The sequence below is a fragment of the Carettochelys insculpta genome, chromosome 7, assembly GCF_033958435.1.
Source record: "Carettochelys insculpta isolate YL-2023 chromosome 7, ASM3395843v1, whole genome shotgun sequence".
Taxonomy (NCBI): Eukaryota; Metazoa; Chordata; order Testudines; family Carettochelyidae; genus Carettochelys; species Carettochelys insculpta.
Genome location: NC_134143.1, coordinates 150,553 through 219,927, shown reverse-complemented (window position 1 = coordinate 219,927; position 69,375 = coordinate 150,553). Strand labels below are relative to the sequence as shown.

The 69,375-nt window shown below is 52.3% G+C and overlaps 12 non-coding genes across 12 annotated transcripts; 4 read left to right on the top strand and 8 right to left on the bottom strand.

Moving 5' to 3' along the window:
- Positions 1–649: 649 nt before the first annotated feature.
- On the bottom strand, positions 650–723 carry TRNAT-AGU (transfer RNA threonine (anticodon AGU)). The gene has a single exon. It is a non-coding gene; the product is annotated as a tRNA-Thr (tRNA).
- A 5,411-nt stretch (positions 724–6,134) lies between these two features.
- Positions 6,135–6,207, top strand: TRNAK-CUU (transfer RNA lysine (anticodon CUU)). Its single transcript has one exon. It is a non-coding gene; the product is annotated as a tRNA-Lys (tRNA).
- A 6,174-nt stretch (positions 6,208–12,381) lies between these two features.
- Positions 12,382–12,455, bottom strand: TRNAT-UGU (transfer RNA threonine (anticodon UGU)). The gene has a single exon. It is a non-coding gene; the product is annotated as a tRNA-Thr (tRNA).
- Positions 12,456–26,735: 14,280 nt separating this feature from the next.
- Positions 26,736–26,817, top strand: TRNAS-AGA (transfer RNA serine (anticodon AGA)). The gene has a single exon. It is a non-coding gene; the product is annotated as a tRNA-Ser (tRNA).
- A 5,778-nt stretch (positions 26,818–32,595) lies between these two features.
- Positions 32,596–32,667, top strand: TRNAH-AUG (transfer RNA histidin (anticodon AUG)). The gene has a single exon. It is a non-coding gene; the product is annotated as a tRNA-His (tRNA).
- Positions 32,668–43,487: 10,820 nt separating this feature from the next.
- On the bottom strand, positions 43,488–43,559 carry TRNAH-GUG (transfer RNA histidin (anticodon GUG)). Its single transcript has one exon. It is a non-coding gene; the product is annotated as a tRNA-His (tRNA).
- A 1,539-nt stretch (positions 43,560–45,098) lies between these two features.
- TRNAG-CCC (transfer RNA glycine (anticodon CCC)) lies at positions 45,099–45,170 on the bottom strand. Its single transcript has one exon. It is a non-coding gene; the product is annotated as a tRNA-Gly (tRNA).
- Positions 45,171–45,997: 827 nt separating this feature from the next.
- TRNAS-CGA (transfer RNA serine (anticodon CGA)) lies at positions 45,998–46,079 on the top strand. The gene has a single exon. It is a non-coding gene; the product is annotated as a tRNA-Ser (tRNA).
- A 1,392-nt stretch (positions 46,080–47,471) lies between these two features.
- TRNAH-GUG (transfer RNA histidin (anticodon GUG)) lies at positions 47,472–47,543 on the bottom strand. The gene has a single exon. It is a non-coding gene; the product is annotated as a tRNA-His (tRNA).
- Positions 47,544–48,767: 1,224 nt separating this feature from the next.
- On the bottom strand, positions 48,768–48,839 carry TRNAH-GUG (transfer RNA histidin (anticodon GUG)). The gene has a single exon. It is a non-coding gene; the product is annotated as a tRNA-His (tRNA).
- Positions 48,840–51,135: 2,296 nt separating this feature from the next.
- TRNAS-AGA (transfer RNA serine (anticodon AGA)) lies at positions 51,136–51,217 on the bottom strand. Its single transcript has one exon. It is a non-coding gene; the product is annotated as a tRNA-Ser (tRNA).
- Positions 51,218–64,159: 12,942 nt separating this feature from the next.
- TRNAR-UCU (transfer RNA arginine (anticodon UCU)) lies at positions 64,160–64,232 on the bottom strand. Its single transcript has one exon. It is a non-coding gene; the product is annotated as a tRNA-Arg (tRNA).
- Between the last annotated feature and the right edge of the window lie 5,143 nt (positions 64,233–69,375).

The following is a 69,375-nucleotide window of genomic DNA, read 5'->3' as shown; positions in this document are numbered from 1 at the left end:
GGCTGCACAGACCTGTTGGTGAATAGCAAGAATCAAGGGCATCACCTCCCTGCCTCAGTAACAGACAAAGGGCTTTGGGGTTCCTCCCATGCTCCCCAGGGCCCCTCTGCAGCCACCTCAGCTGTCCACGTGTCAGTGTCTGTTACTTCTTCCTCCAGAAGGACGGCAGCCGCCTCCTGCAGCTCTGAACTCTCCAGCACAGCCCAGAGGTGCTGCAAAGCAGGTGAGAGGCAGCCAGAAATATCTGGCCAGGCACCACTGGGTGCTGCTTTCCTCATCCCCATGTACCTGGGAGGTTCATGGCCAGGGGAGCCACAGAGCCTCTCTGGGACTTTTCTCCTCACTCGTTTGGGTTTTGTCAATGACAAAGGGATGTGAGAGGAGAGTAACTCTCCCTCTTCTGCCCTGCCCAGACAGGGCACAGAGCCCCAGAGCTGGGAGGATCAGCCTTTCTTCTTGCAGCCAGAGGAGTCACCTTCCAAACATCAGTTCCAGCTGACTTTGCCTGAGCTCTAGTCTGTGAGTGGAGGCTTTCCAATGCCCCTCTCCCATCAGCCTTTACCTTCCACAGCAATGACTGGGATTGCCAAGGGAGGGCTCTTCTGTTCCCCAGACAGATGGAAGAAAACATTGCCACAGATGTGCAGCAAGGCACCACTGGGAGTTGAACCCAGGATCTCCTGTTTACTAGACAGGTGCTTTAGCCAGCTGAGCCATGGTGCCTCCCCCTTGTTTGAGCTGCTGGTCTTGACAAAGAGGTACCTGCATAAGTCTGTGACTTCAACCAGAAAGCCGTCCTGCAGCACTTTTAAGGTTACTGACCTAATTTATCCAGTGCTGAGCTTTTGTGGGGCTGAACCACTGTGATGGATGCCCACAACCAGCCCTTCCCATTCCCCAGCACAGACATTGTGCCTGAGGGAAGCCTCCTCTCTCCCCACCTGCCCCAGTGCAGGATCCCACCAGCAGAGCCTGGAGTCCTGCCCCTCCTTTGCTCCCCCAGCCTGAGTCCCCCCCTCACTTTCACTCTGTGCTCCCCACTCCCTCCTTTCTCCCTGTTCACACCCCAGGGGTGGGGCGAGGAGGGCCCAGCTGTGGGGCACAGTTATCTCCTGTCTCTCATGGAGGGGGGATGGGCTGCGCTGCCCCAGCTGGAGCTCGTCAGGGGGAGTGTTTGATGCAGCGTAACGAGAAGAACATTTTGCCTTTCTGTCTCCTTCTGCCCTTCAGTCCCACTTGTGACCCTCCACACAACCCCTTTGCTCTATTACCAGCCCAGTGCAAATCCCTGTGCCCTGGGGGTGGGGCTGACTTTACAGCTTTCCCTGTGTGAAACCTTTGAGCAGGGCCGGGGATTTGGCAGCCAGTCAATGGCCTCCCAGGGGCTCTTGGCTTTTCCAGGGGATCCCACAGGGAGCCCTGGCCCAGACTCCTCTCACAGGGACCAGCTGCCCTTTGGATCCTCTTCACAACAGTCACTCACCTGCAGGGAGTGTGGAGCTGTGTAGACAGGACTGGCACTGGGGGCCCAGCTCAGAGGTGCCCTCGAGCCCAGTATCCGGACAGCGTGTGGGAAGTGAGGGGCACCACAGAGCTGGGCTGGTAGGGGCTGCAAGTCATGAGTAAGAGGCTTCCCAGGGCTGTTAGGGGCTGTAGGTCAGGAGTGAGGGGCACCACACGTCTGCACTGGCGAGGGCTGCAGGTCTGTGGTGAGGCCCCTTCGCTTCACAGGCTCCCTTAGTGCAATTCACTCCCTGGTCAGCACAGACAGTGTGTGCTGGGGCCGAGGGCGGCTCTTCTGCTGAGTGTGAGCCCTGCTGTGTCTGCCCCACGCAGGGAGCTGGGGCTGGGATATGGTCCCAGGGGATTTGCCTCTTGCCCTGGGATCAGATCTGTGGCTCCCAGGAGGAGATGGCAGCTGGCAGAGGGGGAATCCAGGCCACCTGAATGGGAAAGCCTCTGGGCTGCTGTAATAAGAATGGAACTGAGTTGATGCCACCGGCTCATGTAGACAAGCTCTGCAGTGCAGCAAGGGACTTTCTGGGGTGCAGCTCACAGCACTGAGGCACATGCCCCAAGTCCCAGCTTCTTGCTCCAGGGAGAGGCTGCTGCAATGGGCAGCCCTGGCTCACACAGGGCCAGGTGGTCTTTGAGCTTGGGCCATGTGCACCCAGAATGTGTGGCAATTTGAGCAGGGTGCCGTTGGCCATGCCGCCATCCTGAGACCGTGCTGTGGCTGGGCAGTTGCGGGTCGGGGTCCCCTGGGGGTGTGTGGGCTCCAGGTCATGTCTGGTGCCCCCGCCCTCTGGCACGGAGGTGTGTCCCCGGTAGGGTACGTACCTGACCCTGCTGAGCATCCCACCCAGCAGAGGAATGAGGTCCCACCACCCTTAACATCTCTGAACAAATTTGTGTCGCACAGCCAGACACTTAGACACTTGAATGTCTCTGAAGAGGATTTGCAGAGTTCCATAACAACCTCTGCAGAAGTGCTGGGGGCCATGACTGGCTGGGGCAGTTGTCTCCTGTGTTTATGACTCCCCTGATTCCTAGAGCTTTGAGGCCAGCAGAACTGGGGAGGAAATGGAGAGCAGAGAAAACCACTGGAGCTGCTGTGGAGGGCAGGTGCCACTTGGCAGGGTGCTCCTGCTGCCCCTTCCTGGGGTAGTGTGCGGTGCAGTGTGAGCTTCTGAGGGGCTGGCTTTGTGTTTTGGGAAGCTGTGTCCAGGCAAGCCCCAGCCTCCCCTGGTCCAGACCCACTTGGAAGCCTGTCCCTTTTGTAGAGGTGGTGACTATTAAGCCTTCCTCTGCCTCATGGGCTGGAGCCCCTGCCCCGGTGGGGTGTATTTGGACAGCAAGAATTTTGTCCGTCAGGTCAACACAATGAGGACTGGACAAGAACCTTGTGATCAACATCATCTCCTGGGATGGGCAAAGGCTGGTCAGGCTGTGCACAGGGCCCAAGTGCTTCTCAGTCAGGTGAATCAGTGATAGAATCATAGGACACCAGTACTGGAAGGGACTTTGAGAGGCCATCGAGTCCAGCCCCCTGCCCCAATGGCAGGACCAAGTACTGTCTAAACCATCCCTGATAGACAGCTCTGTAACCTGTTCTTAAATATCTCCAGAGATGGAGAATCCACAACCTCCCCAGGAAATTTATTCCAGTGTTTGACCACCCTGACACTTAGGAACTTTTTCCTAATGTCCAGCCTAAACCTCCCCTGCTGCAGCTTAAGCCCATTGCCTCTTGTTCGATCCTCAGAGGCTAAGAAGAGCAAGTTTTCTCCCTCCTCCTTATGACACCCTATGAAGTAAGTAGCCAAGCGAGGGGAGGGATGGAGATGGGCAAAGCCCCTTTCCAACAGGCTGGCCAGCCTCACCACATGTGCGTGCTGGTGTCTCCTCCTATCAGAGCTCTAGACTGCTGTCTGCCAGCTAAGCATATGGTGGCAGGGCCATCCTTACCCATATGCTGACTGCACTGCTGCATAGGGCACCTCAGCATTTCCCGTTTCATTCCATTCATTGCAACGGCAGCCGGGCACCTGAGTCCCCAGTCTCAGCCCTGTGTTCCTTCTGTGCTGTGTGGGCCATGCTGACAGGGAACAGAGAGGCCCTGGGGATGCCAGACCTGATGTACAGGGTCAGGGACTCTGCTTAGACAGTCCTTTGCCTCCAGCAAACCCTCCAGGGGCTGCAGTGCTTTGGGTAGCTGCAGTATCCCTTGTGCAGCAGCGTAGATTGGGGCATATCAAACTTTGGTGCAGCCATGGGGTGGCGCAGTGGGGCTAAAGCAAGTTCACCTCCCACTAGCAGCAGCTCCTGGGGGTGAGGGGAAAGTGGCTCCATGCACTCCCTGCCATTCGTAGGCACCACACACCACTTCCTATTGGCTGCGGTTCCCCCTTCCTGGCCAATGGGAAAGGCAGGGGCGATTCCTGCAGTCAAGGGCAGATATGAGTTCCCCCTTCAGTGCCTCCCCCAGGGGCTGCAGAGGATGTGCCGGCCACTAAAGAGAATACTTGACACACCAAGGCAAAGGAACAGGGCATAGAAATTCAAAAGTCTTAAGAAGTGAAGCAGGGCCAGGGCCAGGGCCAGTGGGAGTCACAGACTCATAGGGCTCTAGAATTGAAGAGAACTGAAGTGGTCATCAAGTCTAGACCCCTTCCCTCATGGCAGGGCCAAGCACCATCTATCGTGGGGTGAGCAAACCTCAGGGGGCATGAAATTTCATAAGGGGGGCACAACCCAGTTACCTGCTGGGTCTCAGGCTCACCCGTCTAATGAGAAATGATGAAATCTGTTACTGTTTCTATGTCTGTGTCATCTCATTTATACACTGATGAATAAAGTTCTTCTATTTTACAGACTTGTTTTCTTTCACACGCCCAAAGGGGCGTTTAAACCTATGAACATCACTGAAATTTCTGTAGGTTCTGATCACATTCGAGAGGTTGTGGGGTAGCTCCTAATTTCAGAGATGAAAAGTGGGGTCCAAGTAAAAAGTTTCCTTACCCCTGATCTAGATATTCCCCGTTGGATATTTTTCCAACTTCTAAAATATCTCCAAAGATGGAGATTTTGCCTTTACCCAAGGCATTTTATTCCAGTGCTTAACTGCCCTGACAGGAAATATTTCCTGATGTCCAACCGAAATCTCCCTTGGTTCAATTAAAGGGGAATTCAATTTAATTAAAGTTAAAGGGAAGGAATTTTATGACATGCAGTTGTATTCCCAATTAGATAGATAGATTGATGGATTTTTGGTGTCTATCTATCTATCTATCTATTGGTCATTACTCTGGACCGATTAGGAATTGTAGAACTCACTGCTCAAAGAATTCAATTTCAGCTTGAGAGAGAAATAAAACTGTGAAATGTGCAGACGGGAGCACAGAGTTGTTCTGCATGTGAATTATGATGCAGACCCACAAGAGTGGACTTTGGGTCCTTTCCCTTCCGGTCACTGCATTAATGTCCTCCAGATGCCCCAGGGGCATGAGGCTTTCTGTAGCCATGGGCACCTTCCAGTGCAGACCAAGTGCTTGTCTGGTGTGCGCTTTGGTGCCCTGCTCCCGACTGCGCCATGCAGGAGGCCTGTGATGTGCAAGGAGGTCAGATGAGATGATCTCTGCAAACAGCCTGTGGCACAGAGCAGCCTCTGGTGTTCCTATGTGCAGCCGAGTTGAGCCCCAGAATGTCCCTGAGTGAGTGGGGGTGACACAGGGGTGGAAGCTCAGCCATGCAAAGGGGCTGCCAGGGGCAGGACACAAGCCCTGCAGGGTACAGGTAGGTGTGGTAGTGACATCACAAGGGCCTCTTACAGCACCTCAGCTGATTGGTTAAAAGAAGTTGGAAGGTGATGACCTCACAGAGAGGCCATGACAACAGCCACGCGGGACAGGCTGCAGGGCAGGTGACATCTCAGACACCCGCGGGGCTTTGCCGCAGGGACTCTCCTTCCTCAGCTCTGCCCACGAGGCTGGAGAGGAATCAGGGTGAGGAAAACGAGCATGAGGAGACGCCTCTTTGTCCCGTTCTCCTGCCCCATAACTAACTGCGCTGGGCGACCGACGTTCATCTGGGGCAGGTCAGAGCCTGATCCACCCGGTGCTGGGCACATTGAAGGCAGGAAACACTCGGTTAGGGTTCTGCCCTCCCCAGTGGAACTGAAGGGTGAGTGAATCAGGTCCCCCTTTCTACTCCCTTCGCCCACAGTTGTAAAGCACAACCGCCTGTGAGCCACTAACGCCCCTTTCTCTGGAGAGTCACTAACAGGCAATTTCCCACGGAAAACTCTCTTCAACTGCGTGTTCTCTCTGTATGAAAAAGAAACGTGTTCGACTGCCTGCACTGGCTCTGTGCTGAGGTAAATGGTGTCAGCATTAATTTGTTGTGCAGAAATGACCGTAGGTGTGTGAGGTGTGCGGGAGAGCTCGCAGCAGCAGTGAGAGGCTTGGCCAAGATTCACTCCAACAGTCTGTCTTCTTCGCATCTGACCTCCGGCAGCCCAAAGGACAAAGACTGGAGTCTGGCCCTTGTGAGCACTTTGCCACACACATTTGACTTAGACCCAGCTGACATGCAGATTTGACTCCTTCTCCTCTGTGATAGGAGATATATTTGTGGCCTGGCTAGCTCAGTTGGTAGAGCATGAGACTCTTAATCTGAGGGTCATGGGTTCAAGCCCCATGCTGGGCGCTTTCCTTCTTGCACTAATGCTCTCAGCTGATTGAGCAATTCTCTAACAGCTCTTCCTGACGTCCTGGCCTAAGGCAGGAAATGTGTGTTCTTGTTCTGGTCTCTTCTACAAACTGGTATTTCCATCATCTTCAGAGGGTGGAAGAGGGTTTTCTTCTCTTTGTCTCTTTTCCCACCTGCACAAGGAGGAGAGAAGAAATCCTCTCCCCCGCTGAGTGTCCCTCTTCAGTGCTCGGTAGCTTCGCATCTTTCTGCATTGGCTCCAGGTGGGCACTGGGTGAACAAATCAGCTCCAACTGTCCAGGGGATGGTGAGGAAATGAGGAGCTCTTGTTATTCACTTACATGAGGACAAGAGATTGCGCGTTCAAAAGTGTGAGGGGAAAAGTGTTATTGGACAGGGGCAGTGATGGTTTGTGTTCAATGGAGGGATGGAGATTTCTGCTTGGAATGTTCTGATTCTTCACTCCTGCCGCCCGTCTCGCCAGGGCAGTGGAAAGGTGAGTGTCAGTCACTAGATGGCTCTCACATGGAAAGGGCACACGGGGCAATTTGTAGTTATTTGGAAAGAGCACAAAAGGTGCATCTACACGAGAAAGCGAAATGGAAGTCGCAAGCACAACTTCGACATTGCATGTGCCACATCTCCACGTGAGACACGCTACTTCAAAGCTGCAATAGATGTGAGCCAGTGTGATGTCAAAGCTGCAGCTCCTATCAGAAGATGGGAACAGAGCCCTACGTCGACATCTGACATCGAAGTAGGACGTGTGCAGACATTCCACGTCCCTCTACTTCGAAATAGTGGGGTCCGCAATGGCGGCAGTCGGCTGTTAGGAGCACTTCCTGGACTGACTCTGAGCTCCGTGACCTCTGAGGCTCTGAGTGAGGAGAAGGTGCTCCACGGAATGGGGAGCAAGCAGCAGAACGCAGACGTGTTCCCCAGCTGGCCAAGAGCCTGACCACCCGCAGTCACCCTGCCCGCACCCCTCACCGTATCAGGAGTAAGGTCAAGGAGTTGCAGCAGGGTTACGCCTGGGCGCAGGACTCGGCCAGCTGGTGTGGGGCTGTTCCCACTACTTGCCCCTATTACTGCGAGCTCATCGCCATCCTGGGCCCCAGCGACACCTCCTCTCCCCAGCCTTCCTTGGCGCCATGGCTGAGGAGCCCCAGCAGGACGTGGAGCCTGAGTCTGGACCGGAGCCCAGCCCCGCACCCCCAGGGCCAGAGCAGGAGCCAGTCACCCACCGTCCAAGTGGTCCAACAGTGAGGCTGAGCTTGTGCTGGACATCCCCTCCTACGGCTCCAGCCAGGCATCTGCCCAACGGGCGTTCCCTGACCATGGCGCTGGACTGTCAGGCACGTACCCCCCAGGGCACACACCCCCCAGGGCATGACCCTGGCACGCCTGGGCCTGGCAGATGACAGCCCACAGATTAGGCCACGGCCACCAGTGCCCATCAGCACCCACACCCTTGGGCAGTCCCATGTGCCCCGTCCCCCCATGTAAATAGTTAGTGTATCTCGTTTCCCCCATGTCCATACTGAGTTATGATGGTGTTTGTTATGTTCCATACTCAGAGGTGAGCTTTGTGGCTGTTTAACAAGGAATCAGTTTTATTTTCACACACCCCCGTGTTACATGTGGGAGCGGTGAGCGGGTGGTGGGGGTGGTCAGTGGGTGGTGGGGGCAGTGTGCAGGCCGTGGTGTGAGTGTGCAGGGGGTGCACCAGGGGTGGCCTGGGTGGTGCTCACTGGGACCACCCCAGTCAAAGTACTCCCGTAGGGCCTCCCAGACATGGACCCACTCTTGGTGGGCCTGATGGCTCCGGGCAGCAGCCCAGCTCACCTGTCCTCCTTCGGGCACCCGGAGGTGCAGCTGCTGGTAGTGACAGATCCGTGGGATGGCTCTAATGCCACAGAGCACCTCAGGATAGCTGAAGAAGAAGGGGGACCATGACTACATGTGTCCAGAGGACTTCCATAAAGAGCCCCCCCGCCTGGCTTCTCCCCTCCACCAAACCCACCCCAAAAGCAGCCTGCACGCTGAGGCCAGCATCACAAGGTGGTACAAAATCAGCCAGTCTCCAAGTGGGGCCTCTTTACTGCAGGGCTCCTTTTAGCAGTGGGGCAGGAGATATGTCCCAAAGAGGCATCCCCAGCTGCTGAGAAGCACAGAAGAACTCAGGGCTTGCCCAGGGTGGCACAGTTGAATGGAGACCTGCCCCAGGGCCTGTAGCTGGTGCTGTGGAAGGACCTGTTGCAGTTGGGGCAGAGAAACATTCTTTCCCCTGGGCAAGTATCTGCTCTTTTTCCCAGCTGTGCACTGCCCAGCCCAGCCCAGGAGCTGGGAGAGACCAGAGCCCCTGATTCAGCCTTGGGAACAGGCCCTTCCTCAGAGGCAGCTGCCCATGTCACTGGCTGCAGCTGAACCTGGGCTGCCCCCACCTGGCCCCCATGTCTGGCTGGGTACTGCACCCCTGCACCCTGGCAGTGTTTGGGTCTCTGCTCTCCCCGGGCAGCAGCACTGCAGGGGACTGAGGTGAACACAGCACTGCTGGGCTCACACTGGAGACAGCCTGGGGTCTGTGAGGCAAATGAAATCATCCCACCCCTTGCGGCCAGAGCTCAGCTCAGCCTCACACAGATGGCCTGTGCTTGGAGTCTGCCCAGCACAGGAGCTGGGAGGCGGCAGGCTCAGCTGTAGTGGAAGTGGCGTCACACACTAGCCTGGAACTCAACACAGCTCAGCCGGCTGGTGACTGGAAAGGTTCGATAAGAGCTGGATTTGCACACGTGCATTCAGAGAACAATGGATTAGCAGTCCGCTGCCTTCACCCCCCAGCCACCTCACCCAACATGCCTGGAACCTTTTTGTATGGCCCAACTTCACCCTGCCAGGAACCTTTCTGCCACTCGCTGGCCGGCCGGGGACACAGGAGGGGCAGGTTTTGCCCAACAGGGCTACGCTCACTCCTGTACCCTGCAGTGCTGCTTGCTGGGGTGAGCAGGGCCCTGTTGTGCCCTGTCCTGAGAGCAGCACAGCCCGGCCGTGGTCAGTCTCTGCTCTGGGGCTGGGCCCTGCACCGGCTCTCTCCATGTGCCCCTGCTGGGTGGATACGGACCAGGGCCATGGCCGGCCATCGGCAGGGTTTGCAGCCTCTGTGTCTGCTCCTGACATGCTCTGCTCCTTTCCAGCTGCTCCGTTAGCACAGCAACTCCAGCTGGCTTGGCCCCTTCTCTGCCAGGCCAGGCTGTGAGGGAGGGGGCAGATGGGGAGCAGGCTGGGGTGGGAGGCAGGTTCAGGAGCAGGCTGGGGCTGGGAGGGAAGGTGTGGGAGAGGGCAGGGGCACTTGCCTGGCACAGCTTCTGTTGGCTGAGAGGCAAAGACAGCTCTGTGGTTCCTCGCCAGGGACATCAGTGAGGGAAAAGCCTTCAGTTACGTGCAGGGACACGGTTTCTGTGCACTCGCTGCAATGCACCTGCTGGGCTCTCCTGCTGCAGAGCAGGGTCTGGTTCAACTCCTGTCACAGGGGCGCTGGGCTTATCAGAGGGAAAGGTTATGGCAGAAAGAGACGAGCCCTTGTGGGCATAAGGGGGAGCTCGAAAAACAGAAGCATTGAGGCTTCTGCCTGGTTTTGAAGGAAGGACCTTTTGTGCGTCAGGTAAATGGAATAACGACTCCACTACAGGAGCTTGACCTGCTGCTGTGTGGTACCTTGCCCTCCCCTCATTCGCATCCTGAAGCCACTGCTTGCCCTGCCACATGCAGGTGGGGGCCCTTATAAAAACTGGGGGGAGTCCTTCACCGGCTCAGCTGCTAGAGGAGAGGGAAGCAGCTGCACTCACAACTGGGACTTTCAATTTCAGATCTTCCAGAACTGAGGTCCTGAGTGGTTTTGCAACTAAGACACACAATATTTAAATCTGCACCTCATTTGCATTTCCTATTGGCCACATTTCCATGCCACTTCCAAAAGGGCTGGGCAGTGTAGCCACAGGCTTCGTGTGTCAATGCTCCACAGGACTTTTTGAAAGAGCTGCAGCTTTTTTGAAAAAAAAAAAGCTCTCCACTGCAGATGTAGCTGTGGGGAAAAAGGTAGAAAAGCAGAACCAGGCTCCAGCCTAAACATTTGCAACAGGTTATCACAAAGAAATGTGTGTGTGCAGAACAGAACACGAGAATTCTTTCAACAACTTCAGAACATAGAAATGTTTAAACACCAGATTTATTCTCTCTCCTCACACTTGCTTTAAAAAAAAGTAATTCTCAGCAGTATGAAATCGATATCAAAACTTTCTCAGAAGAGCTGATCACTTAGGCCGTGGCTACACTTTCAAAAGGGGGATACTAATGAGCCATTTCAACAGATGCTAATGAAGCTCTGCCATGCATATGCAGCACCTCATTAGAATAATAGTGGTCACATGCGGGGAGTTGAGTTATGGTAGTTCGGGGTGCACAGGGCAGCGGGGGGGGTTACGTTTCAGTAGTTCAGGTGTGTGGGAGGTTTAGGCTTGGGGCTGCAGGGCTGGCGGGGGGTTAAGTTTTGGCAGTTCGGGGTGCACAGGACAGCGGGGGGGGGTTATGTTTCGGTGGTTCAGGTGTGAGGGAGGTTTAGGTTTGGGGCTGCAGGGCTGGTGGGGGGTTGAGTTTTGGCAGTTCAGGGTGCACAGGGCAGCGGGGGGGTTACGTTTTTGTGGTTCAGGTGTGTGGGAGGTTTAGGTTTGGGGCTACAGGGCTGGCAGGGGGGTGAAGTTTTGTCAGTTCGGGGTGCACAGGGCAGGGGGGTTACGTTTTGTTGGTTCAGGTGTGTGGGAGGTGTAGGTTTGGGGCTGCAGGGCTGGTGGGGGGGTTGATTTTTGGCAGTTCAGGGTGCAGGGGGCAGAGTGGGGGTTGTGTTTCAGTGGTTCAGGTGTGTGGGAGGTTTAGGTTTCACTGGTTAATGCACCTTAAACACAACTCAAAATCCCACCCCCTTGGCCCTGGCTCCCCACACCTGGCCTTGTGCAGTCTCAGTTCAAGCCCTTGCATGTCTCTGGATCACCACCCACCGTGCAGCTCTGACTCACCCCCACCACGTTCAGATCCAGCTCAATCCCCTGCATGGCCCTGGCTCAACTTCACCATCTGCAGCTTTAACCCACCCCAAGCTTCACCCTGCTACTCCCCTGCCACGGCCCCAACTAGCAGCCAGGCTTAATCCACCTCAGCTGCCCCCCAACCCCAGGACTTACCTTTCAAAAGGAGCTCCAGGAGCTCAGATGCTCCTGCTGCTTCCCAGGCTGCAGAAGGGGCCTTCTGCCAGGAAAACAGCCGGTTCCCAACTGACGCAAACTTCACGTTATGTGGGGGTGCTGGGAACACAATCCTGGCACAGCTGCAGAGACTGCTGGACTTGCTTAGCCATGTGATTAAGCCAGAAACCAGGTCCCTGCTGTGGGGTCTGTGGTTGTGACCCCATAACCCCTTCCAAAGCACCGATCCATTAAGGACCTTGCTGTCTTGATTCTGTCTGCAAGGCCAGGCTGCCCTGCAGACAGCACTTGGACTATTGACTGTGGCCGCAAGTTTACGCTGCCCTGTGAAACATAAAGGGGGTTCTGAATACACCACCCCTCACAAGACCATAAATATGAAAATACCATTTACTCCTTATAACACGAGAACGAGCATCACTGAATGAAATTAATAGACATCAGTTCAACCAGAACCAAAAAGGAAGCATTTTTCACACAGCTCACAGCCAACCAATGGAACTCCTCACCAGAGGAGGTTGTGAAGGTCGAGATTAGTCCAGCATTCAGTCCAGCATTCAGAAGTCAGAGGAAAGCAGAAGGGAGGAGTCATCCCAGGCTGCAGCCCACCACAACTCCCCTCCTCTGGGAACCTGCAGCAGGGGGCTGCTAATGCTGACAGCTCCATGGGGGGGGCTTGAAAAACACAGTATCAAAGACAGAGAGATCCCTGGCCTGCAGAGCCCCAGGAAGAGCCTCACCCCCCCACCAGAACCCTGCCCCCACTAGTAGAGGAGCCAGGAGCTGTCAGCAGCTCTGCTATGAGTCCGTCAGCATCACGGATATCATTAGAATGTACATGGTGGGTCATATCAAATACACACATGGACCAGTCCTGTCTGCTAACAGTAGCCAACCCCAAAAAGAGATGATAACAAGGCACCACTGGGAGTTGAACCCAGGATCCCCTGCTTACAAGGCAGGTGTTTTGGCCAGCTAAGCCATGGTGCCTGTTCCCAGACGAGTTCTTCTGTCTGCCTCCATTTCACTCCTTGCCACCCCATCTGGGCCTGCTCAGCTCTGCTTGAGTGGAGATCCTGTCAGGCAGAGGAGCCTGTGGAGTTTAACTCCCAAGGGGGGTGACTCTTTGGACAGGTCTTGGCTAGAAAATTCGGTGGTGTCACTCCATGACTCAAGGGTGTAAAAACTGCCCCCCCCCAGTACAATGTAGACCTCGCTCAGTGCACATCTCATCCTGGCAATCAGAGAGCTTTTGTGGTCCACATTGCTTGGGGAAGGGCAGATTTAGAACTCCTAAGGACGAGGTGATTTCCAGCACAGAAACAAGAGCAGCTTCTGTGACAAATGATATGTTTTTCACAGGTCCCTCCCATGGCGTCCCTGGTCAGAGTCCTGCCAGCTGCTCATATTGGGGGTAACAATAAGATAAAGTCTTCCCCTTTTTTCACACACTCTCAGGCATTGCTTTTCTCACAGCTTCACCTCACGCCCGCAAGTTTGGCCCTTGCACTTCAACTCAGCTTTGTCCCTCGTCCCTCTGATGCGAAAGGAAAGAGGCCCAGGGCCAGGCTGACAAGTCAGGGGAAAGCAGGAGGGAGCAGGAGTTGCAGGCTGCAGCCCACCACAACTCCCCTCCTCTGGGAAGCTGGAGCAGGAGGCAACTAATGCTCACAACTCCATGGGGAGGCTTAAAAACACAGAGAACCAAAGGTGGGGAGAGCCCTGGCCAGGACACAGCCACAAACAGCCTCCCCACCCCCCAGGCACCAGTAGCATGTGGGGTGGCTGCTGACACGCAGGGACCAGCATGAAGGAACACAAACAATAATTACTGACCAATAGACTTGAATCTATGATCCCTGGACCTCAGCAGAGGAGCACTGAAGTGTCAGCAGCTCTCTTACGAGTCCCTGTCAGCATCTTGGAAACCAGCAGAATGGGCATTGGGGGTTATATCTCACATCCGTGTGGTGCAATGTCCTGGCAGGTTTCCTGAAAGGGCAGTAGTTGGGCACCACTGGGACAGGAAACCAGGGGTTCCTGTTGAGAAGGGAGGTGTTTTAGCCAGCTAAGCCATGAGGCCTGCCTCAGCCTGAGCTCTGCTGTCTGCCCACACCTGAGTCCTGCCAGCCACACCTGGGCCTGCTTCGCTCTGCTGGAGTTTAGATCCCGTCCGGCAGAGGAGCTGGGGAGGTTTAACTCCCAAGGGGGGTGACTCTTTGCACAGATCCGCGCTAGACAATTGGGTGGTGTCTCTCAGGGGTGTAAAAAACTGTCCCCCACCTCCGGAAGACCTACTGCAGTGCCCAGATTGTCATGGCAACCACAGGGCTTTTATGGTCCACATTGCTTGGGGAAGGCTCTTGGCCAGTGAAGTCCCAGAGGACAGGTGTCCTGGGACTCCTGTACTGGGGAAACTGTGGTCAGCGCTGGAAGCTCCCTAGAAATGGGGAACTGGTCACATCTGAAAGATTAGGTCATCATAGCACATGACCCAGGTTAACCTTTGTTTTAAAGAGAAATCGTTAAGGCCAAGGAGGCCGGGGTCCAGCAGCTTTCGAACCCAAATGGGCTGTTTCTTTGCAGGGAGCAAAATGGAGGGAAATGGAAGAGGGCACTGGAGAAGCTTCGCTCCCGGCCTGACACGGCCTTGGAAAAGAAGGAATAAAGACACCACTTCTGTTGGAGAACGTGGGCATTTATCCCAAAGCCTCTCGCACGCTAAATGAGCCCTCTGCCAACTGAGCTAATTCCCCTGTGTCTGAACATAATTTCTGACTCGCCGATCTTATTCCAGAGGCCACAGCATCCCTGTGGCTGCCCATGGCTACGGCTGAGGGACACAAAGGCTGTGTGTGCACAGCAGAGTTCTGCCTCAGTAAGCGATTCCAGAAGAGGGATTCCAGAGTTGTCGATTCTGATATCGCAGAGCTACACACAACATGGGTTTGGAAATACTGCTCTGCTATTTGGACATTCAGCATCTACAAACAATGGAACCTGTTTTGAAGCCCATTTGTCAAAAGAACTATTTGAACTAGATAGAATCATGATCCCAGGAGATGCCCAGCCAGGGCTCTGCTCTCCCTCTCTCCCTCTCTGTCTCCTTTGACCTCCTGGCCTTAGGCAGGAAAAGTCTCTTCTTGTCCTCAGGTCTGGAGAGGAGCAACTGATGTTTCTGTCACCCTCAGAGAGCAAAAGAGGATTTTCTTCTCTTCAGTTCCATCCCCATATGCCCCAAGAGGGCAAAAAAAAACCCTGTGCCAGCTCACTGTCCTCCTCAGCACTCTGTCGTGTCATGTCTTTCCACATCAGCTCCGTTTGTGCCCTGGACCTATAAATGATCTACACATAGCCAGGCAAGGAGGAGCTCTGAATTCGTGTTATTCACTTATACCAGGACAAGGGTTTGAGCGCTCTACCACTTGAGCTAACTCCTCTGCCTGGGAACAACTCTCTTAACCCACTCACCTTGTTCCTGACCCCATACTGGGACTCTTTCTGCCCCTGAATCTTCTCTTTGTTAAGTCATCCCATCTCCTCCTTGCAACGTGTATGCCCAGAAGAGAATCCCATGGTTGAAGAAACCATAGCTCTCTCTCCGACATGATCTGCACAACCACACATTTATCTCCATGGTTCAATGATCCTGGATCTTTTCCTTCAACAGGGAGAATGGCCGAGAGCACTTGAGGACCTCTGGATGCTTCATCCCGATGGGTCACTTCTTCAAAGACTCTTCCTGGGGTTGCTTTGCTTTGTAACTCTTGGCCTTTACACACGAGTGGCCCTGTTTACTTCTTGTCCCTCTTCAAAAGCTTGGGCACCATCCGGTCACACAATGATCCTGAGGCTAAGTGGCCAGGATGTGGTAAGATACTCTTGTGGTGAAAGGGTCAGATCCCATCTTCTTCCTTACCATCAGTATCCTGCAGTCCCCTGCGGCCACTGGGTGAACCAGGAAGTAAGGCAGAAATGGGGCAAAAGAGGAACTCAAGTAGAAGGAAGTTGCCAATATTCCTCCTGCCTCTCAAGGACACACGCAAAGGCAACAATAGCTGAGAAAAACATTTCCAAGAGTGAGGTGATAGCTTTTGAGCAGTTGCTGAAATAGCTCAGTTGGGAGAGAATTAGATTGAAGTTCTAAAGGTCCTTGGTTCAACCCCAGGCTTCAGCAGAGGTTTTCCTAACATAGGCCCCAGAGCAATTAGTGACTACGTCGGTCCTTGCTGCTGGCAAATGCTCCTGAAAAGGACGTTGTCAGACCTTTCCAGACACCTTGGTGCTTGAAGGCTTTTCATTTCTTCTCTTGCTCTTCCTCAGCAAGGGGAGGGTAAAAAGACCCCATTGTGCCCACTCTCATCCAGTCAACTACACAGAAGTTGCTGAGAGTTCCCGAAAGTCCACTGCTCCACCCGCTGAGCTAGTGAAAGGCAGCTCTTAGGGCCTCTCACCACCACTTTCTCTAGGTTGGCCTATCCATGTGTCATGGCACATGCCACACAGGTGGATGGCATTGCAGGGGAGGCTCAGAGGAAGCCAGCGGAGATTCTGTGGAGCACTGGTTATGCCAAAAGTTTCCAAGCTGAAATCAGCAACAAACACAGGATGTCATTTGTGTCCTGGCATGTGTTCCTGCTTGTATGGCTGGCCTGGAGCCTGGCATTCCCTGCCCCTATGAGTGCCAGCAATCAGACAGCCTGCGGTACCTTTCAATGAGCCAAGGGAACACTTTTGTTCTAAGTGAAACAAAAACCATCCACCAACAGCCTTGGCCAGGGAGCCTGTCCTTCCTCTCTGGCTGCTATGAGCAGAGGCCCAAAAAAAAGGACACAGGCTGAGTGGCTGGCAGGGAGCAATCAAGAGACCTGATGGGAGGCAACTTCAGCATTCACAGATGGTGTGGATGGCAAGTTAAAGGAATGTGGATTGGATAAATGGACAGTAAGATGGATAGAAAGCTGGCTAGAAGATTGGGCCCAGTGGGAAGCGATCAACGGCTTAATGTCGGGATGGCGGTCGGTTTCTAGTGGAGTTCCACTTCGGTTCAGTTCTGGAGCCTGGTCTGTTCAACATATTTATCAATGACCTGAATGAGGGGTTGGATTCCACCCTCAGCAAGTTTGTGGATGACAATGAGCTAGGGGCAGAGGTAGATATGTTGGAGGGTACGGCTACGGTCCAGAGTGACTTCAACAAATTGGAAGACTGGGCTGCAAAAAATCTGATGAGGTTCAATAAGGACAAGTGCAGAGTCCTGCACCGGGGCCGGAAGAATCCCAAGCGTTGTTAAAGGCTGGGGTCTGACTGGTTCAGTAGTAGTTCTGCAGGAAAAGATCTGGGAGCTGAAGTGGATGAGAAACTGGACATGAGTTAACAGTGTGCCACTGTAGCCAAGAAAGCTAACGGAAAATTAGGTCGCATCAAGAGGAGGGTTGCCAGTAGATGCAGAGAAGTGATTATTCCTTTTTATTCAGGTTTGGTGAGGCCGCATCTGGAGTACTGTGTCCAGTTCTGGGCCCCCAGTTATAGGAAGGATGTGGATACACTGGAGAGGGTCCAGAGGCGGCGACCAAAATAATTAGGGGGCTGGAGCATGTGACCTATGAAGAAAGGTTGAGGGAACTGGGACGGTTTAGTCTGCAGAAGAGAAGACTGAAGCAGGACTTGATAACAGCCTTCAGCTTACTGAAGGGAGGCTGCAAAGAGGCTGGAGAGAGGCTGTTCGCAGTGGTCACGGATGGCAGAACACGGAACAATGGACTCAAGTTGCATTTGGGAAGGTGCAGGTTAAACATGAGGAAAAACTTTTTCACTCGGAGGGTGGTGAAGCATTGGAACGGTCTCCCCAGGGAAGTAGTGGAGTCTCCACCTCTGGAGGTGTTTAAGTCTCGTTTTGACAAAACCTGGCGGGGCTGATCTGATGGGTCTGGTCCTGCCTCGGGCAGGGGGCTGGGCTTAATGGCTTTTTTAGGTCTCTTCCATCCCTGTTCTATGGTTCTAGTGCAGCCACCCCCCTTTGTCCTATGGATTGAACAGCTCTGATAATAGACAAACCCCCAAAGGACCATCACTCCTTTGCTTTCACTTAACCCAGCTCTGCCCTCTCCACCTCAGCTGCTGCTCTTCGCATGAAGTCTTTTCCAGGAGCACACACCCAGCTGGCTGCAGTTCTCTCCCAGAGGCCAAGGGAGGAGGGTTGATCTCACATCACAGGAGCTGAAGAGGGAGAGGGCGGGAAAGGGCCTCTGAGAGAAATCCTGAGCACGGACTTTTCTCATGTGACTGGAGAGGTTGAACTGAGGCTGTTTCTTGTGGCCAAAAAGTGGGTGTGTCAGGAGAGGAGTTTGAAGCTGTGTCTCCCGACAGACACCTAAGCACCCAATTGAGGGCAAGGGAGACACTTTGGTCAGGCACTTGTGAACACTTTGCCACATGCATTTGACTTTTACAAACTTAACTCCTTCAACTGTGTGACAGAAGGTTGGAAAGCTTTTTCTTGGGGCCTGGCTAGCTCTATTGGTTGAGAATGAGCTGTTTCCATGCAGTGTCATGGATTCAAAGCCCATAGTGGGCAGTTTTCTTCTTGCATTGATTGTCTCATCCCACACAGCAATCTGCTCACACCTTTCACTGACATGTTGGCCTTTGGTAGCAAATGACTGTTCTTGTCCTCAGCTCTAGCAGAAGCGACTACATTACCAATTGCTATTTCCATCATCTTTGGAATGTAGAAGAGGATTTTCTTCTCTTCACTTCTGTTTCCACCTGCCCAAGGAGAGAAGAAAACCTCTCACCAGCTGACTCTCCCCCTTGGGTGCTCTGTAGCTTCATGCCCTTGTGCATTCGCTCCAGCTGTGCACAGGGGGTATAAATAAGACACACCTATCCAGGTGAGGGTAAGGAAATGTGGAGCTCATATCTCATGTTACTCACTTCCAGAAGGGCAAGAGAGTCAGGGTTCAAACGTGTTCTGGGAAAAGCCTTATTGAGAAGGGGAAGATGATAGTTGTGTTCAATAAACATTGGTCCTGCTTGAGGGCCTGTGGCTGTCTGTGGGGCAGGCATGATGGTAAACCTCTTCACAGTGTGTACCATGGATGATTTTGGGGGGAACTTTTGCACATTCTGGGAACAGGAGCAGAGAAGTCACAGGACCTGCAGCTCATAAGCCATTACCCGTGCACAGGCGTAGAGCTGCGTAGAGCAGCAAAGGCGTAACAAGCCTGCACTGCTGTGTGGAAGGGGAAACTGAGGCAGTCCTACTGAGGAGTTTACCTCAGACTGCAAGAGTCAGAGTCCTGAGTGCTGTCCATTACACAAGAGGAGCAGCTGCTTGTGCTTAATTGACACTTTTCTCCCCCAGCTTAATGTGCTCTGCATTTATGCCTTGTTTCCATCTGCTCCCTCTCCTGAGCTGGCAGGGCTGTGACTGTGCTGCTGGGCCTCCTGTGCACTGGGGATGGAGCCTGGGAACACCGTGTCTGCCTCTCCGAAGTGCTGTGGGTGCAAGCAGTGGCTAGAAGAGAAGCCATTGATGGTCTTGCATTTTGGTTTCCTGTTTTGTTGAAGGAGTCCCTGGGCAGTGGCAGGAAACAATGAGTGGATATGAAAATTGATGGTTGGAAGGTCTGGCTGTGTTTCGTCTCCTTGTGAAAAAGGAAATTGGAGATGCGATTGCACCATTGTTATTGGCAAAGTTTTGAAAAGTTCTTGGTGCCCTTTGCTTGCCCATTCTTCAAAGAGAATCTGGCTGATGCACTGGCTCCTGAGAACACTTCAGAAAAGCACCAAACTGTCAGTGTGCGCTGCAGTGTTGTGGTTACCACTATGGGCTAACCTGTAAGTAGTCACTTGTTGAGGAACAGTGCTCTTTTCTCTTGTTTTTTCTTCTCTGGGGCCAACTCATTTCTGGAAGAATCCTTAAGAGCGCTGCCTTCCTCCTCAATGTGGTTTCTTTCCTTTCATGAAACTTTATCATCTAAAGATGGGGCAGAATAAGAGCCAATAAGAGCTCCCATCTCTTGGGTGCTTGGTTGCCACCTACTTTGCAAATATGAGCACAGAAAAATTCCACCCCTCAGTGCGGCAAACTGGCGGTTTCTTCTCAGCTAATGCCAAAGCACGTCCCAGTATTAGGTCAGGGTGATTGTGTGTAAAAACCAGCTGTGCTGGAGAAGGGCTGCTGGGTGTTGACAGGGACGTGCTGCAGTTGGGTACAGAAAGTTGTCAACCTGACTCATAAAATATTAAAGAAAACTAGGGTAGCATGAGTGTTGCTTTCAGCTCTGTGAGGATGGCTGAGTGGGTGAAAGCACCTGATTCGATATATTGGCTTCACCTTCTATGAGTACTGTGCTTTCTAAAAAGAGGTGTAGGTTCAAATCCCACTAATGACATCAATTTGATTTCTTTGACATCCCCAACTGGCCTCTTTTCAATGTCTCTCCTGACATTGCCCCACCCCTGCTCCAGGTTTCTGTGAGAGCAGTGGCAAGACTGAGGCATAATTCGGACATGAACTTCTTGGGAAAGTGACGGCGAACCTCCTACTCTGGCAGTGCAGCCACACAGTCAAGTGGCTAAGACCCCCCATCTGTACCAAGCTCCTGCTCTCTGCTCTGAGGACTGCACAAATGCCAGGCTTAATCATGCACCAAAGGGGTTGTATCCCCTTGTGTCACCAGCCCCACCTTGCAGTTGAGCCTTGGGTTCGTTATATGGGCTCAGTCTGTGGCCAGAACAAGGCTATGGAAAGGGGATGGAGCCACACGCCTGTCTGTGGTGCCTGCAGCCCCCTGAGGGGGAGAAAGGAAAACAGGCTCAGTCCCTCTCTGCTCACACAGGGGATGGAACTGCTGTGCGGAGTTTCATAACATCAAGGGGCTGAGAAAGAGCCAAAGGATTAACTTGATTCCATCAAACTCCCTTTTACACTTCCCTGTTTCCTTCCCTCCCCTATTGCTCTGCCGCTGGCTTTTAAAGCTGCTCACTGAGCTCAGGTCTTCCTCCTCCTTAGCCACACGGGGGCAGGCTGAGCCTCAGGCTGATCAAAGGCAATCAAGGGAACAATGGATCAAACCCTCCCAGACACACAACCCCACCTGACACCATCACTGACATGACCCCCAATCAGAATCAAACTTCACACAGTCCAGAAAACTCACTTCACTCCCACCAGCCCATAGTACACTCACGGGCACCTCTTCAGCAGCACCATCTCCTGCTCTCCCTCTTACGCTCCCCTGGCTGCAGCCCCCGGTCCAAGACCTCATATAGAGTGGAACCCTGCTGACGGAGGGCATTGGGAGCAACCAGGGCTGGGTTCAACAGCTAGGGCTTCCTTTTCATCCATCTCACGCAGAACCAGCTTGAGCCCAACCCAGTAGGCTGGGAAATTCTCACACCCCCTGAGCACCTCGCACAGGCAATGCTTCCCCACGCGCAAGCACAGAGTCTGAGTGTAGAAAAGGACTTTTAAGAAAAGAGGCAGAAAAGTCAACTAGCAACAGCTTGGGAAATTTATCACACCCAGAGTTCATAACCAATCCCGAAGTAACTGGCCCAGGTCAACTGCCTTGAGCAATGCCCTTGGCCTCTCAGGCTCACCAGTCCAATACAGTCAAGCCACACACCGGACTTTCTCTGCACCTCCGAATTCAAATGCCCCGCTTATGACTTGGTCCAGTCCATGTGGGCACTGACACCTCACACTGATGCATTCCCTCATGTCACCTTTGCTCCCGTCCAGTGTTCTGCTTGCTCCTACCAGCCATGCGCCAGTTGTCCACTTTCTACTTCTCCTTCCAGCTGCCCACTGGTGATGCCACCTGTTTGTCCATGTGGGTCAAGCTTGAAGTAAAAGCCTCTGATTTAAGCTCTTGATATCTATAAAAGCACAGCCTCATAGAAAATCACTAATACCCAACTCTATTTTATAACAGGCAAAAAAAGTTGATCAAACACAACTTTTATTTACATATACGCATATACAGAGCACCAACTTATACACAACACAAAGAACTGCATTATACTTTAACTGAAACCCCACCCGCACACAAAGCTTTAAACCAGGGAGCCCTGTGCAATCCATGTCTTAGGCAGTTACATCGACTGCCCTGTCCTCCACAATGACTTGGGGCATTGGTGAGATTTCACAATTCTTCTGCTGAGTGTTAGTATAAATTGTGATTTTACAACAATGTGTTTACAATTGGAAAAAGCTCATTGCTTCCTTGCTACCCATCAGGCTTTGTTTGCAAGGTATCACACATGCACACCTTTGCATTCTCATGCAAATGATCTCTGGGCGACACATTCCTCCCAGCCTTCAGCAGCATTGAGTTCCCACTGGCACATTCCTGAAGTAAGGAACCTAAATTGTCCTATCCAAAATCAGGCCTAATTGGTCGAGAAAACCCTGAGGGGTACCAGAAATTATCCCCTTTTTGGTGCCTTACAAAAAGAGACTTGCGGAGAAAAATCACCAACTTGAGCAAGTTCCATATTTGTGCTGCAGCCGCAGTTGGTGTTCTGTGTAAGGTGTGGGCTTGTGTGAGTGCTCAGCAGAGATTCCAATGCTTCCCAGCTTGTTAGCAGAGCACGTCCACCGAGGTTTCTTGTGTCTACTCATGGTGTGCATTTGCTCAGACATAAGGTCCAGGGGCAGGGCTGGGGGGGCAACAGAACTGTGAGAGGTCTTTAGGGAAGGGACATGGGGCCATACTCCACATTCCCACCAGGGTTAGGCTGGGATTATGAGGAGGTGGGGGCAAGGGAGGGGTCCAATAAGCTTGGGTTAACTGGGGGCTGCAAGAAAGGAGGGAGGGGTTGGGGGCAGATTGGGTGGGAGCAGGGCAGCAATGTTAGCGTAACCCTTCTATTAATGCCAGATGCCTGCCAGAAAGGCCGGGTTCAACTCTTGTGGGGTTTTCCTGTCAAGGATACAACCAGCTGGCTCGAGCCCCCACCCAGTGGCCTGGAACAATTTCACCCCCGTGCTGGGTGCCTGTAAGGCAGTTCTCCCACCACCTCACTAGCACAGAGTCTGAGATAGAAATGGCTTGTTTAATGACCATAACCTACCCCAGGTTACAGTGACAGATGCAGTGTATCTAAGCAAAGAAGAGACAAACCCCCTTCACCCAGATCCCATCCCCACATGCAGTAGAACCCAGTCTCTTGCTGGGGTCTTGGTCCTTTACCCCACACACGGTTACAGGATGTACCTTCTGCCATGCAGTCCTGAACCCAGAGTCCACAGATATATCACAAGGGCAGTACTAGCTGTTCACTTGTCTGCAGCCTCCCTTTGCTGCCACCAGTCATAGCCTTCTGCTCCTCCTACCAACCATCCTCCATCATGATCCACCCAGCCCCACTGCTTGGAACTGCTCTTAGACAGAACCATGCAATTTCTGCTCTGTGTGGCCTCAGCTGCCACTCTATGATTTTAGGTCCAGGTATCTTTTACATAGGCTTTCACAAACACCTGAGCAGCCAAATCTATTTTTTAACAGGTGCAGAGAATAAGTGTAATCAGGCTTATAACTATAGAGACAAAACAAACACAGGAACATAACAATCAACAAACCTGCCCAACCAACATCCCTTTTTTTTTTTTCTCCCAATGCTTTAAGCCAGGGAGTCCTGTGTAATCAATGTCTTCTACAGCTATGGCGACTGCCCTGTCCCCCACAACAACCCAGAGCATTGGTGAGATCTCACAACTCCCACATTAAGTGTCAGCTTAAATTGTGATTTTACAACTACATGTTTACAATAGACCAAATCTCATGGCTTACTTCCTACCCATTAGGCTTTGCCTGAAAAGGTATCACACATGCACACCTTTGCATTCTCATGCAAATGATCACTGGGAGACACGTCCCTCCCAGCCTTCAGCACCATTGCGTTCCTTCTGCCACATTCCCTACATTAGGGACTGTGGGCGGATGTGTGGGGAGAGCTGTGGGACACTGTGGAGGACATGTTGGGCAGGGGCTGTAGAAGTGGCTGGTGAGAGAGTGGGCGGCTGGGCCAGCTGGGTGGTCACAGGCTGTGTGAGGGTGTCCAGACAGCCTTTTATCCATTTGGGCTCCATCTGACCTGGTGGTATCCCAGGTGGCTCCCAGGAGGCTGTTCAGCTCCTGGAGGTGGGGCAGATGGTGGCAGCATCATGGGCTTGGTAGTCGACTTGCCACAGTTCCTTCATTTTGCTCCATCGTTGGTCTGCTTTGCGGGTGGGGTGTCCCTTGGAGCTCAGGCTAGTCAAGAGGTAGCTGAAAACTGCAGCATCCTGGCACCAGCTTGTCATGTGGAGCAGTAACTCCTCATCGCCTCAGAGCACCAGAATTCCTTGGCCTTGGCCTCACTCCTGGCTGGGTTTCTGAAACCTCTCAGATGGGTTGAAGGGGAGGGTCTGGGGGATTCAAGGCTCCAGGTCATTGGCCATGGATTGCCACAGGATTGCTCTGGGGAGCCATAGAGTGCACTGGATGGTATCCTGGTGGGAGCTTGTGCTGTCTGTGGTGCTAGCACCCTCTCAGCTTCAACCCACGGGGTTTCTGGGTCCCTGCATCTTTTAATGTAGCTGAACACACTGACCATAGAGCCCTGCTTGTGCTGGCAGAGGCATCTCCGCGTGACAGTCAGCCAGCACCATGGAGGACCCCCTCTTTCAGAAGAGCGACGCACAGCTCATCTCCATTCATTCTCTTTCAAAAGAGCCTTTCAGGGAAGGGGCTCTTCCTGGAAGGGGAAGGGAGGAGGGATTTTTAAAGGAGCACCGTGTTCTGTCCAAATTCCTCTTCAATTTGCCCCATTGAAGCCCTATTGAAAGACTGTGTTCTGTGTGTAGATGCTCCACAGCATCCCTCAGAAGAGCCCCTCCTTTCAAAAACTATTGCAAAAGCACATGCTAGTCTATGTCTACACATCAGCAGGTTTTTAAGGCAAAGTTGGGGCTCATTTGAAAAATCCCACAGGGCAGCTCCACACAAAATACTTTCCTCCCATGTTAAATGAGAAGTACACAGCACTTTCCCTGGCAGCCGTCTCCCTCTCCCAGATGAGGAAGAGCACCTCTGCCAAAAGAGTCTTCCAGAAATAAGGCTGTGGCCACACCTGGCCAAAACTTCAAAATGGCCATGCTAATGGCCAGATCCAAGAATACTAATGAGTAACCCCCCATATAGCTGTGCAGAGCCACACACGTTTGAAAGCCACACTTTACGCGTGCTACAGCCAGAAGCGTGCGAATGCTAACGAGGTGCTAACCATTCAGTTCAGTGCCTCATTAGTATTCTTTGATTTGGCCATTTGCATGACAATTTCAAAGTTTTGGCCAAGTGTGGCCACAGCCAGAATGTGGGTAGATGCCTCAGGGGCCCTTTTTCTGAAACCGTTGTCCTCATGGTGCTGGATTTTTCAGTCCCTGGCCCTTTCCTTCCTCAGAGTGGGGATTGTGCGGCCACTCTCCAGAGGAAGACCGGATCAGTTATTTTGAGCCCCCTTTTTTGTGGCTCTGATTAGCATGGACGTGGCCCTCTGCAGTCGCTCAGAGATGAACCAACGCAGTGCTGGCCTCCATTAACCTCTTCCTCCATAGCAGCACTCCTAGTGGGGTGAGGTACAAGGGTTTTAGTTGGAGGGAGGTACAAGGGCCCCAGTGGAAGGGAAGTACAATGGCCCCAGTGGGGGAGAAGGAGGTACAATGGCCCTGGGGGGTGGGTAGACGTGCAATGGCTCCAGCATGGGAAGGAGGTAAGTTGTCCCCAGAGTGATGAGCTATAATGATCCCAGTGGGGGGAGGCACAAAGGCCCCAGCAGGGATGGAGATACAGTGGCCCAAGAGGCAGGGGGAGGGAGAGGTACTATGGTCCCTGTGGGGGAGGGAGGTACAATGTCCCCAGCAGGGGAGGGGTGGAACAGTGTCCCCAGCATGGTGAGCTACAATGGTCCCAGTGCGGGGGAGGTACACTGGCCCCTGTGGGTGAAGGGGAAGGTTCAATAGCTCCAGGGAGGGAAAGGAGAGGTCCAATGGACCCAGCTGGGGGAGGGGGAGGTACAATGGTCCCGGGGGAGGACAATACCCACCCTCTGTGCCCCTAGTGTGTTGTTCTCAGACACCCCCGTTGGGCCGCTCTGTCCCTGAGTGTGGGGCTGCCCAGCGCCCTGCTGCGATGGCCAGACAGGATTGGGCTCTCCCCCAGCCAGGTCAGAGCAGGTCTGAGAGAGGAGAGAGAAAGTGAACAAGGAAAATGATTGACTTGTTCCCATCATATCAGAACTGGGGGCCACCAAATGACATGAATGAGCAGGAGGCGTAAAACAACTAACAGGAAGCTCTGCACCTGGCACACAGCCGCCCCGCGGCTCTCCCTGCTGGGGGAGACTGGGACGGCCAGGGCTACAGCAGGGATAAAAAAGCTCGATCAGTTCATGGAGGTTCGGTCCAGGCTGGGAAGGAATGTTGTCCCTCGGCTCTGTCTGTCAGGGGCTGGGCATGGATGGCAGGAGAGAGATCGTGACCTGTCCACTTCACTCCCTCTGGGGCACCAGGTATAGACCACTGTTGGCAGACAGGATACTGGGCTGGCTGGACCTTTGGTCTGACCCAGTACGGCCGTTCTTAGGTTCTTATCCATGTGGGGCTCCCCTCACCCCACGCACTGCCAGCCGGAGGCTGCAGGCACTGCTGGGGAGCCAGTCGGAGTCAGACCCATGCCAGGAACCAACCACCGCCTGCCTCTGTCCACGGCACTGCCCAGGGTGTGGTCACTGACAGCCACTGCTGTGTCTGGTCGGGGAGCAAAATGAAATGAAATGAAAATGTTCTTCTATTTGCACCTTGTTGCAACAATATTTTCTGAATTAGAAAGCTGTGATTATTCCAATTTTACATTGAACTTTCACCGGGCAGAAGGATCCTCCTCCCCCACCATCTGCTGCCCCAGGGCCACAGTTCCCTCGAATGTTCCCTGGGGACGTAGAATACATTTTGCTCTGTGCACCAAGGCCTGGGCAGATCTGCACCTCCAAGAGAAACACCGGCTGCTGCCTGTGGGGCTCTGCTAATTAGCCAGGCAGCACCTGCATCTCTCCTGAGCAGCCGCCCAAGCACACAGCTTCCAGGGACACTGCCAGGGCCAGGGCTGAGGAAAGGGGAGGGCAGCAAACCACCACAGCTGTCTGGCAGTGTTCCTGACCAGCCTCGGCCCACCGAGCATTCACCAGGGTCTCTGGCCTGGGGGCAGAGATAGTCTCACAGCTGTGATGGTTGAGCAGTTAAGGCGTTGGACTAGAAATCAAGTAGGGTTTCCCTGTGCAGGTTCAATTCCTGCTCACAGCGAGGGCTGTGTTTTAGCCACATCCTGGAACCAGGACAATACAGCAGCACAGGCCCTGAGACACTGCCCAGGGGCTGTCTGTGACCAGTGTGTGGAAGAGGTCAGAGGAGTCTGTGCCTGGGGGAAATGCTGACCCTGGGGTGTGGTCACTGCTCTGGCTGATGCTGGTCCCAGCCTGTCTCCTATGTCAGCCCAACAGTGCGAAACTCACCTGTGTTATGCCCTGGCAAGGAGTGGGCAGCCCTGGTTCAGCTGCAGCCAGTGATAGGGCAGCTGCCTGTAAGGGAAGGGCCTGTTCCCAAGGCTGGCTCAGGGGCTCTGGTCTCTCCCAGCTCCTGAGCTGTGCAGTACACAGCTGGGAAAGGGACAGACACTTGCCCTAGGGGGAATGAATGTCACAATCTCCTCTCTGCCCCAACAGCAATAGACTGATCTGCAGAACCAGACACAAGGCCTGGGGCAGGTCTCCATGTGCCTGTGCCTAACCTTGGGCAAACTCTGGCTTGTTTTGTACTTGTCTCCAGCTGGGGCAGAGCCTCTTCAGGACACATCTCCTGCCCCACAGCTGAAATGAGCCCCACAGTTATGAGACCTCACTGAGGGATTGGCTGATTTTCTCCCACCTTGTGATGCTGGCTGCAGACCACATGCTGTTTTGGGGTGTCCTTTGTGAGGGGTTGGTGGTGGGGAGCAGCCTGGCTCAGAGACGTTATGAAGATTCTCAGGCCACATACAGTCATGGTCCTCCCCTCCTCTTACACTGCCCTCTGTGGCTTTTGAGCCTTCCCCTTGAGGTGTCAGTACCAGCTGCCCCACCTCCAGGTGCCCAGAGGAGGACAGGTGAGCTGGGCTCCAGCCTGGGACTTCTCATCTCCCCTTCTGTTTCCTGAATTTTTAGCCTGGTTTTGATGCTCCTTCCTTTAAGCGCCATGTGTGCAATAGGAATAGCCTGGCAGCTCCAGGACCAGTTGTGAGGGCATCAGGAGAAGCCATGAGAAACACAACCTCAGACCACATCTATCTCTACACACACTGGTGAGTTCTGGGGCCCCAACCTTTTGCACTCAGGTTGACGAGCCAGCCCAACCCGAGACCTGGCTCCAGTGGGCCTCATTCATGCAGCAGGGGGGAAAAGACCTCACTCAGGTACCCCTGGGGACAAACTAGCCCAGCCCTTGGAGAAGACGAGATTTACTGTAGAGCACCACCAGGTCCCACTGAGATTGGAACTATGGCAAATACCAGACACCAACCTCTAGGGTCGGGGGAGCTTCTCTCCTGTCTCAGGGCTCCTTCTCGATGGCGTGTTGCTGACTCACAGTGAGGCACCAGAGATGGAGATGACACAACAGAGACAAAGGGGAGTGGAGGATGGTTGTACCCTCTAGGTACAGAATGTGCTGAAAACAAGGGTTGTGAAGTCTCCCAGCAGCCACCTCACAGCAGGGGTCCTGACCAAGAGACAGCTGCCCCATGGAGAAGACTCCCCATAGCAGGAGCTGCATCCCTGAGTAGCAGCATGCCAAGGGCTGAGGCAGCTGCCCCACAGAAGATCTCCCTGGCAGCAGAGTGACTGACAGAAAAAACAGCCCAAACACAAAAGAAGAAACAACTGCAGGAGCAACACTGACAGAGTGGGCAGAACTGAGGTCCCTCAAGTGTGTTTGCCGACTGCTTCAAGAACCTGCCCCACTGCCTTTCCCAAGATCCCCTTTCTCTCCCTGGATTTTACCTCACAATGCTTCCATGGAGGGAGCCCTGCGCAATCCATATCTTACACAGCAGAGATGACTGTCCTGTACCCTCACAACAACTTCAAGCATTGATGAGACTCCTCAGTTCTTACACTGGGTGATAGCCTAAATTGTGACTTTACAACAACATGTTTACTGTAGACAAAGGCTCATTGCTTTGCCAGTTCCGATCAGGCTTTGTTTCCAAGGCATTACATAAGCACACCTTTGCATTTTCATGCAGACGCTCTCTAAAGGACACATTCCACAAACCCTTCAGCAATACGGAGCTCCTGCTGGCACATTCCTTACATCTAAAAATAATACTCAAAGTGGTCATATGAGAACCAAAACTAAAACCTTTTCTGTTCAATATATTCATGAACGGTTTAGATATTGGCAAAGAAAGTACGCTTATTAAGTTTGCAGATGATACCAAGCTGGGGGAGGAGTTGCAACTGCTGTGGAGGACAGGGTCAAAGTTCAAAATGATCTGGAGAAATTGGAGAAATGGTCTGAGGCAAACAGGATGAAGTTTAATCAGGACAAATGCAAAGTGCTCCACTTGGGAAGGAACAATCCGCTTCACACATACAGAATGGGCAGAGACTGTCTAGGAATGACTACAGCAGAAAGGGGTCTAGGGGCTCTAGTGGACCACAAGTTAAGTATGAGTCAACAGTGTGATGCTCTTGCAAAACAAGCAAGTATGAATCTGGGATGCGTTAACAGGTGTATTGTGAACAAGACACAAGAAGTCATTCTTCCGCTCTCCTCTGTGCTGGTTAGGCCTCAGCTGGAGTATTGTGTCCAGATCTGGACACCGCAGTTCAAGAAATATGTGGAGAAATTGGAGGAGGACCAGAAAAGAGCAACCAGAATGATCAAGGATCTAGAGAACATGAGCGATGAAGGACGGCTGAAAGAATTGGGCTTGTTTAGTTTAGAAAAGAGAAGATTGAGGGGGACGTGAGAGTGGTTTTAAGTTATGTAAAAGGGTGTCATGAGGAGCAGGGAGAAAACTTGTTCTTTTTGCCCTCTGAGGAGAGAACCAGAAGCAATGGGCTTAAACTGCAGCAAGGGAGGTTTACGTTGGACATTAGGAAAAAATTCCGAAGGGTCAGGGTGGTCAGACACTGGAAGAAATTGCCTGGGGAGGTTGTGGAATCTCCATCTCTGGAGATATTTAAGATCAGGTTGGATAAATCTCTATCAGGGATGGTCTAGACAGTACTTGGTGCTGCCATGAGGGCAGGGGACTGGGCTCGATGGTCTCTCGAGGTCCCTTCCAGTCCTAGTGTTCTATGATTCTGTGATTCTATGAAAAAAGCAGTTCAGTTGTACTTTAAAGATTCACAAAATAATTTATGAGGTGATGAGCTTTTGTGTCCCATGGAAGCTCAGCACCTAATCAATTATTGTGTCAGTCTTTGAAGTGCTCCTGGACTGCTTTTTGGCTTTGATAGTACACAGACTAGCCCGGCTTTCTCTCTGTTCCTATTCAATAGGAGCAGCAACTGTCACTTCCCCTCTGTACCCAGATCTCAGCCGAGGGACAGGTTTGCTGGGCTGATGTGCATTGCCATAACTGTGACCTGACCAGCCCAGGGCTCAGCATGATCCCCTGCCCCCTCCCCCCGCAGCTACTGCTGTGTCGCCAAATCTCAGCCTCTGCACCAGAGCGCAGGGGACAGAGCAGAAGCTGGGGGATGGGAGCTGTTTGTGATGGGCCAAGCAGGGGGAGGCGGCAGGTGCACCTGTGACAACTTCCCTGCTGCTGGGCTGAAGCGGCCGGTTCCTGGCTGGCAGGTGCCCCAGTGGGGTGCACAGGATCCCCCAGGGGCACTGCAGGCGGCCTGGCTTCATAGCACTTCCCCCTTCCCCAGAGAGGAGCCACTGCTGGCCCAGCACCTGAGCCCCACCAGCACACGCCCCCCCAGCATCCCTTCCTATGGTTCTCCCACAGGTTGTGGGGAGCAGCTCAGTGCAGGGCCAAAAAGGGGGCACAGCACAAAAACTGTCATCACCCCTGTTCTGGGGCAGCCGCCACAGCTGGGAGACCCCGGCTCCTCTGCTCTGTGGGGCAGAGTCAGTGATGCTCCTTTGCATACCCACAATGCATTGCGTGGTGTGTCCAGAGTCCCTCATCCACGAGCTGCCTTTGCTCCTGGAGCCTCTGGTTCTGGTGCTGAAATTCGGCTGGAAGCACCTCTGGGCAATGGGCTGCACAAAGGGGAGGCTTTGCGGGTTGTCCGTATGGACACTGTGAGGTGAGAAGAACTTGCTTGTTCCCTGCCAGCTCCTTCACAGGGTTGCTGTCTGCTTTAGTTTCTTTTTTGTTTTGGTGTCTTGTTCCCTTCCCCTGCCCTTTTTTTTTTTTTCTGTAAGAGGTTTTTGTGTGCTGAAGTGGGTAAAAGTTTTTACTTTGTTTTTAGTGTTATTTTTTTGGTTCTATCTGCACTAGCCCCAAGCTTTTAAGGACTATGCAAAAGAGCAGATAGGAATAAGGGAACTTTGAAGTAGGGGGGGTACTTTGGAAAAAGAGCCGTGTTGGGATGAGCTGCCAGGGGTGTCAATTTTTAAGTGCTGCAGCTGCCCTCATGCTAAAGTTGGGAATGTGGCAGAAGGAAGGCAATGCTGCTGAAGGCTGGGAGGAATGTGTCTCCCAGAGATCATGTGCATGAGAATGCAAAGGTGTGCATGTGTGATACCTTTCCAGGCAAAGCCTAATGGGTAGCAAGGAAGCCATGAGATTTGGTCTATTGTAAACATGTTGTTGTAAAATCACAATTTAAGCTGACACTTAATGCAGGAGATGTGAGCTCTCACCAACGCTCTGGGTTGTTGTGGTGGACAGGGCAGTCGCCATAGCTGCATAAGACATTGATTACACAGGGCTCCCTGGTTTACCCCATAGTGGAAAAAAAAAAAGTAGAGCACTTGTTGAGTCAGCTTGTTAAGTCCTATGCTCCTGCCTGTGTCTTGGCTGTATAATTTGAAGTCTGGTTTGAGTAATTCTTCTCTATTGTAGAAAAGTAGAGCTGGATACTAAGATGTTTGTAAAATGGAATTTGCAAAATACCAGAGACTGAAACTACACTGTGGTAGCAGAGGTTATGCAGAGTTGAAATCACAGGGTCTTGCCTCAGGGTCATCCCAAACAGTTGGGTGGGGAGTGACTGTGGCAGCTGGTGGGAGCAGTGGTAGACAACTGGGGGTGCCCAGCAGGCAAAGCAGCGGGGAGAGAGGTGGGGGGCTGGTGGCAGCAACGGGAGACTGCAGACAAGTGGACAGCTAGTACTGCCCTGGTGATGTATGTGTGGGCTCTGGGTTTGGGACTGCACCGCAGAAGGTTCACCCTGTAACTGTGTGTGCGGTAAAGGGCCAAGAGCCCCAGCAAGAGACTGGGTTCTACTGCATGTGGGGATGGGATCTGGGTGAAGGGGGTTTGTCTCTTCTTTGCTTAGATACACTGCATCTGTCACTGTAACCTTGGGGTAGGTTATGGTCATTAAACAAGCCGTTTCTATCTCAGACTCTGCGCTTGCGAGCGGGGGGAGAGAACCGACTTACAGGCACCCAGCACGGGGGTGAAATTGTCCCAGGCCCCTGGGTGGGGGCTCGAGCTGGTTGGTTGTATCCTTGACAGGAAAACCCCACAAGAGTTGAACCCGGCCCTGGCAGGCATCTGGCATTAACAGAAGGGTTACACTAATGAGGAGCTGAATATGTATTTCAGCGCTTCATTAGTAAACTTCAAATTGGCCTTTTACACGGCCATTTCGAAGTTTGGGGCTAGTGTAGACATGGCCCACTTGTGTCAAGGGCCAAAAGGAAAAGCCCCTTTTACCAGCACAATTTGGATGAGCATCAGGCTCTTTATCTGGCAGTGCCGGGCTCAAGCCCTTCTGTGGGCAGCTGGCTGTTGATTTGCCTTGTGCCCCAGGAGCCCAGAGAGTCCTGCCTGCAGCTGGAGCAGTGGCCCAGGTCCCAGAGTGTGGGGTGATGCCCTAGAAAGGAAAGCTCACAGGATTGCTTTCCCCGCTGGCCATGATTGTACAGTGGTTAGTACTCTGCACTATGGCTGCAGAAACCTTGGTTCAAATCCAAGTCATGGCAGTGATAGCCCAGCTCAGGGCTGGTACTGCTCTTAGTTTCCCCAAAAGGGCGGTGAAGCACTGCTATGCGTTACCTGAAGAGGTGGTGAAATCTCCATCCCTGGAGGTTTTTAAGCCCTGGCTTGACGAAGCCCTGGCTGGGATGATTTAGTTGGGGTTGCTCCTGCTTTGGGGAGGAGGCTGGACTCAATGATCTCCTGAGGTCCCTTCCAGCCCCAGGATTCTGTGGTTCTAAGCCCATAGCCACAGGAATGGGCCTGGAAAACACAGGGTCTGGCTGGTGGAAGCTTTGTGGGGCCAGGTGCTGAGAAAGCCCCGGGCAGAGCGAGGGAGTCCTGGGAGACACAGGATCTCCAGAGAAGCAGTGACAGAGTCCATGCTGCCAGCTGAGGGTGAGAGGTATCCAGAGGGCAATGCCAGCCAGCCCCAAAGGGTGAGCGGCAGGTGGGGAGGGCTGGAGCTGGCAGCTGGGGCTGGAGCCATTGTTCAGGGCTCTGCTTCCCTCAGTCTGAGTTCAATGTCAGAGGCACCTCCTGGGGCTGCCTTACTGAGGCACAGCCCTAAAGCTCTCTGAGGTGTTTCCCTCTCCTGTCCTGCGTGACAGTGAGTGGGGTGCCTGGTGCCTGTGGGAGCCAGGTCTTTGGCCCAGCCAGATGGAAGGGTTCAGGCAGGTCATTCAGTTCTTTTCTCAGAGCTCTGCTTGTAAAAAGGTGACCCCAGAGGGGAGGAGCAGGAACCTGGGAAAGATGCAGCTCCCTCTGACCTTCCTGGTGCCGTGTGGCTTGTGTTTCCTCTGTCCCAGCCACAAACTGCCCAGCATATAGCCTGGAAGCCTCAGGGTTATGTGCACAGGAATGGCCAAACAGATCTGCTGAGCCTTCAGCTGTACCCAAAGTTTGCATTACCCCTGGTTCAGCCAGGGGATGCATCCAGGGCTACTTCTAACACTTGACTCTTCCTTTCGGTAGGGGTGTGGTGATGAGCGAGGCTGGAAGATGCTACTGAGCTGCTGCCATGAATATGCAGTGCGTCATTAGCATAATGGTGGACATGGAATTTGAAAAGTGCCACTTTCACATCATGCACCGCTGTGTAGACGGGGGCCTATCAAAAGGACCCCCCCCCACCCCCGTCTTCAAAAGCACCATCTTCCGCTTTGGTTTTAGGAAGGGGCTGGTGCAGGCACAGCTAAAGTGATGTGTCAGGGCCTGCCCGCACTGCACAGAGTTGTGAGTGGAGCATTTGAAGTGGGTAGGGAGAAAGTTTGGGTGTGTGGATTGCCTGTTTACAGTGTAGGACTGCTGCACCTGAGAGGCAAAGGGTGCTGCTCCATCTACTTGAGCTGGGACATTTAATTAACGGTTGGTTATGAACTGTGGGTGTGGTATTTTCACCAGCTTACGCCGTATGACTTTTCTGACTCTTTAATTAAAAGTTTTTTTCTACACTCAGATGCTGTGTTTGCGAGTGGGGGAAGCACCCGGGGGGGGGTGTGACTTTCCCAGGCTACTGGGTTGGGGCTCGAGTTGGTTCTATGTGAGATTGATGAAAAGGGACCCCTAGATAATGAACCCGGCTCTTATTGCTGCCGACTCTTTATGACCAAAGGGTAACATTACAAAACTGTAGCCTCTTTTATCAGACTGAGCTCCTTCGTGAGCGCCTCAGAAATCAAAAGTGTGACTATGCACCAATCTGTTTCATGGAGTACTGGAACAGGAAGGGTGAGACCTGAGCTGCCACCACCACTGCACCTGGGGCAAACCTGGAGCTACCACACGGGGCCCAATTCTGTGCATCCCACCTGCATTGACTCCCCCAACACCAAGCAAAACTGTAGCAGCTTAGATGAAACATTTTGAATAATTTATTCCCACACAAAGATCAGTTGTGTGTGTTTAGCGGTGGTATTGATACAGGCGTCCAAAACTGTTACAAAAGAAAGAAAAGGCAACTTCTCATCTAATTCCTAAATCTTCTCATGCTGAGCTAGATGGGAAAGTTTCCCTTCCCATAACTTCTAGTAGTTTGTGCTTATTGGGATGCTTTTCCAGTTAGGCCAAATCAAAGCTGTCTTTGTCTTGCCAACATTGCTGTTGCCTTCAGTGAAGGTGCAGGAGGACAGAAGAAATGATGATGTCATTGTCCCTTATTTTACACTTTCCTCCAGGTGCCAGAAAGATCCATGGTGTGTCCCAGAGCCAGGCAGCTATTGGTGTCCAGCCCAGCGAGCAGCTGCCTTTCGTGGGAATTGTGAGCCTGTTTCCTACAGCTCCCTGGCTGGCCAATGGCTGGGGATGGTGAGTTAATATCTGGTGGGTGTGGGTCACTCCTTTGTTGCTACTGCAGAGTTAGTCCATGAGGCATTTCTCAGATTCACAACAAAGAAAAAACAAATCCAAAGGAAGAGCAAAATTTTGTCCTCCAAGGTAAGAAATGTACATTTGTGAAAGAGAATTTTATCCCTCGTTATTCCTAAGTTTCGTACCTCTGTTGCCCGATAGGTAATGCCATAGCTGCTTATCCTTGCAAGTGTGGGTTCAGATCCTGTCTGGGGTAAGCCCACTCCCCTTACTGGGAGTCACATGGTAAGTGGGGAGAAGGGGTTTTGAAAACGAGACCGGGTCTTTTCAAGCGGGGCCTGGAATGTCATTTGTTTCACCACTGGCGTTTTTGAAGTTCATGAGGCTGCCAGTATGTTAATGAGGTGCTGCATATTCCTATCACTGCCTCATTAGCATCTTCTCAACTGCAAAATTATCATAAGCCCTTGAAAAGGAGGGCAGAGTGTGCCCACAGCCTGCTTGTATCAGATAGAAGTGGGGAAGGAGGACGGGGCTGCCTGAGAAAAGCAGATCCTGACAATAGGCCACAGTGGGAAAGGAAGAGACTCAAATCTGTGGGCACTCAGGAGTGTGAGACTCCTGCTACCACCTGTCCTGAGCCTGAGGGAGACTGATGGAGTGAGCTCTCTCCCACAGGTAGCACAAGCACTCGCCTTCTCCTGCCATGGGCTTTGCTGTACCACTGCATGGAAGCAACAGATGCTCTCTTTTGAGTCATTGATCTTCGGGCCCCTGCAGGACAAACCCGGCTTCCCCAGCTCCTTTCCCTTCCCCCGTCCAGAATGGTTTCACAAATGGTGTCTAATTAAACTTTCTCTCTCCAGATGCACCTCACTGCTGCCCCCCCACTGACCTGGCTTCTCCCACCCACAGAGCTACCGCTGCTAGGGGAGGCAAATGTGCTTGTAGGACAGCTCTGTCCCATCTGCCTGGAGCCTCATCAGTGATGACAAAGGAGGGGAGAACCTCCTGGAGGACACCACGAAATCCATCAGGTGTTTCTGGGTTTGCTCTCAGTGGCAGTGACTCCTCTTTAGGTGTTATGCATATGCAGCACCTCATTAGCATAATGGCTGCATTGGGAACTTTAAAGCTGTTGACTTTGAAGCAGTGACAGGCAGTGTCCAGTGGGCACTTCACAGTACCTGCTGAAATGCCAAGTTCCCTGACTCCCAAAGGTAGACTGCAGTTGCTATTTCGTGGTACAGCAGTACAGCTATTTTGAGTGTGGTGTTCCGGTTCCACTTCCCCTCATTGTGAGAGGCGAACGAACCCTTCGGAATGGGCTGCAAATTCGAAATAAGGTGTCTCCAAAGATGCAAGCTGTGTCAGTTATTTTGAGATGCACCTGCAGCCTTTCTCTCAGTTACACCTTCTCAGCCTGTCAGGGCCTTTCCTCTCAGTTTGGTGCCACTCCCAAAATAGCCCATCCAGAGCAGAAAGCAGCTGGCCGTAGGACACTTACGTGAGGTGTGACTGGTGCAGAGTCCCTGTCAAAGTCCCACCTGAGACTGTCCAAGCGGCAGCCAGACCAGAGCACGTGCCTGAAGCCAGCCCCAGAGCCTTTCGGAGTAAGTGAAAATCCAGCAGGGAGATGATTGAACTGCACCAGGGGCACTGTGGCTGCACTTGTGGTGAAGACGTGCTCAGTGATCCATGTGTCTGGGTTTTGTAGGGGCTGACTAAGAAGGTGCTGCTGGTGTAATAGTTCGCAGGGCTCCTTCCAAGCAGTCGGTCTGGGTCCAATTCCCAGTCAACACAACCTACCCTCTTTCCTTCTTTTGCCACAGGAATTGAGCTTTCGGCAGTGGAAAGAGGAGGTGACCCCCTCTGGGGGCAATGGAGGGTGTATTGGGGTTCTAAGCTACGGTGCCAGAGCTTGTGGGCAGCTTTCCTGGAACACACAACTCCTTTAATGGGGCCAAATGGCCCCAGGAAAGGGTAAAACGAGGCAGCTGGTCGCTTGGGTCTCCAAGGGTCTGCCCAGCAGGGAGGTGGGTCTGAACCCCCTGCACACGCAAACAAGCGAGAAGTGGGGAGGAGAAAAGGAAAGTCCAGCTGCCTGCCGGGGACTGCGGCTGCTCAATGCCATCTGGGGCTGCTCTGCTCCAGGGGTGTAATGGTGGAAATGCTGCTGCTGCTTTCCCAGCTGTGCCTCTCACTGACAGTCAGGGATGGTCTTTGTTGCTGCCCTGTCTCCATTTCCTACCTCAGCTCTTTCCCCTCCCCTGGCCCAGAGACCCTCAGTTATGCCGGTGTGTTTCCCATCCAGCCCAACGTGCTTCTCCCAGCCAGATGCTGACAGAGGTGAGAAGTGAAAAGACGCGACTTACCCCTCCCTCACAAATGGCTGCAGATCACTTTTCCCACACTCTGCCCCAGGGCTGGGCTGGGTCTCGCCTCACGCGCTGCACAGGGCTGTGACGTCGCCATTTGCAATGCGGGCGCAATGAAAAAATAGTTCACAAACTGAGAAACCTTTTCTCTTTGTCACAAGGGGCAGGAGCAGGAGGAGCTTCCTGTGCAGGGCAACTTCTCAACAAACCCAGAAACGCTCCTGGGAAATCTCTGAGCTGGCCACACAGCGTCACTTTTCCCTCTTCACATCACAGATTTCCCATAACACCTTTCAACACAGAACCCCCTGTTCTTCTGCCAGCGCTGAGAACACCAGCTCTGAGCGACTCTTCTCCTCACTGCCCTCCCCCCTTCAGACTCCAACCACAGGAACCTGATGTGAAGGAGAAAGAAAAACTGGGCTCTTGGCACCACCACCTTTTCTGCACACCCACAGGAGGAGGCCAGAGCCCTCTCCCAGCAGGCTGGAGACCATTCCCACCAGCTGCCCTTCCCTGCTCAAAGCTGTGAGCTAAGTGAGAACATTGGACTCTCTGAAGTCTACCAAGTGGCCAAGGGAGGTTAAACCCACCACCCTCTTCTTATGAGCACAAGGAACCAAAGAGCTTAGCGGGCCAGGCCACCTGAAGAGTAGCTTGGAAGTGGCACTTTCAGAAAGGATTCAGAGGCAGGGACAGTCCCATTGAGGGCTCAGGAAGAAGGTGGCTGAATTAGGAGAGTTTCTGCCATGCAGAGGAGTCAGCTCAAGTGGCAGAGGGTTCAGTCCCTTGTCACAGCTGCCCTTCCCCAGCTCCAGGCTCTGACTGGATTCTTTTCAGTGCTCGTGTTCCTCTCCCTTACCCACAAGAAGAAAACATATGTGGGCAAAGACCTTAAGAGAGGCACCCCTGCAAGTTGCACCCAGGCTTTCATGTTTACAAGGCAGGTGCTTTTGCCAGCTAGGCCATTGGTGCCGACCTGCATTTGCTAGAGTTTTGTAAATCATCTCTAGGACTGTCTACAACAACACCTTCTAATTCCCCAGCACGGACACTGGGGTGGAGGGAAGCTGGAGTTACAGGCCGGGGGACAGAGAGGGTGGACGGGGTTAAAAATGCCCCTTTCACTCACTGTCCCCTCTGCAGAGTGCAGGTCAGAACCCACCAACCTCCCCTCCTGCCCCAGTGCCAGGATATCTGCAGCAGAGCCTGGGGTCCTGCCCGTCCTTTGCCCCCTTGGCCTGAGTCCCCACAACTCACTTTCATTCGGTGCTCCCCACTCCCTCCTTTCTCCCTGTTCATGCCCCAGGGGCAGGTGGTGGGACAAGGCGTCACCAGGCTCTGAGACAGTCTCTCCTGTCACTCCCTGGGCAGGGGATGGGCTGAGCTGGAGCTTTTCAGGGGTGAGAGTTTGATGAAGAGTAACTAGAAGAGAATCTCTTGGCAGGTCTGTCTCCTTCTGCCCTTCAGTCCCACTTGCTATACTCCATACAAACCTTCGGTCTGTTACCAGCCCAGGGAAATCATTGCTCCCCAAGGGCGAAGGCTGACTTCACCAGCTTTCTCGGTGTGAGACCTTTGAGCAGGGCCAGGGGCTTGGCAGACAATCGACTGCCTCCCCGGGGCTCTGGGCTTTTCCATGAGATCCCACTGGCAGCCTGGGCCCAGATTCCCCTTATGGGCCCAGATGCCCCACAGCCCCTCTGCACTGACAGTCACTCCCCTGCAGGGAGTGCGGAGCTTTGTGGCTGGGACTGGCACTGGGGGCCCAACTCAGCATCCTTCACCCTGAGGGGAGGCGATCTCTGTGCCCCTCCACCAGCCTGGCGCTTTGGTTTGGTTTCACTCTAATGGTGCGTGAGTGTTCATGAGCAGGGGTTTCTTAGCACTTCCACTGTCCCAGACCGAGTTGCTGATCGGGAGCCAGCGAACTGGAATCCAATCACGCCCTGAGAGGTAGCCAGTGCCTGCAGCAGGGGAGCCATTCAGCATTGCCAGGGAGGGCTGCCCCAGGCTCACCAGATCACACCAGCTTCAGAAGCACAGGGATCTCTGGGCACCCTGCCAAGTTCCAGACCACCAACCGATTCCCCAACCCCTGCAGCCAGTTAAGCCAAAGACCTGGCTGCAGCCGGCGGGAGTCACCCCCATCTCACTCTTACATGGGATGAGAGAGGGAAGCAGCACGGAGAACTTGCCAAGGCAGCACCAGCAGTTCCCTTTGAACTTGGAGTGCAGGAAGCAGAGCCCAGAATGGTGGCCTCCAGCCCCTCCAGCCGGCGAGTCACCCCACTCTCACTCTCACTCTCACACAGGACAGGAGAGGGAAGCCGCTCAGAGAGCTGCAGGGCTGTGCCTCACACCAAGGCAGAGGCAGGAGGTGGGCCAACAAGTCAGTGACAGGTGAGAAGATTGCTGTGTAGAATGAGAATATGAAGGCAAGAAGGAAACTGCCCAGCCAGGGGGTTGAACCCATGACCCTTTATTTAAAGAGCACATTGTCTTCCAACAGAGCTCACCAGAGAAAGCTTTTCTCTTTTCTGTCACACAGTCAAAGGAGTTAAGTGTGTGTAAGTCAATTGCATGTGGCAAAGTGTTCACAAGTGCCTGACCAAAGTCTCTCCCTTGCCCTCAATTGGGTGTTCAGGTCTCTGTGGGGAGACACAGCTTCAAACCCCTCTCCTGACACACCCACTTTTTGACCACAAGAAACAGCCTTAGTTCAACCTCTCCAGTCACATTAGAAAAGTCCGTGCTCAGGATTTCTCTCAGAGGCCTTTTCCCGCCTTCTCCCTCTTCGGCAGAAGAAAACGTGGCATTTCCGCACACACCAGAGTGTTAGAAGAGGCAGAGCTGGGTGACTCCAACGGCCCATCTCCTCCCACTGGGGTGTAGAACTCAGAGAATCTCTCTGAACACACCCCAAGACCACAGCACCAATGTCCTGTCGTGGATGTACGAACAGTGAGTGTCTCTAACTCCTACCTGGGTTTTTCCGAGCCAGTCACCTGCACAGAGGGCCCAGAGTTGTCAGAGATGGGCTGGAACTGACACAGGGGCTCCCCGGTCCCCCTGCTCTGCACAGAGCTGACAAGTGAGGAGAAAGGCTGGTGGAAAGGCAAAGCTGAGGGCCCCATTCCATGGAGTCGAGCTCCTGTCGGCTCCTGAGATCTGAGATCAACCCTCCTCCCTTGGCCTCTTGGAGAGAACCGCAGCCAGCTGGGTGTGTGCTCCTGGAAGAGACGCCAGGGGTAGAGCAGCAGCTGAGGTGGAGGGGGCAGAGCTGGGGTAAGTGAAAGCAAAGGAGTGATGTTCCTCTGGGGGTTTGTCTGCTATCAGAGCTGTTCAATCCATAGGACAAAGGCGGGGGTGGCTGCACTAGAATCATAGAACAAAAGGGATGGAAGAGACCTAAACAAGCCATCAAGTCCAGCCCCCTGCCTGAGGCAGGACCAGACCCATCAGATCAGCCCCGCCAGGGTTTTGTCAAGTTGAGACTTAAACATCTCCAGGGATGGAGACTCCACGACTTCCCTGGGGAGACCATTCCAATGCTTCACCACCCTCCGAGTGCAAAAGTCTTTCCTAATGTTCAACCTGGACCTTCCCAACCGCAATTTGAGTCCATTGTTCCATGTTCTGCCATCCGTGACCACTGTGAACAGCCTCTCTCCAGCCTCTTTGCAGCCTCCCTTCAGTAAGTTGAAGGCTCTTATCAATTCCCCCCTCAGTCTTCTCCTCTGCAGACTAAACAGTCCCAGTTCCCTCAACCTTTCTTCATAGTGTGGCGAACTGTGTAAAGTTAGCGTAACTAACATGGCTTCTGTAAGGCTAAGAGCCCATGTGATTAGCTCTGCTCACTTGCTGGCAGATCTGCAGACAATGGTATGACCTCACACAGGAATGTGCAGAACGGACTGTAAGGAGCTGGAAAGAAGTGGATCTAACTGAACTGGGAGTACTGGTTCGTCAAAGCTAAGATGTTGAAGAATTACCGCTTGAGAGTTGGAACATACCTGTTTGTTCATCCGTTACTATAGTCTGTATCCAATCACAAATGTATCCCAGTAACTGTGTTTGACCAATCAACTGTATGCAAGTTAAGACTATAAATGATCCATTACTTTGTTATACGGGGTCCCTCTCTCTGGAGAGGTACCTTATGTTCAAAATAAACACCTCGTAATTCTACCCCAGAGAAGCCTCTGTGTCTCTCAGTTAGCCGAACACTGTTGGTTCTGTGACACTGACTCACCCTGCAGCCTGTGGGCCCCCTGCTCAGTGATGCCCAGAGAAAGGCTGTTCAATGCTCGTTTCTCTCCTGCTGCCTGGTAAGGAGCTGGGCACTTCCCAACCGGCACAACAGTACAGGCAGAATATGGCCCCTGGCTGCCCTAAATGCTGTGCGGGGAGATCCTGAGAAAGAACAGTGGTGAGCACACAAGGCTTGGTGCAAGGGGCAGGTCCTGGGTGGGTTGGGCAGTGGTGGGCTCGAGGGGCTCGCGGTGATTCTTGGGGCAGCAGGAACCACAGTCCCTTTGTGGCTGAGACAGGGATGTGGTTCATGGCTTTGGATCTGGCTGGCTCTGAGCACCTGGGACCACAAAGCCTCCACCTGCTTGTGTAATGGGCAGATCTGAAGCAGTTGTGGTAAATATGGCATGAGAGGTAGTTGGGGGAATGGCTTATGTGTCAAATAGCAGAACCTCATTATATGTGTGCACAGCCTTTGTAGTTTAGGTGCGGGGTCTGTCTGTCCGTCTCTGCTACAGAACTTCTGCCAGGTTTCTGGGTCACACTCACAGGAGACTGGGCAATACACTGGCTACCCTACTTGATGGTCCATCCTGTACCACCTGCTATCTTGTTAGCCCATTGGGAAAACAAGGGGTACAGCTGAAGGCTCAGCAGGTCTGTTTGGCAGTGCCCATGCACATAACCCTGAGGCTTCCAGGCTACATGCTGGGCAGCTTGTGGCTGGGACAGAGGAAACACAAGCCACATGGCACCAGGAACGTCAGAGGGAGCAGCATCTTTCCCAGGTTCCTGCTCCTCCCCTCTGGGGAAACCTTTACTACAAGCAGAGCTCTGAGAAAAGCACTGAACGACCTGCCCCAGCTGGGGGTGTGCTGCAGAGGGAATATCAGGCCTGCAAACTCCCCAGCACGGCGTGGAAGAAGGCTTCTGAAGGCTTTGTATGCCTGTGACCTGCCTTGTAACACCTGCCGTCCTCTTCATGTGCATTCTCTTGATCACAAACTTTTGTTTCCCACACTGCAGGGGTGGGCGGCAAGGGGCCTATTGGGGTCAGAAGAGCGCTGTGGACATGCGAGTGGGGAGTTTAAATCACTTCTCTCTGCACCAGAGCCTTCAGCAGGAGAGATACGGCATTTCCAGGGAGGGCTGCCCCAGGCTCACAAGATCACACCAGCATCAGGACTCCAGGGATCTCTGGGCACACAGCCAAGTTCCAGCGCACCAACCGATTGCCTGAACCCTTCCATCTGGCTGGGCCAAAGACCTGGCTCCACCAGGCGCCAGTCACCCCACTCACTCTCGTGCAGGACAGGAGAGGGAAGCAGCTCAGAGAGCTTTAGGGCTGTGCCTCAGTAAGGCAGCCCCAGGAGGTGCCTCTGACATTGAACTCAGACTGCAGGAAGCAGAGCCCTGAACAATGGCTCCAGCCCTCCCCACCTGCCCCTCACCCTTTGGGGCTGGCTGGCATTGCCCTCTGGACACCTCTCACCCTCAGCTGGCAGCATGGACTGTGTCCTCATTGCTTCTCTGCAGATCCTGTGTCTCCCAGGACTCCCTCGTTCTGCCCGGGGCTTTCTCAGCACCTGGCCCCACAAAGCTTCCACCAGACAGACACTGTGTTTTCCAGGCCCATTCCTGTGGCTATGGGCTTAGAACCACAGAATCCTGGGGCTGGAAGGGACCTCAGGAGATCATTGATTTCAGCCTCCTCCCCAAAGCAGGAGCAACCCCAAGTAAATCATCCCAGCCAGGGCTTTGTCAAGCCAGCGCTTAAAAACCTCCAGGGATGGAGATTTCACCACCTCTTCAGGTGACACATTGCAGTGCTTCACCGCCCTTTTGAGGAAAATAAAAGCAGTACCAGCCCTGTGCTGGGCTATTACTGCCATGACCTGGATTCGAACCAAGGTTTCTGCAACCACAGCGCAGAGTACTAACCACTGTACGATCATGGCCAGCTGGGGAAGCGTTTTAGTGAGCTTTCCTTTCTAGGGCATGTAGCTTTTGTCTGGCCCTGTCGACTTGTTTTTTTACTTCTCCTGGTAGGTAATTCAGGTTTATGAACATTTGGTAAAGTTCTTGTAGTTTTTGGTCTCTGTCAGTTGGACCAGAGCAAATGCGATTGTACCTAAGAGCTTGAGTGTAAACAATGGATCTAGCCACGTGTGCAGGATGGAAACTAGAAGGGTGTAGATAAGTATAGCGATCAGTAGGTTTTCGGTACAGTGTGGTACCGATCAGGCCATCCTGCCGCTCCTACCTGAGTAAGGAGCGCTGTGCAGTGAGGGCTGGTAGCTCTGGGAGGCTGGGTCCAGGGATGTCCAACCCTCACCTGCTCTGCTTTCTTCCTCATTGTTTTTTTTTTCCCTTTCATGAAACTTTAACACTTGAGGGACAGTGGGGAATAACAGCCGAAAAGGATCTGGGAGTTGGAGTGGACGAGATGCTGGACGAGAGTCAACAGTGTGCCCTTGTAGCCAAGAAAGCTAATGGCATATTAGGTTGCGTCAAGAGGAGCGTTGCCAGTAGATCCAGAGAACTGATTATTCCTCTTTATTCGGCTTTGGTGAGGCCGCATCTGGAGGACTGTGTCCAGTTCTGGGCCCCCTTTTAGAGGAAGGATGTGGATACACTGGAGGGGGTCCAGCGGAGGGCGACCAAAATAATTCGGGGGCTGGAGCAAATGACTTTTGAAGAAAGGTTGAGGGAATTGGGACTGTTTAGTCTGCAGAAGAAAAGACTGAGGGGGGACTTGATAAGAGCCTTCAACTTACTGATGGGAGGCTGGAGAGAGGCTGTTCACAGTGGTCACGGATGGCAGAACACAGAACAATGGACTCAAGTTGCGGTTGGGAAGGTCCAGGTTGAACATTAGGAAAAACTTTTTCCACTCGGAGGGTGGTGAAGCATTGGAATGGTCTCCCCAGGGAAGTCGTGGAGTCTCCATCCCTGCAGATGTTTAAGTCTCGCCTTGACAAAGCCCTGGCAGGGCTGATCTGGTGGGTTTGGTCCTGCTCCAAGCAGGGGGCTGGACTCGATGATTTTTTTAGGTCTCTTCCAGCTCTTTTGTTCTACGATTCTGTGATTCTACGACCACACACGCTCAGAGCCTCCTACACTCACACCTTTACCCAGATGAACCCCCACTGCTCTTAGTGACAGCTCTGTGGGAAGCTTTACGATATATTTCAACAACAGAGAACAATTTTTCTCTTCTGAGCTGTGAAAACTTCGTCTTTCTAAGGCTACGTCTGCACAAGCCAAACACTTCGAAATGGCCATGCAAATGGTCATTAACAAAATGGCCCACTCCATTAAAGTGCCGGCTGACAGCTCAGCAGCTCCAGCTCGAGCAAGAGTTTATCAGGTTCACACTGGTGTGCCAGTTCGAGGGGACTGTAACTGCGCCTGCTGAGTCGCATGGGAGGGAAACATCCCTGTTCTCCAGTTCCAACAGAGCACTTGCTGGGGGAAGAGGAAGTAAGAAGCAAAGCTGTGCTAGCTGGGAATTGAACCCAGGCCAACTGCATGGGAAGCAGCCATGCTAACCACTACACCACCAGCACCTCTTTTGGGGGGGGAGGGGGGCTAAATGGGCAACATGCAGAAATATGAATTACTGAGCATGTGGTTTCCACCCCACCCCAGTTCTTTTTTCATTAGTTGTAGGCATCCTTCGATCCCAAGGGATCCTGGGTTTGCGCCCCAGCTGGACTGATTCGCGCAGTGTCTCCTGTGGCTGTGCAGTCCAAGGCGGGAGTGGCAGTCCTTTCCGCACTGTGAGCAGCAGGAGGCAGACGTCGCTCTGGGGTCACGGGCACGGACCTCTCTGAGGGCTCTCCTGCCTTCCGCTTCCTTCACCAAGGTACTTTCATACATAACAAGCGCTTCCTTCACTCCCTGTTTCCAGACATGCCTGTCTGAGGCGAGCGAATGCCAGGTGTTCGCACTGATAGAGAGAGCACTGAGGTCACACTTGCACGTGTCCTTGTAGCGCAATTGAGGTCGCCCTTTTGGCCTCTTTCCAGACGCCAGTTGGCCGAAGAGGAGGTGCTTCGGTATTCGGCCATCCGCCATGCGTGAGACATGGCCCAGCCAGCGCATACGCCTCTGTTTGAGAAGGGTGACCATGGAGGCGGTGCCCTCTCAAGCACTGCGCTACTGGGGACCTTGTCCTGCCATGAGATACCGAGTATGCGCCTAAGGCAGCGCATGTGGAATGTGTTGAGCCGCTGCTCCTGTTTTGAGTGCAAAGTCCATGTTTCACCGGCGTACAGCAGTGTGCTCAAAACACAGCTATCAAGTGACAAGTTGCCCCAGGGCCAGTGAGCCTCCTTCTCCCCCACCGAGCATTCACCAGGGTCTCTGGCCTTCAGGAAAAAGCAACCTTGGAGCTGTGATGGCCGAGTGGTTAAGGCGTTGGACTCGAAATCCAATAGGGTTTCCCTGCGCAGGTTCAAATCCTGCTCACAGCGAGGGCTGTGTTTTAGCCACATCCTGGAACCAGGACAATACAGCAGCACACACCCTCAGACACTGCCCAGGGGCTGTCTGTGACCAGTGTGTGTAAGAGGGCTGGGGAGACTGTGGTTGGGTCACTGCTCTGGCTGCTGCTGGGCCCAGCTGAAGGCTCAGCAGGTGGGTTTGGCAGTGCCCATGCACATAACCCTGAGGCTTCCAGGTTACATGTTGGGCAGCTTGTGGCTGGGACAGAGGAAACACAAGCCACATGGCACCAGGAAGGTCAGAGGGAGGCTGCATCTATCCCAGGTTCCTGCTCCTCCCCTCTGGGGTCACCTTTCGACAAGCAGAGCTCTGAGAAAAGCACTGAATGACCTGCCCCAGCTGGGGGTGTGCTGCAGAGGGAATATCAGGCCTGCAAACTCCCCAGCACGGCGTGGATGAAGGCTTCTGAAGGCTTTGTATGTCTGTGACCTGCCTTGTAACACCTGCCGTCCTCTTCATGTGCATTCTCTTGATCACAAACTTTTGTTTCCCACACTGCAGGGGTGGGCGGCAAGGGGCCTATTGGGGTCAGAAGAGCGCTGTGGACATGCGAGTGGGGAGTTTAAATCACTTCTCTCTGCACCAGAGCCTTCAGCAGGAGAGATACGGCATTTCCAGGGAGGGCTGCCCCAGGCTCACAAGATCACACCAGCATCAGGACTCCAGGGATCTCTGGGCACACTGCCAAGTTCCAGCGCACCAACCGATTGCCTGAACCCTTCCATCTGGCTGGGCCAAAGACCTGGCTCCACCAGGCGCCAGTCACCCCACTCACTCTCGTGCAGGACAGGAGAGGGAAGCAGCTCAGAGAGCTTTAGGGCTGTGCCTCAGTAAGGCAGCCCCAGGAGGTGCCTCTGACATTGAACTCAGACTGCAGGAAGCAGAGCCCTGAACAATGGCTCCAGCCCTCCCCACCTGCCCCTCACCCTTTGGGGCTGGCTGGCATTGCCCTCTGGACACCTCTCACCCTCAGCTGGCAGCATGGACTGTGTCCTCATTGCTTCTCTGCAGATCCTGTGTCTCCCAGGACTCCCTCGTTCTGCCCGGGGCTTTCTCAGCACCTGGCCCCACAAAGCTTCCACCAGACAGACACTGTGTTTTCCAGGCCCATTCCTGTGGCTATGGGCTTAGAACCACAGAATCCTGGGGCTGGAAGGGACCTCAGGAGATCATTGAGTTCAGCCTCCTCCCCAAAGCAGGAGCAACCCCAAGTAAATCATCCCAGCCAGGGCTTTGTCAAGCCAGCGCTTAAAAACCTCCAGGGATGGAGATTTCACCACCTCTTCAGGTGACACATTGCAGTGCTTCACCGCCCTTTTGAGGAAAATAAAAGCAGTACCAGCCCTGTGCTGGGCTATTACTGCCATGACCTGGATTCGAACCAAGGTTTCTGCAACCACAGCGCAGAGTACTAACCACTGTACGATCATGGCCAGCTGGGGAAGCGTTTTAGTGAGCTTTCCTTTCTAGGGCATGTAGCTTTTGTCTGGCCCTGTCGACTTGTTTTTTTACTTCTCCTGGTAGGTAATTCAGGTTTATGAACATTTGGTAAAGTTCTTGTAGTTTTTGGTCTCTGTCAGTTGGACCAGAGCAAATGCGATTGTACCTAAGAGCTTGAGTGTAAACAATGGATCTAGCCACGTGTGCAGGATGGAAACTAGAAGGGTGTAGATAAGTATAGCGATCAGTAGGTTTTCGGTACAGTGTGGTACCGATCAGGCCATCCTGCCGCTCCTACCTGAGTAAGGAGCGCTGTGCAGTGAGGGCTGGTAGCTCTGGGAGGCTGGGTCCAGGGATGTCCAACCCTCACCTGCTCTGCTTTCTTCCTCATTGTTTTTTTTTTCCCTTTCATGAAACTTTAACACTTGAGGGACAGTGGGGAATAACAGCCGAAAAGGATCTGGGAGTTGGAGTGGACGAGATGCTGGACGAGAGTCAACAGTGTGCCCTTGTAGCCAAGAAAGCTAATGGCATATTAGGTTGCGTCAAGAGGAGCGTTGCCAGTAGATCCAGAGAACTGATTATTCCTCTTTATTCGGCTTTGGTGAGGCCGCATCTGGAGGACTGTGTCCAGTTCTGGGCCCCCTTTTAGAGGAAGGATGTGGATACACTGGAGGGGGTCCAGCGGAGGGCGACCAAAATAATTCGGGGGCTGGAGCAAATGACTTTTGAAGAAAGGTTGAGGGAATTGGGACTGTTTAGTCTGCAGAAGAAAAGACTGAGGGGGGACTTGATAAGAGCCTTCAACTTACTGATGGGAGGCTGGAGAGAGGCTGTTCACAGTGGTCACGGATGGCAGAACACAGAACAATGGACTCAAGTTGCGGTTGGGAAGGTCCAGGTTGAACATTAGGAAAAACTTTTTCCACTCGGAGGGTGGTGAAGCATTGGAATGGTCTCCCCAGGGAAGTCGTGGAGTCTCCATCCCTGCAGATGTTTAAGTCTCGCCTTGACAAAGCCCTGGCAGGGCTGATCTGGTGGGTTTGGTCCTGCTCCAAGCAGGGGGCTGGACTCGATGATTTTTTTAGGTCTCTTCCAGCTCTTTTGTTCTACGATTCTGTGATTCTACGACCACACACTTCAGGTAACGCATTGCAGTGCTTCACTGCCCTTTAGGGGAAAATAAAAGCAGTACCAGCCCTGTGCTGGGCTATCACTGCCATGACTTGGATTTGAACCAAGGTTTCTGCAGCCACAGTGCAGAGTACTAACCACTGTACGATCATGGCCAGTTGGGGAAATTTTCTGGTGAGTTTTCCTTTCTAGGGCATCACCCCACAGTCTTGGACCTGGGCCACTGCTCCAGCTGCAGGCAGGACTCTTTGGGCTCCTGGGGCACAAGGCAAATTAACAGCCAGCTGCCCAGAGAAGGGCTTGAGCCCAGCACTGCCAGATAAAGAGCCTGATGCTCATCCAACTCGTGCTGGTAAAAGGGGCTTTTCCTTTTGGCCCTTGACACAAGTGCCATCAGGGCAGCATTAGAGGAATGTACAATGTTAAAGATGCCCACATTGGAAAAGGCTGGGGGAGTTGCCTCAGGTGGGAAGCAGATGGTTCTGTCTTTTGCTGCGCTTTTACATAACAGCTGTTCTCTGTGCTAGAAAGTGCCTCATTCTCCTGGAAAGAGAGAACCCTCTGGCTTCTTTCACAATGTGTCTCCTTTGACACAGATAGGCTACGTCTACACGTGAAGCCTACATTGAAGTAGCCTATTTCGATGTGGCGACATCGAAATAGGCTATTTCGAGGAATAACGTCTACACGTCCTCCAGGGCTGGCAATGTCGATGTTCAACATCGACGTTGCGCAGCACCACATCGAAATAGGCGTAGCGAAGGAACATCTACACGCCAAGGGAGCCCACATCGAAATCAGGGTGCCAGGCACAGCTGCAGACAGGGTCACAGGGTGGACTCAACAGCAAGCCTCTCCCTTAAAGGGCCCCTCCCAGACACAGTTGCACGAAACAGCACAAGATACACAGAGCCAACCACTGGTTGCAGACCCTGTGCATGCAGCATGGATCCCCATCTGCAGCAGCAGCAGCCAGAAGCCCTGGGCTAAGGGCTGCTGCACACAGTGACCATAGAGCCCCTCAGGGGCTGGAGAGAGAGCGTCTCTCAACCCCCCAGCTGATGGCCGCCATGGTGGACCCCACTATTTCAAAGTTGCAGGACGTGCAACGACTACACGGTCCCTACTTCAACGTTCAACGTCCAAGTAGGGCGCTATTCCCATCCCCTCATGGGGTTAGCGGCTTCGTCGTCTCGCCGCCTAACGTCGACGTTAACATCAAAATAGCACCCAACAGGTGTAGCCGTGACAGGCGCTATTTCGGAGTTAGTGCCGCTACTTTAAAGTAATGTGCACGTGTAAACACAACTACAGAGCCCTCAGCCTACTACCTATCCACCCTGCTCCTCCAGAATACAGTGACCCACAGCTTAAAAGGGCAAAAATTATACAGCAGACAAAAAGTTCAATAAAATCACAGAACCATCCACACAGCACAACAAGTACATTTAGAAAAAAAAAGTATTACACAGCAAGAAACATTAAAAAACATATACATAAAACTAAAACTGTTAATACAAATCAACCACAAACTGGATAAAAACTCTGACAAGTCTCTCTGCACGGACATTTTAAGAAAGAAACAAAAAAAAAAGACAAGCAAAGAATGGATTATGAACCAAACTGGCTGAAGGAGCTGGGGGGGTGGGAAAGCAAGTTCTTCTCACATCACAGTGATGACACAGACAATCCACAAAGCCTCCCCTTTGTGCAGCCCATTGCCCAGAGGTGCTTCCAGCCGAATTTCACCACCAGAACCAGAGGCTCCAGGAGCAAAGGCAGCTGGTGGATGAGGGACTCTGGACACACCACGCAATGCATTGTGGGTATGCAAAGGAGCATCACTGACTCTGTCCCAGAGAGCAGACGAGCCGGAGTCTCCCAGCTGTGGCGGCTGCCCCGAGAACAGGGGTGATGACAGTTTTTATGCTGTGCCCCCTTTTTGGCCTTGCACTGAGCTGGTCCCCCCAACCTGTGGGAGAACCATAGGAAGGGAGGCTGGCCTGTGTCTGGTTCTGCAGATCAGTCTATTGCTGTTGGGGCAGAGAGGAGACTGTGACTTTAATTCCCCCTGGTCAAGTGTCCGTCCCTTTCCCAGCTGTGTACTGCACAGCTCAGGAGCTGGGAGAGACCAGAGCCCCTGAGCCAGCCTTGGGAACAGGCCCTTCCCTTAGAGGCAGCTGCCCTATCACTGGCTGCAGCTGAACCAGGGCTGCCCACTCCTTCCCAGGGCATTACACAGGTGAGTGCAGCACTGTTGGGCTGACATAGGAGACAGGCTGGGCCCAGCAGCAGCCAGAGCAGTGACCACACCCCAGGGTCAGCATTTCCCCCAGGCACAGACTCCCCTGGCCTCTTCCACACACTGGTCACAGACAGCCCCTGGGCAGTGTCTCAGGGTGTGTGCTGCTGTAGTGTCCTGGTTCCAGGATGTGGCTAAAACACAGCCCTCGCTGTGAGCAGGACTTGAACCTGGGCAAGGAAACCCTATTGGATTTCTACTCCAATGCCTTAACCACTCGGCCATCACAGCTGCAAGACTGGCTCTGCTTCCTGGTCAGAGACCCTGGTGAAAGCTCAGTGGGCTGAGGCTGGTCAGGAACACTGCCAGACAGCTGGTGGGGTTTGCTGCCCTCCCCTTTCCTCAGCCCCGGCCCCGGCAGTGTCCCTGGAAGCTGTGTGCTTGGGTGGCTGCTCAGGAGAGATGCAGGTGCTGCCTGGCTAATTAGCAGAGCCCCACAGGCAGCAGCCCACCCCCAATTGGTGGACAAATGACTGGTGGCTGTCCAGGGCAGTGAGCCTCCACATAGCAATGGCTACCCCCTTGTGCAAGGAGAGTGTGGGCTGCACCTGTGTGTCATGGTGCTGGGGGGCCGGGGAGGGCCAATGACTTAGCTCCAGAAATAGCCACTTTGTCGTACTGAAGTTGTGGGGCCAGCGGGTGTCGTTCCAGTCCCCCAGAACCAGCCTGTCCCATCACTCGCTGCTGGAGGGCTCGTCCCACAGGGCCGGACAACCCAGGGGAGGGAGAACAAGCGTCACCCCAGGGCAGTGGCCTGTACCAGGGCAGCCATTAGGCTAGACCCCTGGAGCTGCTGGAGGGTGGCAGCTAGGAGCAGTGCCTACAGGCTGACCATGGCCTGGATGGGTCGGGCATCAGGGGGCTTCTAGGGGGCCATTGTGTGCCACCATGTGGCTTCTCCATGTGGTTGAGTTCTCGGTGCTCTGGGTACAAGCCAGCCCTTGGCATGTGCAGAACGAGTGTGTTTTGCAGGAGCCCTTTAAAGGAGCACCAGGCTGCAGCCCCCAGAAGGGCTTCTCTGCCTTACTGGCACAGCCACGACATTTTCTGGCCCTTTTCTCCCAAAAGAACACCCTGTGACATGTGGCTGCTTCCTTGCAAACCAAGGGCCTGGTCTTTTCAAAGAGCGGCTCACAGTCTCCTTTTGCTTGGGGCGTGTGGACACTCGCTTTCAAAAACTGATCTGTCAGAAGGTGGTTTTGGAAAGTTTGCCTTTTGAAATCACACTGTGGTGTAGACTCAGCCAGCCACGGAGAAAAGGGTAGAAAAGGAGAACCAGGTCCCCACGTGAAGATTGCAGCATAGTGTAACCAAGGAAATGTGTGTGTACATCAAATAAGTATAAAATTGTTTTAACAACTAAGAAACAGAAACTTTTAAACACCATTTTCACTCCCTCTGCTCCTGAACATTTCACTTAAAGCAGCTAAAACAATTCCACATTGTAAAAACTTCTTTTGAACTTCACAATAAGAGCCACTCAAACAAGACAAAACAAAAACAATCATTAAAAGCAAACAACAACACTGCCTGCTTATTGCATGCTTACAAGAAAACTTTTCAATTCAATGCCATCATGGTCAATAAGACCAGGAACACACATAGACATTTCCTAAACACCTAAATACTAAAAAATTGATTTCTAAAAGGACAGTCTTAACCACATACTCCTCAGCTGCACACCCAGCAGAACAGGCGCAAGCTTCGTGCCCATGGGGAACATTTTCAAACAGCTGCTTCCACCCTCCTCAAACTAAGGGACAAAAGTCTAAAACCAACCACCCCTTTCGCTGAAGCCCAATTCACCCGCTTTGGGACGCAGGGTATCAGAGGTGGTTGCATGTGGCTGTTTGCAGACACACCTCTCCTGATTAGCATACAGCGCCCTTTGGAGTCAATCAAACCCTCTCACTTTTACTTCCCCAATCTGCCACTTTTCTTACAGGCTCTCATGTGACAGGTATCAGGCACAGAGGACTCTGACAGGTTAGTTCCTTCTGGACAGCTGTGCAGGTGATGTAAAAGGAAAGTAGAGAGGCACTGAAATCAACAGGCACCAATTGAAATGAAAACAAAAAAGCAGTCAAGTAGCACTTTAAAGACTAACAAAATAATTTATGAGATGAGCTTCGGTGGGACAGACCCACTTCTTCAGACCAGAGCCAGCCCAGAACAGACTCAATATTTTAGACACAGAGAACCAAAAACAGTAATCAAGGTTGACAAATCAGAAAAAAATTATCAATGTGAGCAAATCAGAGAGCAGAGGGGCAGGGCGGGGTGAGGGTCAAGAATTAGATTAAACCAAGTATGCAAAAGAGCCCCTATAATGTCCCAGAAAATTCGCATCCTCATTGAAACCAAGTGTTACTGTGTCAAATTTGAATATGAAAGAGAGTTCAGCAGTTTCTCTTTCCAAAGCAGACTGAAAATTCTTCTTCAATAAGACGCAAACTCTTCAGTCATTAACAGAATGGCCCACTCCATTAAAATGTAGACTGACTGTTTGTGCATCAGGAGTGTTTTGATGTCTGTTTTGTGCCCATTAACTCTTTGTCGCAGAGAGCTTGAAGTCTGTCCAATATACAAAGCACCCGGGCATTGTTGGCACAGGATGGCATAAATGATGTTAGCAGAGGAACATGAGAATGTGCCTGTGATTATGTGAATAATCTGGTTAGGTCCAGTGATGGTATCTCCAGAATAGATATGTGGATAAAGCTGGCAGTGGGCTTTGTTAAAGGGAAAAGTCCCAGAACTGGTGTTCCTGCGGGATAGACTGTGGATATTGGTCAGAATCCTCGTAAGGTTGGGAAGTTGTCTGGAGAAGAGAACAGGCCTGTCACCAAGGGCCTTCTGGAGTGTGGCATTCCAATTAAGGATAGGTTGTAAGTCTTTGACAATGCATTGCAGTGGTTTGAGTTGGGGGCTGTAGGTGATGACCCGTGGTGTTCTATTCTTGGCTTTTTTGGGCCTGTCTTGGAGTTGCTGGTCTCTGGGTATTTGTCTGGTCCTGTAAATTTTTTTTTTTTTTTTATTTCTCCTGGTGGGTAGTCCAAGTTTACGAATATTTTGTAGAGATCTTGTAGTTTTTGGTCTCTGTCGGTTGGATCAGAGCAAATGCAATTGTATCTCAGGGCTTGACTGTAAACAATGGCTCTCGTTATGTGTGCAGGATGGAAGCTAGAAGCGTGTAGGTAAGTACAGCGATCAGCGGGTTTCCGGTACAGTGTGGTACTGATCAGACCATCCTTGATTAGTACTGTAGTGTCCAGGAAATGTATCTCTTGCATGGAGTAATTGAGGCATAAGTTGAAGGTGGGGTGTAGATTTTAAAAGTCTCTGTGGAATTCTTCTAGAGTCTCTATACCATGAATCCAAATCATAAAGATGTCATCAAGGTATCTTAAGTAGAGGAGGGTTAATAGGGGATGAGAGCTGAGGAATCATTGTCACTTCCACAGCTAGGTGAGTGCAGGGCAGCTGACGTTAACCTAATGGTGTAATATAGAAAAGGTCTTAGTCTCACTTCCCAGGTGGTGTTTCCAATTCAGCCGAAGCTGGTGGTGGTGGTCATATTTGGCTAAAATCAAGGCAACTCATCTTTTAGGCTCTTGTAGACCCAGCTCAGTCATCCTGATGCTCATGGTCTTCCAGCCCCAAATGGTGAAAGCCTGGTCTGTGCCCTTTGCCTTGGGCTGTAAATATTATTTATTAAACAATGATCCGGCTCTTTCTGACCAAACCCAATCTGATGAGGCCATTTTTCAGGGTTGGGATGAAAATGGTGTTGGATCCCAGGAGCTGGGGGTCAATGTTCCCTCTGACCTTTTCCATCCAGGTGTGGAATGCATTTTTATGCACACTTGGGTGTGAGCAAATGTGCACCATCAGTAGAAACAAGAAACCGAGCTGGGGATGCTCTGCTAATGGGCTGGGGAGCTTTGGAAACTCTGCTGAGCCCTCACACGAGCCCACAGCTTACAGGGAACACTGACGGCGGCTGCAGCACAAAGATGGAACTTGCTCAAGTAGGTGATTTTTCTCCCCAAGTCTCTTTTTTTAAGGCACCGAAAAGGGAACGGTGGCTGGGACCCCCCAGTCATTTGTTTGCCAACTAGGCCTGATTTGGGACAGAACAATTTTGGTGACTTAACGTGGAGTCTTGGCCAGGGGCCTGAGACAGGGGAGCGTAAGAGGGGGAGCAGCAGAAGGCGCTGCTGGAGAGGTGCCAGTGGGTGCACTGCGGTTTGGTGGCAGTGAAGTGAGTTCGCTGGGTGTTTGCTGTTTGATGCTGATTGCAGGTGATTTCTGTGATGGTGTCAGGTGGGATTGTGTGTCTGGGAGGTTTTGATCCCTTGTTCCCTTGGTTGCCTTTGATCATCCTGAGGCTCAGCCTGCCCCTGTGTGGCTAAGGAGGGGGAAGGCCTGAGCTGGGTGAGCAGCTTTAAAAGCCAGAGGCAGAGCAATAGGGGAGGGATGGAAACAGGGAAGTGTAAAAGGGAGTTTGATGGGATCAAATTAATGCCTTTGGCTCTTTCCGAGCCCCTTGATGCTATTGAAATCTCCACAGCAGTTCCCATCCCCTGTGTGAGCAGAGAGGGACTCAGCCTGTTTTCTTTTCTCCCTTCCCTTCCACACCCCCAGGGCACTGCAGGAACAACAGACACGTGTGTGTCTCCCTCCCCTTCCCGTGGCATCCTTCTGGCCACAGGCTGAGACCAGCCAACTAACCCAAGGCTTGACTACCACCAGGTGGGGCTGGTGACACAGCTCCTGTGCTGCATTACAGAGCTGGTATTCATGCAGTTCTCAGAGCAGAGAAGAGAAGCCTGGTGCAGATGGTGGGTGTTGGCCCCTTGACTGTGTGGTCACACTGCCAGAGTGGGAGGTTCACATCTGAATTCTGCCTCACTCTTGCCCCTGCTCTAACAGAAATTCAAAGCAACCGCTGGTGCGCTGTTCGGTGAGGCATTGAATCAAGGCCAGTTCAGCATGTGGAGAAAGCCACTCGCCTCAGGAAGGGGATTTGAACCCAACTTTCCTTCTGGAGGCCAGAACATCCAGGGAAAGGAAAGACAGTATCTTACATCTGGAACCTTAGACCACGCAGTCATCTCGACACTGCTGGAAAGAATGCTCTTGAGCCACTAATTTTCTTTAATATTTTATGGGTCAGGCAGACAGTTTCCATACACAACTGTAGCACAACTCTTTCAATACCAAACAGCCATTCTCCAGCACAGCAGGTTTTTAGACACAGTCACCGTGACCTAATGCTGGGATGTGCTTTGACATTAGCTGAAAAGAAATGGATGAAGGAGAAACTGCCAGTTTCCCACCCTGAGGGCTGGAATTCTTCTATCATCATCTCTGCAAGATAGGTGGCAACCAAGCACCCAAGTGATGGGAGCTGTTATTGGCTCCTATTGTCCCCCATCCTTAGATATTAAAGTTTCATGAAAGGAAAAAAAAAAACAATGAGGAAGGAGGCAGAGCTCTTAAGGATTCTTCCAGAAATGAGCTGGCCCCACAGAAGAGGAAGCAGGACTGTTTCTACCTGGCTTAGAACAAGCGACTAGTTACAAGTTAGACCCATGTGCTAACCACGACACTGCAGAAAATACACACTGGCATTTTGGTGCTTTTCTGAAGTGTTCTCGGGAGCCAGTGCATCAGCAAGTTTCCCTTCGAAGAACGGGCAAGCAAAGGGCACGAAGAACTTCTAAAAACTTCATCAGTAGCAGTGGTGCAACAGCTTCTCCAATTCGCCTTTTTCACAAGGAGGAGAAACAGAGACAAACCCTCCAACCAACGATGTTCATATCTGCTCAATGTTTCCTGCAACCGCCCAGGGACCCCTTCAACAAACCAGGACAGCAAAATGCAAGACCCTCAATGGATTCTCTTCTTGCCATTGGTTGCACCCACAGCACTTAGGAGAGGCAGACGTGGTGTTCCCAGGCTCCAGCCCCAGTGCACAGGAGGTCCAGCAGCACAGTCACAGCCCTGCCAGGCCCAGGAGAGGGAGCAGATGGAAACAAGCCTTAAAGGCAGAGTGCAGCTTGTAAGCTGGGGGAGAAAAGAGTCAGTTATACACAAGCAGCCGGTCCTCTGGTGTAAAGCACAGAGCTCAGGACTCTGCCTCTTGCAATCTGAGTTAAACTCCTCAGTAGGACTGCCTCAGTGTCCCTTCCTCACAGCAGTGCAGGCTTTTTCCACCTTTACTGCTCTACCCAGCTCTAAGCCCGTGCACAGGTAATGGCGTACAAGCTGCCTGCTTCAGTGACTGCTCCGCTCCCGTCCCCAGCATGTGCAAAAGCTTTCTCCCAATAGCATGTATGTTCCAAACTGTTCAGCGGGTCACCATCATGCCTGCCCTGCAGACAGCCACAGACACCCCAGCCAGGCCGCCACCTCCCCTCTGGGAGCCCCAGGTTTATTTAACACAACCCATCACCTTCCCCTTCTCAATGACACTTTTCCCATCACACTTTTGAACTCTCCATCTCTTGTTCTTGTGTAAGTGAGTCGGGTGAGCACCGAGCTCCACATTTCTCACCGGCCTCTGGATAATCATAGCTCATGTATATGCCCAGTGCACAGCTGGAGCGAATGCAGAAAGCCCTGAAGCTGCAGAGCACTGAAGGGGGACAGTCAGCTGGGGAAAAGTTTTCTTCTCTCCTCCTTGGGCAGGTGAGGATAGAAATGAAGAGAAGAAAATCCTCTGCCACACTCCAAAGAGGATGGAATTATCCATTTGTACTGTCTTTGCTTCCACCAAATCGGAGAACAAGAACAGCCGTGTGCTACCAAAGGCCAAGACACCAGTGCAAGCTGGGAGAGAGCTGCTGTATTGGTTCTTAATCCTGCTGGAAAAGTATAACAAGTGGGGTTCTGTAGGGATCTGTTCTAGGACCGGTTCTGTTCAATATCTTCATCAACGATTTACATATTGGCATAGAAAGTACACTTATTATGTTTGCAGATGATACCAAGCTGGGAGGGGTTGCAGCTGCTTTGGAGGATAGGGTCATAATTCAAAATGATCTGGATAAATTGGAGAAATGGGCTGAGGTAAACAGGATGAAGTTTAATAAGGACAAATGCAAAGTGCTCCACTTGGGAAGGAACAATCAGTTTCACACATACAAAATGGGGGAGACTGTCTAGGAATGACTACAGCAGAAAGGGATCTAGGGGTTCTAGTGGGCCACAAGCTTAATATGAGTCAACAGTGTGATGCTGTTGCAAAAAAAGCAAACATGATTCTGGGATGCATAAACAGGCGTGTTGTGAACAAGACACAAGAAGTCATTCTCCCGCTCTCCTCTGCGCTGGTTAGGCCTCAGCTCAAGTATTGTGTCCAGTTCTGGGCACCGCAGTTCAAGAAAGATGTGGAGAAATTGGAAAGGCTCAAGAAAAGAGCAACAAGAATGACCAAAGGTCTAGAGAACATGACCTATGAAGAAAGGCTGAAAGAACTGGGCTTGTTCAGTTCGGAAAAAAGAAGATTAAGGGGAGACATGATAGCGGTGTTCAGGTATCTAAAAGGATGTTATAAGGAGGAGGGAGAAAACTTGTACTTGTTAACCTCTGAGGATAGAACAAGAGGCAATGGGCTTAAACTGCAGCGAGGGAGGTGTAGGTTGGACATTAGGAAAAAGTTCCTTACTGTCAGGGTGGTCAGACACTGGAATAAATTGCCAAGGGAGGTTGTGTAATCCCCATCTCTGGAGATATTTAAGAACAGGTTAGGTAGATGTGTATCAGGGATGGTCTAGGACAGTGATTGGTCCTGCCATGAGGGCAGGGGACTGGACTCAGTGACCTCTCAAGGTCCCTTCCTGTCCTAGCACTCTATGATTCTGTGATCAATAGATGCCAGTAAATATCCATTTCACTCCAGAAACTGAAATTCCAGTTTGGAATTACTGAAGGGCACGGACAGGGCCCAGAGGGATGAGGCAACGGGAGCCCTTGGCAGAGTTGGATGTCAGGCTGTGGAGTTCTGAGGGTTCCAGATTTGCTCTAGACAGTTTTGGTTTTAACGGTTACAAAGTTTGGAGTTTGGAATGGGTGTCTGCTGCCGTTCAGTAACTACTGTCTGAGCACCGTATTGTTTCACCTCCTACCATGCAGAGCTTCCCACGGCTCTGCCCATTGAAATGGATAAAACCTTTGCAGCTGGGAGCGTGTCAGGAGATAAATGTAAAATACTGTAAATATTAATTCTGTCAGAACTATGGATTAAATTCACTGAATTCTGCCTAGGGCTGAATATCACCCCTTAGACACACCCAGTTCTGGCACCTTATCAGGAGTGGGGGATTCTGGTGTCCAGGTGCAGCCCCAGTGACCTGCCACAGCAGCACAAGTGGCAGATTGCAGGCTGGGCCCCCAAGTATGGTCGGCTTTTCCCCAAAGCCCCCAGGGCTGCAATGACACCAGCTGACTCTGCCCACTCCAGCCAAGAGCCGAGTCAGTTCCGGGAAGGGGAATGCCCAGTATTTGCTGCAGGCCGGGCCTAGTCTGAACTGAGGAAGCTGAAACTAGCCCTGTTCCCCAGCCCAGAGGGAGCCAGGGACGCAGTGAGCCCTATGAAAAGTCTCCAGGAGGAAGCGACGTGTCCCATCTGTCTGGAGCATTTCAAGGACCCCGTGATTACAGAGCGTGGGTACAACTTCTGCCCAGCCTGCCTCAGCCAGTGCTGCGGGGGGCCTGATCCAGCCACCTCGTGCCCTCAGTGCAGAGAGAGTGTGTGGCAGAGACACCTCCGGCCCAACAGGCAGCTGCAAACGTAGCGGAACTGCTCAGAGGGCTGAGTTTGCTGGCAGTGAAGGGAGCCGGAGGGGACGGGGTGTGTGGGGAGCACCAGGAGGCTCTGAAACTGTTCTGTGAAGGGGATCAAAGCCCCATCTGTGTGGTCTGTGACGGACCCTGGGCTCACCGCGCTCACACGGTGCTGCCCACAGAGGAGGCTGCCCAGGAGCACAAGGGCGGGAAATTCAGTCTTACATTTAAATCGAATCACTGGCTAATGTGATTGGCACTTTCCTGACACACTCGTCATTCAGCCCGTGAAGCCTTCCTGGCACAGGAGAGGCTGTAAGGAAATAACGGATCTCTCAGTGCGGGAACAGAGGCAAACTCTCCAGTGTCAAAGGAGAGCTGGTGTGGGGCACTTCCTGTGAGGTACTAAACCCTTCTGCAGGGCAGCCCCCGCTGGGGAACTGGAGCCACTTGGGACCGAGGGGAAGGGGTTAACGGACAGTGAGGCTAACTCATAAGGCATGGGGGGGTGGTTTACGCCAGAGTGCTGCCTTTGGGCTGGAGGAGAGGGAATTGGGAACTGGAGTTGCTATCAGTGATTTATATCATAGAATTTCCTGCTATTACCTGTGTTTCCATCTCAGTAGTTGTGAGAGACCCTGAGGAGACCTGGACTTTGTGCAACACACTTATACATGCTTGACTCCAGCTGCTGGGTAGCAGAATGTGAGGTGTATTGGTGTAGTGACTGCTACCTCTGGTAGATAGTAAGAAGGCTTCCACCCCTCCTCCCTGTGTCATGGGTTCACATCCCATCCTAGGCAGTTTCTTTCCTGCCTTGATATTGATTGTCTCAGCCAATACAGCAGGTCTCTCCCAGCTTGCATTGACGTCTTGGCCTTTGGTAGCACACGGCTGTTCTTGTTCTCCGATTTGGTAGAAGCAGAGACAGTACAAATTGTGAGGGGCACAATTCTCGCCAGGCACATAAAAGAATGAAAAGTTCCTGGAGGAGAGCTGTCTTGGTGGCTGTTAGCCTGAGCAGCCAGGGATGGAAACCTATGGATGAAACAGCTCTTATAACAGACACACCCGGGCTACGTCTACACGTGAAGCCTACATCGAAGTAGCCTATTTCGATGTGGCGACATCAAAATAGGCTATTTCGATGAATAACGTCTACACGTCCTCCAGGGCTGCCAACGTCGATGTTCAACATCGAAATAGGCGCAGCGAGGGAACCACATCGAAATAGGCCCAGTGAATTCACAGGGTAACTGACATCCTCTCTGCACACACATTTACAAAGTGTGCAGACACCATGCGGCTGAATATGACACATTTGAAAGACTCTGAATGATCATCTGCCAAAACACGAGCAAGCTGCAGACTTTTGCAGTTCACAAAACCATCCCTGTTGCATGTACAGCACCATCACATCGAGCTCAGCAAATCTGTGAGGGCCCAGGCCCAGGCCCAGCAGCACAGAGGATACCAAGAACCCACACCTGACTCCCTGCCAGCCCCAACACGTGGGCCTGCCCAGCTTTGCTGGTGTTTGGATCCTGTAAGGCACCAGGGTGAGCTCAGCTTGTGCTGGGTTGAGTCACACAGACCAGGCAGGTCAAGGGGCCATGAAGGACTAAGCCCAGCATCACCAGTCCATCCAGCTCAGAGTGTGTGAGTCTCACTCGAGGCAGGAGGGAGTGTGGGGAAGGTTTGGGAGGTGAGGTCAGGTGCAGTGGGTGTGAGAAGTGATGATTGTTCTTCCTCCACAGCTGGGTTTGCTTTGCAAGGCCGAGTGTTGCTCAGAGAGCAAAAAGTCTTGAGTTGAACTCCCTGATGCTGCCCCCAAAGAGTGTGTTTGCTGCTCTCCTTGACTTTGTGTTGTTCCCAACATTTTTCTCCCATTCAGAGTGGTTTGTGACCTGTTCAGAATGTGAAGTTAGTTTCTTCATTTAGACCTGTGAAGACACCTTGGAAATGACCTTGGAAATCAGAAGTTTGATGCAGAACTTCTCAGGGCACTGGCTGTTTGTTCAAACCTGGTCCTGGAGCATATCCCAGCTCCAAATATTTCCTGTGGGGTTTCACCATTGCTTTTTTATGCAGCTCTGTTTTTTAACAGGTGGAGAAGGTTAGTCAAACCAGGTTTATAACTAGGTACCCAAAGCATAGGGAGGCCCAAAAGCACTCAGCCAACTGAGTAAAACAACACCTCTTTTTTCTTGATTTACAATGCTTCAAAACAGGGAGCCCTGTGTCATCAATGTCTTATGCCACTGTGGCGACTGCCCTGTCCCCCACAACAACCCAGAGCATTGGTGAGATCTCACAACTCCCGCACAGAGTGTCAGCTTAAATTGTGATTTTACAACAATATGTTTACAATAGACCAAATCTCATGGCTGACTTGCTACCCATTAGGCTTTGCCTGAAAGGTATCACACATGCACACCTTTGCATTCTTATGCAAACCATCTCTGGGAGACACATTCCTCCCAGCCTCAGGAAATCCCAGCCACAGTAACCTTGCATTCCTGCTGCCACGTTCCCTACACTTCCACTGTACCGACTGATCTGTTAACCGAAGGGAAGGAAGAAACTCAGGCACTGAGCCCAGCCCACCGGCTCAGAAGACAACCAGGCTGAGGCTTACACCAAGCCCTCTTTGCCACACCCAGAAATAGGGATCACTGAGAACCTGTTTTCACCCCCGGTGCAGCCACAGTGCCTGCGGTGCAGTTCAGTCATCTTCTCCACTGGATTTTCCCTTTCTCTGAGAGGCGCGGGGGCTGGCTCCAAGCAGAGTGCTCTGGTGAGTTTTCGTGGGACAGACCCACTTCTTCAGACCACAGCCAGAGCAGAACACACTCAATATTTAAGGCACAGAGAACCAAAAACAGTAATCAAAGCTGACATCTTCAAACTCTCTCAGACAAAGAGTTAATGGGCACAAAATGGACATGAAAACATTCCTGATTCCCAAACTAGTCAGTGTACATTTTAATGGAGTGGGCCATTCTGTTAATGACTTAAGAATTTGCATCTTATTGAAGAATTTTTATTCCGCTTTGGAAAAAGAGACTGCTCAGCTCTCTTTCTTATTCAAATTCAACACATTAACACGTGGTTGGAACCGGGATGCAAATTTTCTGGGATACTACAGTGGCTCTTTTGCATACTTGGCTTCATCTAATTTTTGACTGCCCTCCCGCCCCGCCCCTCTGCTCTCTGATTTGCTGACCTTGATAATAAATTTTTCTGATTTGTCAACCTTGATTACTGTTTTTGGTTCTCTGTGCCTTAAATATTGAGTCTGTTCTGCTGTGGCTGTGGGCTGAAGAAGTGGGTCTGTCCCACGAAAGCTCGCCTCAAAATTATTTTGTTAGTCTTTAAAGTGCTACTTTACTGCTGTTTTGTTCTGGAGAGAGAAAGTTTAATGAAACTCCATTTGTAAAACCACTCTGGAGTGGGGGAGGAAAAGGAGCCGGGGAAGCGGGTTTGTCTTGCAGGGGCCTGAAGATCAATGACTCAAAAGAGAGTGTCTGTCACTTGCGTACAGAGGAACGGCAAAGACCAGGGCAGGAAGAGGAGAGGGCTTGTGCTGCCAGCGGGAGAGAGTTCACTCCATCAGTCTCCTCAGGCTGAGGGCAGGTGGTAACAGGAGCCTCTTGGGTACCCACAGATTTGAGTCTCTTCCTTTCCCACAGTGGCCCATTTTCAGGATCTGCTTTTTCGCAAGCAACCCCTTTCTCCTTCTCCAGAACCCAAATTCTGTCTGACACACGTGGGATGTGGCCACACGAGCCTCTCTTTTGCAGGGGCTATGGGAGTGCGCCACTTCAGAAGATGCTGTGATGTAGGGGGGTATGTGTGTGTGTGTGTGTGTGTGAGTGGCTCACAGAGACTGTGGGGCTCCTGCTGAGGGTAACCTGGTGACCAGTTAACACCTTTGTACTGCAGACAAAGCGGGAGGTGGAGCCCAAGGAGTTTCAATTGAAACTGGGAGTTGGGAGCAGTTCGTCTGGGCTAGGAGGGAGAGAGACAAAGGAGGGGGCAAGGCCCTGGCTCTGGGGGACCCTCAGGGCCTCCTCTTCCCAACACGGATTGGACTGGCTGTCTCTGCCTACTGTACTGACTCTACTGTAAGATGCTGTGTCCTGTCAGCTAATAAACCTGCTGTTCTTCTGCTGAGGGAGAGTCAGTCCTGCCCACGGATGGGGCGCAGAGCTTGGGAAGCCTGAACAGATGCTAATCAGGCAGTGATGTCAGTATGCAACAACTCAATAGCATAAAAACAGCCTCCTGCACTTCAAAAGGACCACTGCTGCAAGGACCCTATCTGATTTACGAAAGCCCCACCTTTGCCTTGCAACTAACAGTAGGGAGACAGGGTTTTACCCCAGATGGGACTTGAACCCACAATTCTTGGCTTAGAAGGCCAATGCCTTATCCATTAGGCCACTGGGGTACTCAGGCAAATGAAAGCAATGAGGGATAAAATTCTCTCTCATAAATGTACGTTTCTTACCTGGGAAGACAAAACATTTGCTCTTTCTTTGTATTTGCTCTTTCTTTGTTGTGATTTTGAGAAACACCCATGGACTAACTCTGCAGGAGCAACAAAGGAGTGACCCACACCCAGCTAGATGTCAAGTTACCATCCCTGGCCATTCACCACTAAGGGACATGTAGGTAACAGAGTCACAGTTCCCGTGAAAGGCAGCTGCTCAATGGGCTCTATGCCATGAGCTGCCTGGCTCTGAGACTCACCGAGGATCTTTCTGGCACCCAGAGGAGCATGTAAAATAAGGGACATTGACATGATCGTTTCTCCTCTCCTCCTGTACCTACACTGAAGGCAGCAACAATGTTGGAAAGACAAAGAAACCTGTGACTTGTCCAAACCAGAAAAACATCCCAGCAAGCACAAACTGCTAGAAGTTATGGGGAAAGGAAACCTTCCAATCTGGCTCAGCCTGAGAACATTTAGGAATTCGACCAGAATTTCTCTTTTCTTTCTCTTGGAGCAGTTCTGGACTCCAGCACCAATACCACCTCGAAGCACATGCAACTGATCTGCTTGTGGGGAATAAATGCTTTTTAACGTTTCATCTTAGCTGCTGCGGTTTTGATTGACATCTGGGGAGTCTGTGCAAGGTAAAGTGCAGGGAACTGGGCTTGTAGACCTCATGAGGTCCCTTCCAGTTCTAGTACTCGATGAAAGAGACTGGAGCATGGTCACCCCTTTGATTTACTGAGGGACTCAAGAGGGAGCTCACTCTAATGAGATGGTCTACAGCTGTGTCATGTAAGCCTTTTGTCAGAATGAGTCGGCAGCAACCAGGGCCTGTTTCAACATCCAGGGGTCCATTTTCATCCACTTCACACAGAACCGGCTGGAGCCCCCACCCAGTAGCCTGGGAAATTCTCACGCCCCTATGCGCCTCGCAGAGGCAATGCTTCCCCACTCACAGGCAGAGAGTCTGAGTGGAGAAAATAAGCTTTGAATGAAAGAGGCAGAAAAGTCACATGGCACAAGCTTGGGGAAATACCACACCCAGAGTTCGCAACCAACCCTCAACTAAGTGTCCCAGCTCAATTAGATGGAGCAGCGCCCTTTGCCTCTCAGGCTCAGCAGTCCTCTACTGTAAAGAGTCAATCCACACACCCAAACTTTCTCCCTACCTGCTTCAAAAGGCCCACTTACAAGTCTGCCCAGTCCGTGCAGGCCCTGACACATCACTTTAGACTTGTCTACGCTCACCCCTTCATAAAACTAAATAGGAAGAAGGGACATTTGAAGAATAGGGGGTCCCTTCGACAGGCCCCCCTCTACACAGAGGGCACAAGATTCGAAAGTGGCACTTTTCAATCGCTGTGTTCTCCGTTATGCTAATGAGGCACTGAATATTCATGGAGCCACCTCCTTTGCATCTTCTGACCTCACTCATGACCATGCCCCTTCCGAAAGGAAGAGGCTGGTGTCGATGGGGCCCTTGACGCGTTCCCTCACTGAACAGGAGGTAATGCAACCTCTGTGCTGGACCATCGTTCCGCTTCCCTTGCCAGCTGCCCACCCGCCAGCACACCTGCTGGCTGCTTCTCACACCAGACGCCCCTCTACTCTCTTGTGGGTTTTGCAGTGGACAGAACCCTGGGGTTGTAGCACTCCAGGGCTTCAGCTACCCGCTCACAGGGGATTTCAGTCCCGAGTGGTATTCAGCTCTGGACCTACGTACAGCATCTCAGTCTCACCAGGATGGATTCTTACAGAATAGTTATAGACCCATCTCCAGCTCTACCTTCCAACAGCAGGGGGAGGAAATAGTCACACCAGTTTTCCTGCTGTATAGCCCAAAGGCTTCCAGCAAGCTCAATTAACCACTATTCCTCCCCTTTTCCACCTCATAATGCTTTGATGGAGGGAGCCCTGTGTAACCCATATCTTACACAGCAGTGGTGACTGCCCCATGCCCCACAACACCTTCAAGCATTGGTGGGACTCCACAATTCTTACCCTGGGTGACAGCACAAATTGTCACGTTACAACAACAAGTTATTTACAATAGACGAAAAATCGTTGCTTCACTTGCTCCCATCAGGCTTTGTTTACAAGGTACCACATGGGCATCCCTTTACATTTTCGTGGCAAAGACCTCCGAAGGGCACATTCCCCAATCCCCCAGCAGCACTGAGTTCCTGCTGGCACGTTCTTCACAACAAGAAAAAAATTCTGAGAAGCAGGAGATGAGCTGATGCCTCCTTGCCTACAGTTCATGACCAGCTCAGGGGACCATTCCTGCAATTCACCTCGCAGGCCCCCTCCACACTGACAGTGGTGTGACAAGACAGCAAAAAGGGGTGTGGGGGAAAAAACTGCTCTCAGGGTTAAAAGAGGTTTTTTCACACTAACCAGACTCACTCTGTAAGGGGGTACAAGGGGGTCATCTGCACTTCTTTGAAGTCCCCACCCTGTCACCGAGAAGTCCCTATTTTTTGCCTAGAGACAATTTATCCTGTAGGCTCCTCTGTCTGGGTTATCAGGTACCTTTGTAGTGTAAACTGGCCTCAAGCACAGCTGGTGTTTGCAGACACGTCTCAGGGCAATTCTGCTGAGACTTTCATATGTTAAAGAAGACAATTAACGACTAAACTGTCCAAACAAACTGGAAAGAGTCCTTGGAACTGGTTCTCATGGCTCCCACTTCTTTGGAAGCTGGCAGCCTGCATGCATGCATCATAAAGTTTCCTTTTAGATCTCACTCTTGCCTCACTGCTTTGACCTCCAGCCTCGGACCTTTGGGGGACACTGTACGCCAGGGGAACAGGGTTCCCCAACACCAGCCAGGAAAAAGGCATGGGTGCTCAGAAAATACACTTGCTTATGGGTTGCATGGTGGAAAGGGCAGTACTCAGGACTTTCAATTCTGCAATCTGAGTTCAAATATCAGTGGGACCTGGTGGTTCTCTACTGTATACCTCTTCTTTTCCAAAGGCTTGGCTATTTTATGCCCAGGAGTACCCGAGTGAGTGCTTTATCCTCCTGCTGGATGAATGAAGCCCATTGGAGCCAGGTGTCTGGTTGGGCTGACTCACCAATCCACCTGCAATATATTGGCGCCCTAGAACTCACCAGTGTGTGTAGAGATAGATGTGGTCTGAGGTTGTGTTTCTCATGGCTGCCCCTGATGCCCTCTCAACTGGTCCTGGAGGTGCCAGGCTATTCCTATTGCACACGTGGCACGTAAAGAAAGGAGCACCAAGACCAGGCTAAAAAAATCATGGGACAGCAAGAGTCCCAGGCTGGAGCCCAGCTCACCTGTCCTGCTGATACTGACACCTCTATGGGATGGCTCAAAAGCCACAGAGCACCTGAGGGCAGTGCAAGAGGAGGGGAGGACCATGACCTTATGTGGCCTGAGAATCTTCATAACGTCTCTGAGCCAGGCTGCTCCCCACCACCAAACCTTCACTAAGGACACCCCCAAAGCAGCGTGTGGTCTACAGGCAGCGTCACAAGGTGGGAGGAAATCAGCCAAATCCTCAGTGAGGTCTCATAACTGTGGGGCTCATTTTAGCTGTGGGGCAGGAGATGTGTCCTGAAGAGGCTGTTCCCCAGGTGGAGACAAGCACAAAACAAGCCAGAGCTTGCACAGGGTTCGGCACAGTCACATGGAGACCTGCCCCAGGCCCTGTGTCTGGTTCTGCAGATCAGTCTATCGCTGTTGGGGCAGAGAGGAGATTGTGACATTCATTCCCCCTCGGGCAAGTGTCTGTCCCTTTCCCAGCTGTGTACTGCACAGCTCAGGAGCTGGGAGAGACCAGAGCCCCTGAGCCAGCCTTGGGAACAGGCCCTTCCCTTAGAGGCAGCTGCCCACGTCCCACTCTGCAGCTGAGCCAGGGCTGCCCCCTCCTTGCCAGGGCATTACACCTTGACTATGCTTGGGGCCCTGCTCAGCCCAGGCAGAAGCTCTGCAGGGGGCACAGGTGAGTGCAGCGCTGTTGGGCTGACACAGCCTGGGCCCAGCAGCAGCCAGCCTGTGTCCCGCGTGGTGACCAGCCCACATTGCCAGCATTTCCCCTCACCTCTGACACAGATAGCCCACAGGCAGCCCCTGGGCAGTGTCTCAGGGCGTGTGCAGCTGTGTTGTCCTGGTGTGGCTAAAACTCAGGCCTTGTTGAAAGCAAGATTTGAACCTCCACCCAGGAAGCCCACTAGATTTGAACTCCAACGCCTTAAACACTCGGCCATCACAGCTGTGAGACTATTACTGCCTCCAGGCCAGAGACCCTGGTGAATGCTCGGTGGGCCGAGGCTGGTCAGGAACACTGCCAGACAGCTGGGGGGGTTTGCTGCCCTCCCCTTTCCTCAGCCCCGGCCCCGGCAGTGTCCCTGGAAGCTGTGTGCTTGGGCGGCTGCTCAGGAGAGATGCAGGTGCTGCCTGGCTAATTAGCAGAGCCCCACAGGCAGCAGCCGGTGTTTCTCTTGGAGGTGCACATCTGCCCAGGCCTTGGTGCACAGAGCAAAATGTATTCTACGTCCCCAGGGAACGTTCGAGGAAACTGTGGCCCTGGGGCAGCAGATGGTGGGGGAGGGGGATCATTCTGCCCTGGAGACAGTTCAGTGTAAAATAGGAAAAAAATAGTTTTCTAATTCAGAAAATGTTGTTGCAAGAAGGTGCAAATAGAAGAACATTTTCATTTACATGCAGCAGCTTTCCAAAAGCCGGCACCTAGGCACACTTCTCACAGTGGAATCACTTCCTTCCTGAGCTCATGGGAATAAGGGGACTTTGAAGTAGGCGGGGTCCTTTCGAAAAGGAGCCCTGTCTGGATGAGACGCGCTGTGGCGAGCCGCATCAATTTCGAAGCACCGCTGCCGCCCGCATGCTAATGAAGCACTGAATATGCATTTCAGCACTTCATTAGAAACTTCGAAATGGCCATTTGCGTGGCCATTTCGAAGTTTGGGGCACGTGTAGACAGGGCCTATAGCTCCCCAAACGAATCCTGTGGCAATCCATGGCCAATGACCTGGAGCCTTGTATCCCCCAGACCCTCCCCTTCAACCCATCTGAGGGGTTGCAGAAACCCAGCCAGGAGTGAGGCCA